Source organism: Dendrobates tinctorius, unplaced genomic scaffold, assembly GCF_039654945.1.
Source record: "Dendrobates tinctorius isolate UK_male_01 unplaced genomic scaffold, ASM3965494v1 ptg000022l, whole genome shotgun sequence".
Classification (NCBI taxonomy): Eukaryota; Metazoa; Chordata; class Amphibia; order Anura; family Dendrobatidae; genus Dendrobates; species Dendrobates tinctorius.
The window spans coordinates 31,318,518-31,390,606 of NW_027361690.1; the positions used below are offsets into that span (position 1 = coordinate 31,318,518).

At 46.0% G+C, this 72,089-nt stretch overlaps 1 long non-coding RNA gene across 1 annotated transcript; it reads left to right on the forward strand.

The window, feature by feature from the left end:
- Positions 1-31,558: 31,558 nt before the first annotated feature.
- LOC141083952 (uncharacterized) lies at positions 31,559-57,018 on the forward strand. The gene is made up of 3 exons (XR_012230865.1): positions 31,559-31,691; positions 55,296-55,452; positions 55,732-57,018. It is a non-coding gene; the product is annotated as an uncharacterized lncRNA (long non-coding RNA).
- The last annotated feature ends 15,071 nt before the right edge of the window (positions 57,019-72,089 follow it).

Consider the following 72,089-nt stretch of genomic DNA (forward strand, 5'->3'; position numbering starts at 1 on the left):
GATCAATAAACGAATTTAAAAAAAATTCCCATTTTAAGAACTGCGCCCTTGAAAATAAAAATTCTCTTCAATACTAACCTGTGTCCTATATAGTAAACATAATAAAATACACTACCATTTGGGCCACTTGGCTATTGGAATGGCAGAATAGATTGTGGACACCATTTTCAGAGCCCCTAAGGTGCCATAAATGCAGACATCCACCACAAGTGACCCCTTTTTAGAAAGTACACCCCTCAAGAAGTTCTTCTAGATTCATATTGAGCATTTGGAGATCATAAGTGTCTCATAGAATTTTATAACATTGGAAATTCTGTTGAAATGTTATGTTAGCCCATACTTTTTATTTTCACAATGACTAATAGGAGAAAATGGATGCCACAATTTGTTAAGCAATTTATGTGGCAATATCCCACACAGCAATGTTTGGAAGAGATGTAGTGCTATTTGACTTTTTGTGTGCAGATTTGCTGGAATAATTTGTAGGTACCATTTGCAGAGCCCTTAAAGGGAATCTGTCAGCAGTTTTTTTGCTATGTAATCTGAAGGTAGGGGTTAAAGCACAGATTTCAGCAATGTCTCTCTTATCATGCTCAATGGTTTTGTTTACCTGCAGTGATTGTTATAGAACCAGGAGCTTATCATTGCTGGGACATAGCAGCTCATGCCTCCTGGTCTGACAACGTCCCCACCTATGACAAGCAGCTCACTGTCTATGGACATGGTATATACAAAGCCTGGTGTGGATGGGGTTATTTGTGGTGTGGGCAGGGTTAGATTCCTCAGCTGTGCTTCATTCTAAATCTAAAAGCTCTGATTGTGTCAGAACAGCTGCACTCAGTAATCTATATGATACATCGTTGGATTCAGGGTCTCTTTACCTACATCAGGCTGCTCTCGGATGAGGTAGCAAAAACCTGGTGACAAATTCTCTTTAAAGGATATCTGTCAGAAGGATTTTTCTATGTAATCTGAAGACAGCAGGAGATAGATGCTAATACACATAATTTAGGGATGTGTAGCTTGTCAAAGTGCTGCTATTGTGTACTAACTGTGAAGGATTTATTACTAAGAGATTAACATTGCCAGGCCACACTAGTCTGGCAATGCCCCCTCCTGTGATAATTACGACACTGTTTATGGGCTTTTTACACTAAGATCCTGCTGTAGGCGGTGTTAGCTTTCTCAGCTCTGCTTCACTCTAAATTCTAAGTGAACAATGACTTCAATACTGCATACTTACACTTGCACACAGTTTATATAGGAACTTGTAAGGGAGATTGTTCCAAACATCTTGGAGAATTTACCATAGATCATTTATGGATGTAGGTTTGCACAAAACAAAGTCTGTGTCCAGCCTACCTAGAAGAATTGATACTTTGATGCTTTTTTGAAGGGAAAGGGTGGTTGCACTAAATATTGATATTTGATGTTGATTTTTTTTTCACTCTATTTGCATTTTGTTTATATATCAAATTACACTATAAACATTTCTATTTTTTTAATCATTCTAACCTTGCAGCATTTTTCCCACACTTGCATAAAACCTTTGCACAGTACTGTACAATATTTTTTTTTTTTCTGCTGTCAGATTGGCACGAGGGTTTATTTTAGTTGAAAAATAAGTTGACATTTTCATTGATTCCATTTTTTCATTTACAACTTTTTGATAGTTTTGTATTCCTTTTTCTTTTATTTCAGCTAATTTTTTTTAGTTATTTTTTACAATCTCATAATACGGGTTAAATAATGTGACAGTTTTATAAATCAGATGGTTTCAAATACATCAATGCCAATTATGTATTTGTTCTATGTTTATTGTTGTATATAAATAAAACCTGTGCTTTTAATAGTGAAAAATTCCAGACAGATGCTGATTATTTAACAGCTATATCACAGCCAGTGTCCGCCTGGTATGAAGCAGTCTCAGGTCCTGAATCACCTTCATATTTTCCTTCTCGACTGATGACAAAAATGTACATCATAGGTGATCTCAACTCCTTAACTCCTGGTTGTAGGGACCTTCTAACTGTCCCCCAATGATGGAAGATGTGCGAAAGATGGTTCAGGCTCATTGTATTTCATCATGCCCACTGGCGATAATCTGCTTCAAGAGTTATCGTGATTCTGGTTCTGTTCACTTGACATCCCACCACATATAGAATGGAACAATTTCTGATTTAATTGACCCTCATTTCTGTTCTTTGTATTAAACTTTGAAATGTGCTATTTCTCTACTACTTCTTGCTTAGTAATGCTGCAGAGCCCATGGCCAGTCCTGAAGGAAATGGAAATAAACCATAATCTGGTCATATACCAGTGGATCTCTCATGATATGTTAACCGGTAGACTGTCCACTTGCAACTACTATTGGGTGCAGGAATTCTAGGTGCTGGGCCTGTAGGAATTGGCCATTTCAACCTAAATAATTATATTGATAAGTGTTTCTAGTGATGTTTGGTGGCCTTTGGTACATTAACCGAATGTTGTCCTATGAGTTGTGACTAGAGTTGAGCAACTTTTGGTTTTTTAGGGTCCCGTTTCGTTTCGTGAAACCCGACTTTTCCAAAAGTCGGGTCGAGCAAGATCGTCCGATTATAGGGAAAAGTCGGGGTCGTCCCGAAACACGAAACCCAATGTAAGTCAATGGGGAATAAAAGTCGGCAGTGAGAGGAGGACAGGAAACACACCTACAGTGCCCATTTGAATGCCAAAAGCATCAATTCTTCTTACTTAAGCTTGTCAACCTTAATTAACTTCATAATACAAGTTACGCACTGAAAAATGGGGGTTATTTGGCTAAAGTTGTGGGGGGGTAGGGCTGGCTCCAGGTTTTCATGTGCCCTGGGCGAAAGAGCGCCCCTTTAACACATACCACAACTCATCATGCTCCGATACGGCAGAGAAATAGCGGTATAGTACAATGAAAAATGCTTCACTTTTTACATCTCATGACGAGGCCCTTCTATTTCTCCATACAGAATCATTGGTCCCATATAATGTTTGAAACAGTATATGATGAGCTCCACATAATGCTACAGTATATGTTGGTCCCCATGGATGAAGCTCCACTGTCTTATGGGCCTAAATAATGCTCCAAACATAATGGGCCCCATTTCTACTGCTCTAGTGTATAATGGGCCCTGTAAATGCTGCTCCAGTGTCTGATGTCCACCTTTGGAATGTTCCAGTGTATGGTGGGCACCATCTATCATTCACCAGAGTATAGTGCTCCCCAAAAATTGCTGTCCCAACATTGAAAACAATCAAATAAGTCTCCTCGCTAGGGAATCCCTGTACTTGTCTGGACTCCTCGTCGTCCCCATCTTCCATCTCACTGCACAGTATTTCAACTTTGCAAGTGCTGTGATCCTGAGCAAGCAGGGGGGGGCCCACTCGTTGGCGACGGCACTGGTACAGGGCCCCTGATAGTACGGTGGTGTGTCTGATGGCGGGTGGGCCGAACCTGCACTTTCATCTGCAGCTTCCTCTTTGTCACCGTGTAAGATGGAACTGTATATGGGAAGGGTAACCTGAGTTTCATCAGGGTCAGATTCAGGCCGAGTAGCGTGTGAGGGGAATGTAGTGGTCTGGGTCAATGTACCAGCAGATTCATCGAGCAGTGGCTGGGCATCAGTGCACTTGTGTCGCCCCCAGGAGTACGGTCGCCACAGTGGCATTACCTTCTTCCTAGGGAGTGTGATGTCATGCTTGGGAGCAACGAACGATCTCTCTAGCAGGTTAACTGATTGGGCGGCGTTATTCCCACGAGTCATGACCCTCCAAACAGTGTTTGTTTTACGTGGGCAGTATGGTTGCAAAGCTGAACCTTAAAGGAATGTCCAGAAGGGCACCACCAGGAGTGGAGCCTACGGTTAAATTCGACTCCACCTGGGAAACCTCAACCATGCCAGCTACAGAACAGATGCACACATTGCAAGCTTAATTCCGTTAACGAACGAGACTCCGTCATGCCCCGCGGTCCGAGTCCGGCTTACTAGAGGGACACGTGAGGCTCTGGCACATGAGATTGGCCAATAACTGGTGTGTCATGCCATTACATGTCCGTGGCTGCATGTGCGATACACTGAAAAGGCCAGCGTTTCTCGCTTACAGGTGCAGATAACCCGCTGAACAACGTTAGTGATGGGGATCACTGATGACAATTATTACCCGCGAACAATGATTTCCCAGTAAGTGCAGGTCAACCGCAGTTCCGGAATTAGGCCTAACCGTCATTCCTGAAAAAATGAAAAACTTACGTGTGCAAACCACAGGTGCTGTAGCTTGCTTAACAGCTCGCCAGCCGTTCTCACGCCCAGTATGGATTGCACGTGATTGCACAAATGTTAGAAAGGGTACCGTATCCCCGGATAACATGTATGGATAGCGTACACATTCAAAATATATGTCTATACATCAGGAGGCAGGCTCAGACGGTGTTAGGCCCAGTATGGATTGCACGTGATTGCACAAAGGTTAGAAAGGGTACCGTATCCCCGGATAACATGTATGGATAGCGTACACATTCAAAATATATGTCTGTACATCAGGAGGCAGGCTCAGATGGTGTCAGGCACAGTATGGATTTGACGGCCCAGATTACACAGCGGAGGAGCAGGGAGAGGTAAAGATTGCAAATGCTGGGGCCCTGCCCAAGCAAGGGGGGCCCACTCGTGGGCGTCGGTACTGGCACTGGGCCCCTCATAGTACGGCGGTGTGTCTGACGGCGGGTGTGCACCACCACCGTCAGAGACACTTGATTGCACTATGAGGGACCCTGTGCCAGTGCCCGCACCCAAGAGTCGGCCTACCCACCTGTCCAGGGCAACGGCACTCGCACGGTGTCGTGCGCTAGGTGGTGACCCCGGCCATGGGGGGGGAGGCAGCACAGTTAGGGAGTTTTAGAAAGTGGCATATGTTGATGTTGGACATTCAGCTGATGCAAAAGGCGAAATAGGTGAAGTCCCAGGAAGAGGTGGACCAAAGCAAGCCATTTTTCTGTCACCCTATGTGTCATCAGGTGAAGGTGGGACAAAATCCTTGGAAACCCATGCATGGTTCATTTTAATGAAGGTTAGATCATCCACATTTTGGGTTGACAGACGGGTCCTTTTTTCTGTCAGGATTGATCCAGCTGCACTGAAGACTCTTTCCGATAGCACACTTGCAGCTGGGCAAGCGAGCTCCTGTAAGGCATATTGGGCCAATTCAGGCCATGTGTCCAGTTTAGCGGCCCAATAGTCAAAGGGGAATGACCTGTGTGGGAGAACATCGATATGGGAGGAAAAGTAGTTTGTAACCATAGTTGACAACTGCTGTCTCCTGTCACTTTCCATCGATGCAGTATTACCAGTTGTGTGAGCGGTATTTGAAAAATCAGTCCACAACATTGTCATGAAACCCCTGTCTCCAACGCCACTTCTGCTGTGTGCACCACGAACACCTCTGCCAAGCTGCCCCCGGCCCGTACGGCTCGTGTGAGAACCATCACCGCTGCTGTGTGCTGGGAATGCCTCAAGCAACCGATTTACCAGGGTTGCTTGTTTATTAGCCAATATTAGGTCAAGGTTCTCCTGTGGCATGATGTTTTGTAATTTGCCTTTATAGCGTGGATCCAGGATGCTGGCCAACCAGTAGTCGTCATCGTTCATCATTTTGGCAATGCGTGGGTCCCTTTTTAGGATCTGCAAGGCATAATCTGACATGTGGGCCAATGTTCCCGGTGTCAATGATGCACTGCGAGTGCTGGGTGGAGGAGCACTTTCTGGCAAATCCACATCCCTCCAGTCACGCACAAACCCTGTACCAGACCTTGCCACACCAACATTTTCACTTGCCCCACGAGATGCATCCTCCTCCCCTAAGTAATCATCCCCATCATCCTCCTCCTCCTCCTCTTCCTCCACCTCGTCCAGGAGAGGTCCCTGAGCAGACAATGGCTGAATGTCATCAAGGATTCCCTCCTCCTCTTCCTCCTCATCAACATTGGCTGCAGACGCCTGCTCCTTAAGGTGCGTCAAAGTTTGCATGAGCAGACGCATAAGTGGGATGCTCATGCTTAGGATGGCGTCGTCTGCGCTTACCAGCCGTGTGCATTCCTCAAAACACTGAAGGACTTTGCAGAGGTCTTTCAGCTTCGACCACTGCACACCTGTCAACTCCATGTCTGCTCTCAAAGTGCCTGGCCGTGTATCCTCCCACAAATGCATTATGGCCTGCCTCTGCTCGCACAGCCGCTCCACCATGTGCAGGGTGGAGTTCCACCTTGTTGCAATGTCGATAATGAGGCGGTGGTTGGGAAGGTGGAGCAATCGCTGCAGCTTCTGCATACGAACGGAGTGTACAGGCGACCGGCGGATGTGCGCGCACAGTCTTCGCACCTTCTGGAGCAGGGCTGTTAACTCCGGATAATTTTTGAGGAAGCACTGCACCACCAGGTTCAAGGTGTGAGCCAAGCAAGGTATATGGCTGAGTTTTGAAAGGGCTATGGCTGCCACAAAATTACGGCCGTTATCACTAACTACCTTGCCTGCCTCAAGATGTACACTGCCCAGCCATGACTCAGTTTGTCACTTCAAGTACTCGGCCAGCACCTCGGCGGTGTGTCTGTTGCCCAAACACATCATCTGCAACACAGCCTGCTGACGCTTTCCACTAGCTGCTCGATAGGGGCACACATCGTGTGCAACAGAGGCAGCTGCAGATGGAGTGCTCGTACGACTGCGCTCTGTGGACGAGCTTTCGCTTCTGGAGGAGGAGGAGGAGGAGGGTCGAACGCCTACAGCCAACTGTTTCCTATACCGTGGGCTAGGCAGCACTGTCCCACCACCGCTGTCCCACCACCGCTGTCCCCTGTGGACCCTGCATCCACCACATTAACCCAGTGCGCAGTGATGGACACGTAACGGCCCTGGCCATGCCGACTGGACCATGCATCAGTTGTGAGGTGCACCTTTCCGCTCACTGACTGCTTGAGTGCATGGACAATGCGGTCTTTCACATGATGGTGGAGGGCTCGGATGGCTTTGCGAGAGAAGAAGTGGCGACTGGGTAGGTCATAGCGTGGTACTGCATAGGCCATGAGTTCGCGGAAAGCTGTGCTTTCCACCAACCGAAAGGGCATCATCTCAAACGAGATTAGTTTGGCAATGTGGGCGTTCAAACCCAGTGTACGCGGATGAGAGACTGAGTACTTTCTTGACCTACTCATAGTGTCTGGGAGGGTGAGCTGGACTTGAGAGCTGCATATGGTGGAAGTAGCGGTGGACAGGGCGGACTGAGAGAGGGTTGATGATGGTGATGGAGTTGGTGTTCTTTCTGATGGCCTAGAATCAGTCTTTCGTTGATATAACAGTGGGATTCCCTGACTGCTGTGGCCTTGCAACGACACCTCAACATTTGCTGCTGTGCTAACCGGTGGGCTTACAGTGGGGGAAACATTGTAGCGTTGCTGACTACCTTCGTTGTGATCAGTTGCACATGTGGCACTTGAGGTTTGGTGTTGTGTCCACGCTTGCAAGTGCATGCTGGTTAAATGTCTAAGCATGCAACTGGTATTCAAATTTTTCAGATTTTTCCCTCGGCTAAAGGTCTTTGCGCACTTCTTACAGATAACCTTGGCCTGATCATGAGGATTTTGGTCAAAAAAGTGCTACACTGCACTCTTCCTACTTTGGCAGACATTTTGCGGCCTAGCACGCTGTGATCTTTTGACCCTCTGGACAAGCTGTCCAGCAACTCTTTTGATGTTTGGAACCTGTCTTTGGAGTGCTCCGGGCCTGCCAGATAACAGCTGTTGCGATGTCGATGTCTGCTGTGGATGCTCCTCATCTGAGCTATTGGAAGAAGCACCCTCTTCCCCCAATGGATGCCAATCTGGGTCAACAACTGGGTCATCCATCACCTCCTCTTCTATGTCATGTGCACCTTCCTCTGTGTCACCGTGTATGGTGGTATAGTGTGCGGGAAGGGGCACCTGAGTCTCATCAGGGTCAGAATCTGGCTCTGTACACTGCGAGGACAATGTAGTGCTCTGAGTGAATGTACCAGCAGAATCATCCATCAGCTGCTGTGCATCAGTGCACTCCATGTCAGATTCATCTTGGCCTGGGTAATTCACCATTTGACTTGATAATCCAGGCATGGTATGTGAAAACAGCTCCATGGAGTAATCAGTAGTATGGCCTGCGTCATCCTTCAATCTCGGTTGGGGTGAAGGACACAAGGAAAGGTGTGGTTCATGAACATGAGCCTCCAATGACGACTCAGTGCTTTTACTTTTTACAACTGAAGAAGAGGAGGCGATAGAGCTGGAGGCTGAGTCAGCAATGTAAGACAAAACTTTTTCCTGATGCTCTGGCTTTAAAAGCGGTTTGCCAACTCCTAGAAAACTAAGCGTTCAAGGCCTTATGTAGCCAGACGATGACGCAGGCTCAACACCTCCTGCATTCGGTCCTATTTTGCTCTTGCCACTACCATCAGATCCACCACCAACACCATCATTACCAGCTGCCAACTCCCGCCCAATTCCACGGCCTCTTCCACCAGCTTTCCTCATTTTTGGTAGAAATGTAGACAAAATCCAACAAACTATATAGTAATGTAAAACAAGGTACAAGGTGTCTATAGGACAGGGGAGATTTTGAATTTCTGCAGACACTTGTGGACACTGGACACTTTTGGATTGTGTGAGGTCCACTGATATCTGAGCGCTATGTGACAGGCTCGATGGCACAGCTGTGACCAAAGTGACTAGAGGATAAGGGAGATTTTGAATTTCTGCACACACTTGTGGACACTGGACACTTTTGGATTGTGTAAGGCCCACTGATATCTGAGCGCTATGTCACAGGCTCGATGGCACAGCTGTGACAAAAGTGACGAGAGGATAAGGGAGATTTTGAATTTCTGCACACACTTGTGGACACTGGACACTTTTGGATTGTGTGAGGCCCAATGAATATCTGAGTGCTATGTGACAGGCTCGATGGCACAGCTGTGACCAAAGTGACTAGAGGATAAGGGAGATTTTGAATTTCTGCAGACACTTGTGGACACTGGTCACTTTTGGATTGTGTGAGGCCCACTGATATCTGAGCGCTATGTGACAGGCTCGATGGCACAGCTGTGACCAAAGTGACTAGAGGATAAGGGAGATTTTGAATTTCTGCACACACTTGTGGACACTGGACACTTTTGGATTGTGTGAGGCCCAATGAATATCTGAGCGCTATGTCACAGGCTCGATGGCACAGCTGTGACAAAAGTGACGAGAGGATAAGGGAGATTTTGAATTTCTGCACACACTTGTGGACACTGGACACTTTTGGATTGTGTGAGGCCCAATGAATATCTGAGCGCTATGTGACAGGCTCGATGGCACAGCTGTGACCAAAGTGACTAGAGGATAAAGGAGATTTTGAATTTCTGCACACACTTGTGGACACTGGACACTTTTGGATTGTGTGAGGCCCAATGAATATCTGAGCGCTATGTGACAGGCTCGATGGCACAGCTGTGACCAAAGTGACTAGAGGATAAAGGAGATTTTGAATTTCTGCACACACTTGTGGACACTGGACACTTTTGGATTGTGTGAGGCCCACTGATATCTGAGCGCTATGTCACAGGCTCGATGGCACAGCTGTGACAAAAGTGACGAGAGGATAAGGGAGATTTTGAATTTCTGCACACACTTGTGGACACTGGACACTTTTGGATTGTGTGAGGCCCACTGATATCTGAGCGCTATGTGACAGGCTCGATGGCACAGCTGTGACAAAAGTGACAAGAGGATAAGGGAGATTTTGAATTTCTGCACACACTTGTGGACACTGGACACTTTTGGATTGTGTGAGGCCCAATGAATATCTGAGCGCTATGTGACAGGCTCGATGACACAGCTGTGACCAAAGTGACTAGAGGATAAGGGAGATTTTGAATTTCTGCACACACTTGTGGACACTGGACACTTTTGGATTGTGTGAGGCCCACTGATATCTGAGCGCTATGTCACAGGCTCGATGGCACAGCTGTGACAAAAGTGACGAGAGGATAAGGGAGATTTTGAATTTCTGCACACACTTGTGGACACTGGACACTTTTGGATTGTGTGAGGCCCAATGAATATCTGAGCGCTATGTGACAGGCTCGATGGCACAGCTGTGACCAAAGTGACTAGAGGATAAAGGAGATTTTGAATTTCTGCACACACTTGTGGAGACTGGACACTTTTGGATTGTGTGAGGCCCACTGATATCTGAGCACTATGTGACAGGCTCGATGGCACAGCTGTGACAAAAGTGACTAGAGGATAAGGGAGATTGGATTGCTTTTAAAAAAGCAGTTTGCAGAGCAGTGGGTAAACAGCAATGCCAGCCTGTCAGGAAGCCTTAAAAGGCAGCCCAACAACCAACACCACTGATACACCACAATATAGCCTCCCCTTGCACTGCACACACAGTGACTGGTGTGTTGTGCAGGCCAAATCGCTAGCAGCAGAAGCAGTTTTTTTTAATTCTCAGCAGGACAAAAAAAAAAAAAAATGGGATTGCTTTTAAAAAAGCAGTTTGCGGAGCAGTGTGTAAACAGCAATGCAGGAATGTCAGGAAGCCTTAGAAGGCAGCCCAACAACCAACACCACTGATACACCACTATATAGCCTCCCCTTGCACTGCACACACAGTGACTGGTGTGTTGTACAGGCCAAATCGCTAGCAGCAGAAGCAGTTTTTTTTTCTTCTCAGCAGGACAAAAAAAAAAATTGGGATTGCTTTTAAAAAAGCAGTTTGCGGAGCAGTGGGTAAACAGCAATGCAGGAATGTCAGGAAGCCTTAGAAGGCAGCCCAACAACCAACACCACTGATACACCACTATATAGCCTCCCCTTGCACTGCACACACAGTGACTGGTGTATTGTGCAGGCCAAATCACTAGCAGCAGAAGCAGTTTTTTTGTCTTCTTCCCTGCCTAACGCTCTCCCTACAGAATCAGCAGCAACCTCTCCCTATACTGATATCGCCAGAAGTAAGATGGCGGTCGGCATGCACGCCCTTTTATACCCCCTGTGACGCCCACCAAAGCAAGCCAATCACTTGCATGCCCTTCTGAAAGATGGTGGTGACCCATGCCTATGTCATCACGTTGCCCACAGTGTCCGTGGATCCTGATTGGCTGAAAAAGAGCGCAAAACAAACCTTTGAAACGCGACTTTGGCGCGTAAGTCGCCGACCTCGTGGCCGACCTCATCCTAGGGTCGGGTTTCGTTTCATGAAACCCGACTTTGCCAAAAGTCGGCGACTTTTGAAATTTTTCGACCCGTTTCGCTCAACTCTAGTTGTGACAAAGAGCTACCTTAAATTAATCACAGCTTATTTTGCTAGAATTCTACAGAAAGGCGCCCCGAAAAGTCACATGCAAAAATGCAACTTTCAGCGTGTTTGAAAAGAAATGCAACTTTTGGCGTTCCCCAACTCTGACAAAGTGGACAGAGCTGAGGTAGGACAGGGCGTGAAGGGGTGTAGCGACTTCCGTTCATCAAATTCACGAAGAGCGGCGGTGTTGGCTATGCCAATGATTTTACTTTAGCAAAGGCTGGAGTAACAGACAGAATGTGGCAAGGTGTACGTAACTGCACATGCCACTATGTGCCTTACCCTTGGAGTACTCAGATTTAACCAATTAGAACAGCTGGCACCAGGTACATAAGTTTATATGCAGGGGTTGCAATCACACCCGGGACCTAGAGCCTAGGGGGCCCAAAAGATCGCTTTAGTCCATATATAAACACTATTACTATTAAATATGTGCAGTAATTGAAGCTTTTGCATTGGGGCCTACAAGCTTCAAGTTACGCCACTGGCTATAACCTAGTTGTTTCTCTGGTTTTTCAGTGTCTAGTAGCTTTTTGATGACAGAAGTGTTCACTTGCAGTGTTATTTCAAAAATTATTGTTATTTAAAAAATTAGAATTTACTTTTCCATTGATTGCCTTGTATGATGCAGTAGAATATTAATTAATTTTAGATGTCTCATAAAAATCTGCCTTGATTTGAGCAGAACACACAGTCTTTTGTTCTGTAATGAGTTTGACATTTACGTAGAAATATGACATTAACTTGCTAAGCAGATCTCTATATCATCCCATAGCCACACCGCTCCCCCTGAATTGTCTAAATCCACAAATACATCATGCAGACTTCAAATATTACCGTGCAGTGATGAATCACAATAGGTTCATAAATCTAAATTGTAATTGTGAAGTTGTCAGGTGACCGAGAATGGCACCAAATTATTTCCTAGCAGATGCCACGCTATGTTGAGCTACAAATGAACTTGCTGTGAAGAAGAACTCGCATACCGGACCTCTCAGATTGTGATCAGAAGCCGATCTTGTTAAAACGCGACATGAAATATAACTCAATGGAAATGCATTGATTAAAATACCTGTATCATTTCACATCACAAATCATAGACCAAAAAAAAATAAGAAGAAAAAAATCATTATTCACAGTGTGTAACATTAATTTAATGGGGACAGGCATGTAACTCAATATTAGTTTGCAATTCCCTCAAAAAGAACTAATCCAATAGCATCCTACTAATGTACTATTAATTAATTGAATTAAGCGAAAATAGCTGAAAATACCAATTACAAGTTCCACATGCTGTAAAAACAAATCCAAAAAAAAACAATTGCAGAATTGTGGATTTTTTCACAAGTTTGCTGCCCTTGGATTTTTTATTTCTACTTTTCCAATATGTTTTGTCGTCCTAATGAAAACTTAGTCTATTATATGGCTATATTGACGGAATGATAAAAATATGTTATGGCTTTTGGAAGAAAGGGTCTAGGGAGTAAAAACGAAAATGTAAGAACAGAAAATCGCCATGTCAGGAAGGGGTTCAAAATAATGTTATAAAGTTATAAATGTTACAAAGCTCGGGTCTTTTTAAATAATATCTGGCATCGCCTCCAACAAAAATTTTAGAAAAAATGATGTCAAAAGTAGACTGACAGGAGCAGGCTGTGATATCACCGGCACTTTATGAAATACTCGTGTCCCCTAAAATCTCATTAATGTTAGCCTGAGTACATGACATTGCCACTAATCCAACCGTTTTACCCATCGCTTCTACATGGATTTTGGTAGCTACTTAGTACTCAGGTCTACTGTCAAATTTCCTATGTATCGCCACGTCTTAATGGCTTCATGTACCTGATTTAATTGCTCCATTAAAGCTGTATTCTACAGTCATCAGAATCTTAGTGAGGGAAGTTTTGAACAACACTTCATGGCCACTTTGCTCTTCCTCATTAGATAACAACGTGCTTCAAACTCTACAGAGATGTTTTTGATATTTACGTCTGTATCTAAAATTCACTTTCTAGTCAGTGTGAAGATATTGAAATTGACTTCAAGGAACACAGGAAAAATCATTTGCTAAACCTGCATAGAGGATTTCCAAAATGCACTTTCAGTTCACCGTTGAATCTTGGTAGTATTCTTCTTAGTTTGCTGACAGGGAAAACATCTTCTGTAGCTGCTGTTAATCCTCCACAAAGTGTCAATGCCGGAATGGAAATGGCTTCTCGCGATTGTGAAATTTTAGTTGACAAAAGAAACCCATCTCGGTTCTTGGGATTTACAGAAGACTACAAGAGCTGATTCTGCTAGAAACGTGAGATTGACTTGGAAAGCGAGCTGTCAGAACGAGTTGCAAATCAGGAAAAAACAATCTGTGTGACTTTATCTCCAGATTACAATGGATATATACTTGAAATTTTCACCAGCTCTATTCTCACTGCCTCATGAAATCCATGACTGTTTTAGCACTCAGGCCATTTGTGCCTAAAAATAACAAAATCAGCCTTACTTACACACTGCCGCTTTAGTGCTGCCTGTCCGCTGCTGCCGCTGGCAAATTTCCCATATATTATTGTTGGGAAACAATCCAACTAATTTTCTATGTCCCAGACCAGGTGGCGTTTATATGACCCTCCAAAAAATAGACAGTTCCGAGGGTTGCTCTTAACCTGGGGCGGAACTAAAAACATCCCTACATTACACAAGTGTTGGTAACTTTGTTGACTAAGCAGAAGAGACGCTGCAACTAAAGCAAGTGACCAACGCAGCCGATTATTGGACTCAGCCTGAGCACAATCAGCCAATTACATGAGTCCCTGATTAGCTGCAGCGGTCACATGCTGTGATGTCACATCTTAAATGCCAATTTCAAGCCCTGACAATATTTACAGCACGCAATCCTACCTGCGCCCCCCCATGGCTGCTATGTTTGTACTCCAATTAAGCTCAGTCACAGACATAAATTGTTGCTATATATTGCTTTATTCTTGTATTGCTGTGTCTAAAACAAGTGATTAGACAATTGCAGGTTCAAGGTTTTTAAAGGGTCTAAAAAAGAGGAGTGCAAAATAAAAAAAGATTTTAAAATATTACAAGAAACATAAAAATATGAATCACCCGTATTTTCCCTGTTTACAAAGAAATGTAAATTTTTGGTCACCACACCTCATCCCCAAAAATGCATTAAAAAGCCATCAAAACATCATATGTACATCCAAAAAGCCCCAATAAAAACTACAGCTTGCCATGCTAAAAATACTAGGACACACACAATACCATCAGCAGAAAAAGTCAGAAAGTTACTGGATTTGTGGAGACAAATTTTTTTTAATTTTTTTGGCAAGTTCCATAATCTTTTTTTACCACTTAAAGGCAATCTGCCAGCAGGTTTTTGATATGTAATCTGAGAGCAACATGATGTAGATCAGTGTTCCCCAACTCCAGTCCTCAAGAGCCACCAATGGTACATGTTTTCAGGATTTCCTTAGTATGGCACAGGTGATAATTGCAGTACCTGCACAGGCAATAATTCCATCACCTGGGCAAAACTAATGAAATCCTGAAAACATGACCTGTTGGTGGCTCTTGAGGACCGGAGAAGGGGAACACTGATGTAGGGGCAAAAACCTTGATTTTAGCGATGTATCATGTATTGGACTGCTTGGTGTAGTTTGGATAGAAATGCTGTTTTCTAAGTTGGTCGGAATGCTAAACTCTGTATAACCCGCCCGTAGGCCTGATTGGAAGCTTTCTGTGTACATTGAACATTGTCAGCAATTTGTCAATCAGTAGTAAGGTTAGGTTACACAGATCAGCCTGACTGGCCTGCACATGTTCCTCTTCTGCTGATAAGAAACTGACTGCATTCAAACTAGAGTACACAGTCTAATAAGTGACACATTCCTGGAATCAGGGTCTCTGCCACTACATTATCCTGCTCTCAGATTAATTATCAAAAACCTTCTGACAGATCCCCATTTAAAGGGGATATGTCAGCAGGATTTCAACCCCAACTACCGTATATACTCATGTATAAGCCTAGTTTTTCAGCACATATTTTTGTGCTGAAAACGCCCCCCTTGGCTTATACATGAGTTATTGTCCCAGAAAGGCTGTGGAGGATGGGGTGTGGTGGGTCACAGAGGCAGGAGCCGGCGCCTGTGGCTAAAGCCTATGCTGCTGTAATAGCGCACAGTGCCAGCCGCAGATGCCGGCTTCCAGCACAAATCATACTCACCTACCAGCGTGCCCTGAGTGCTGGTGTGGCGCCCCTGAGGCTTCAGTTGCCAAAGAGGTACTGCACCTTCTCCTAAGGTGTAGTGCCCCACCATCCAGGTAGGCTGGGAACTCCTTTCCACATTCCAACACCTGCACCCCACACAGAGGATAGTTCAGCAGGGACCCATCCATGCTTTATGCTGGAAAGGTCATAGGGTACCTTTTGTGGTTCCTGGCTTCGTAACACGAGAGGTGCTGGGGAGGCGGGTGGAGTTAGCTATAAAAGAGAGGGAAGGTGTAGGATTTCAGGTCAGTCTGGGGTGAGTCCCAGAGAAGGAGGTCAGTCAGACGAGGGTCTGAGAGAGAGAGAGAGAGAGAGAGCAGGCTGACAGCAGGTCAGCCTGAGAGGAGCTCAAGGCGGAGGAAGGCAGTCAGTCAGGAGAGGCTGAGGACTGGTCTTAGTGGAACGAGCTCCCTAGGGAAGGAAGAGAAGGAGAAAGAGACGTAGACTGGAGACTACAGATTCCATGAGAGAGATAGAACAGATCGGAATGAAGGAGAATAGAAGGACGGTGGGAAGCTGGTTGAAGAAAGATAGAGAACCCTTCCAGTCCAGAGAGCGCAAAGGCCGGGGCCCAGTCCCCGAGGTTGATTGGATCTTTATGTCCGGCAACAGACACCGGAGGAGTAGTGAGCCGCTAACGCCTTGCTCCCATCATAGACTTGGGACACAACAGCAACTGAATAGAGAGCCGAGACGCAGTGAGGAGTCCCCGAAGCAGGCTACAGCTGTCTGTCATACAAGTAAAGACTAGGAACACCAAGAGAGAGGCATTCCAGGGTAACTAAGTACTGGAGTGCTTCGCACCTAAAGGTGCATTGGAGGAGTTGTTCAGTAAGGTACATGTTGGCGGAGTGTGGAAGGGAGAACCCTATCCTGCCTGGAGGTTGGCTGGAGCCCTGACCTGGAGAACATGGTACGGAGGCAGGCAGTTGAGTGAACTGCAAATAGTGAGTAAAGCTTTGGAACCGCATACTTGGGTGTCCTCCAGTTATTCCTGCACCACTACACCTGCGTACCAGCATCTATACCATCCTGCGCCTCTCCTCATCCATTGCACCTACACTGCCCTGGGACTACAGCTCCACCTGTGGGGAGCTACACCATCTTTGCTGCACCACACCATCAGTCCCAGCGGATCTGCATGCAGTGTTGGCTCAACATCTTACTTGCCAAACACCACGGGTGGCGTCACGAACTATTCTAATAAACTTTAACACCATTAACATCACCGCCATTGATATTGGGCGCCCAGGGCCACGGCCCGGGTAACCGCTGCTGTGACACATTCCCGCCTTGACACCGGCCCGGTACCGAGTACCCCGCTGCCCTGGGCGTGCGAGGGCGACCCAATTTTGGCGTCACGAACAGGATGATGAGACCCAATGCCATCGGGTTCTGTGTGCCTTGGATCTACAACTTTTGAAAATGTGCAGAAGACCAAATTTAATAGACTGTAAAATGGACATTAGAAATGGCCGCTGGCGCGGAGAAGAAGGGCGTGAAGAGATGGGAGGTCCTAAGAAAAGACCGCGAAGAGTCTTGGGCCGTCCCTGCCTGAATTACTATGTGACCAATGCATGGCCCACCCCCCGAGGGGTTCGTATACTGGCTTGGTATGGAGGCGCTGGAAGAAGACGCCGCCCCCAGAAGGAGGAGCAGAGAAAGCCAGTGGCGAGCAGAAGGGCGGAGCAAGAGAAAGAACGCCAGAATGCGATTTTGGAGAGTGAGGGAAGGAGGCCTGTGAAGTGCGGGGAAGTGCAAACCCCCGGCACCATGGCTGACGGCTCCAACCCAAGCTCCGGAATGAACCGCCAGCAATTTGAAGACAAAATCACCGAACTGACCACCCGTCTGCAGCAGAAGAAGGAAGCTTTGGAGAAGCTGAGACGGCAGCGCGCCCCGGCGGATCTACCCTGACCATGCAGTTGAGCACCACCTGCCCGGAGAAGTTATTGGAGGACCCGGGAGTGGAAGCGGAGCTCCCGCCTGGACCTGACGCGGCTGCGCTGGTCCCCACCGAGACCCCTGCGGATCCAGAGTCCACACCCGCTCCTTCAACACCTGCACTGGAGCAGAGGCCGCGCCGCCGGGAGACCTCAGGCATGTCCGGCGCCCCTTCACCCGAGAAGACCCGGGGTTGACCCACCGTTGCAGCGGCCGGCCAGGTAGTACTAGACCTGGTCTGGGACCGGGAAGTCAGTCCCCGAGGGGAGACACCGGAACCCCCAACAGTGGTGCCGGAGGCCCCAGTAGGCAAAAGCAGGTCCCGGGAGGAGGAGGAGCAGAATGAGGCCTATTGCCGAGCCACCATTAAAAAGCTGGCAGCTGAGTACCGGGAGAGGGAGCAGAGGAGATTGGCTGTACTGGGCCTGGATTTGAGCAGGAAAGAGAGGACCCGTGCTGGGTATTACAGTTCCCAGGATGCCGCAGGATGGGGGCAGGTCCTTAACATCAATCAAGAACAGGGGTTCGGATTTATTGCAGACCCCAAGAGGATAAGTGACTTATTCTTTAACCGGAGGGACGTTGAATCCCACTTGCCCAAAGGACACCCTAAACGAAACCTGCAGCCTGGGGAGTATGTCACCTTCACCCGCCATGAGGGGCTCAGGGGATGGTACGCCCTGAATATATGACGTATCCCTGCAGAATTTATTGAGCAGTACCTGCCAAAGAGACCTGTTAATGCTCCTCCACCTACAGTTACCACCCAAGCTGCTCAGGTGCCTAGGAATCCAACGATTACCCCGTCAATTCCAACCAGGCAGCCTAAAAAGAAGATCTCTGGCTTGAAACCGTGGGAAGAGGACTACCTAAAAATAGTCAATGATTATCTCGAATATGGTGATGGTTCAGCTTCCAGAACCCCAGGAGGGGATCACCAGTAGAAGAATTATAATTTTCCAAATCTCGTTACCCAGGAGGGTTTGTTGCACCAGTTGTGCGTTTGTCTTTTTGTTCATCATGTTGCCCAGTTTTTGATTGGCAGCGTTGTTTTTGAAATGGAACTGTGGAGATCATAGACGCTGATTGATCCAAAAACTTTTATTGTAAATAGTTACACCTCTTTAGGTGCCCTTTCTTGGTTTTACATATAAAGACACTTTGCGAAGATAATGTTTTTGCATGGACACTTTTCGAAGAATGATGCCTACCTCAAGGGACACTGCAAGAAAGCCCGACTGGGAGCAGTGTTCAGCACTTTGCAAGAATCTTTGAATGTTTTATGATAACGTATTTGATAATGTTGTGTCTTGTGAAAAGTAAATGTCTTTTATAGAATATTTGATACAGAGAATTAGAAAAGTTTTGAGATAGAATGTGAGAATTGAATAAAGACTGAAGAATTGAAAGTGACAGGTGACAGGCCAAGCGTAGATGGTCAGTGTCTTGCGTCCAGTAGAGAGAGAAAAAGAAAAAGAGAATAATTGAGAGAAAATGTAATAAAGAAAATGTATTGAGTATAGCACTTTGAATTAAGAATTGCACTTAAGTAAATTTTTGATACTAAGATAGGAAGTTAACCTGTTTGTAACGTTTAAGAAATGTGCCTCCTACATTAGGAAGATTAGATAAGTATTGTTGAATAGCATTTAAAATTTTTTGTGTGTTTCTGTATTGTACCTTTTGTTGTCTTACAGCCCGCGGATGTGCTGTGTTTAACGGGGGGTATGTGGCACCCCTGAGGCTTCAGTCACCACAGAGGTACTGCACCTTCTCCTAAGGTGTAGTGCCCCACCATCCAGGTAGGCTGGGAACTCCTTTTCGCATTCCAACACCTGCACCCCACACACAGGATAGTTCAGCAGGGACCCATCCATGCTTTATGCTGGAAAGGTCATAGGGTGCCTTTTGTGGTCCTTGGCTTCGTAACACAAGAGGTGCTGGGAAGGTGGGTGGAGTTAGCTATAAAAGAGAGGGAAGGTGAAGGATTTCAGGTCAGTCTGGGGTGAGTCCCAGAGAAGGAGGTCAGTTAGACGAGGGTCTGAGAGACAGAGAAAGCAGGCTGACAGCAGGTCAGCCTGAGAGGAGCTCAAGGCGGAGGAAGGCAGTCAGTCAGGAGAGGCTGAGGACTGGTCTTAGTGGAACGAGCTCCCTAGGGAAGGAAGAGAAGGAGAAAGAGACGGAGACTGGAAACTACAGATTCCATAAGAGAGATAGAACAGATCGGAATGAAGGAGAATAGAAGGACGGTGGGAAGCTGGTTGAAGAAAGATAGCGAACCCTGCCAGTCCAGGGAGCACAAAGGCCGGGGTCCAGTCCCCGCGGTTGATTGGATCTTTATGTCCGGCAACAGACACCGGAGGAGTAGTGGGCCGCTAACGCCTTGCTCCCATCATAGACTTGCGACACAACAGCAAATGAATAGAGAGCCGGGACGCAATGAGGAGTCCCCGAAGCAGGCTACAGCTGTCTGTCATACAAGTAAAGACTAGGAACACCTAGAGAGAGGCATTCCAGGGTAACTAAGTACTGGAGTGCTTCGCACCTAAAGGTGCATTGGAGGAGTTGTTCAGTAAGGTACATGTTGGCGGAGTGTCGAAGGGAGAATCCTATCCTGCCTGGAGGTTGGCTGGAGCCCTTACCTGGAGAACATGGTACGGAGGCAGGCAGTTGAGTGAACTGCAAACAGTGAGTAAAGCTTTGGAACCGCATACTTGGGTGTCCTCCAGTTATTCCCGCACCACTACACCTGCGTACCAGCATGTATACCATCCTGCGCCTCTCCTCATCCATTGCACCTACACTGCCCTGGGACTACAGCTCCACCTGTGGGGAGCTACACCATCTTTGCTGCACCACACCATCAGTCCCAGCGGATCTGCATGCAGCGTTGGCTCAACATCTTACTTACCAAACACCACGGGTGGCTTCACGAACTATTCTAATAAACTTTAACACCATTAACATCACCACCATTGATATTGGGCGCCCAGGGCCATGGACCGGGTCACCGCTGCTGTGACACATTCCCGCCTTGACACCGGCCCGGTACCGAGTACCACGCTACCCTGGGCATGCGAGGACAACCCACTGGCACTGCATCTCGTTCTGGCCGCCGGCACCTGCAGCTCTTCCTGATGAGAGGTCACGTGGCCCCACTCATTAAGGTAATGAATATGCATTGCTCTCCACTCCTAATGAAATTGGCCTGGAAAAAATGTTGGTACGTTAACATAATATCTTGCTGCACAACTTTTTAAGGCAATCACGGCAAACAAATAATTTCTGCAACTCTGAATAAGGCTTCTGCATCTGTCTACAGGTATTTGGGGTCACTCCTCATGAGCAAACTGCTTCCTTTCCAGACTGCATGTTTCATCTCCTTCCACAGATGCTCAATTGTATTTAGATCAGGGCTCATAGAAGGGCACTGCAGAATAATCCAATACTTTTATCAATTCTTAGATGTTTTTAGCTGTGTGTTTTGGGTCATCAATATCCTGTTGGAGGACTCATGATCTGTGACTCAGACCAAGTGTTCTGACACTAGGCAGGACATTTCCCTCCACAATGATATGATAGTGTTGAGATTTCATTGTACCCTGCACAGATTCAAAATATCTGAGGACATTCTTCCAGAATGCTTGTGGCATGCCAATAATCATTTTGCTAAATTCCAGTCTTGCTTTTCTATGATTTGCTTTCTACAGTGTTTTCGTCCTCAGTTATCTTTGTTGAAGTATGCTTTGTCTGTAACAAAGATGGATGCATCTAGACCTTCAAGTTCACCTCTAACTAACTAATAACTAATTTGTTTGTAACTAATAAGTCATGTCAGACTAACTTAATTTCCTTCTATGACAGAATCACTGACTGGGTGGATCAGGGAAATGCTGTTGATATAGTATATCTTGACTTCAGCAAAGCATTTGACAAAGTATCTCACACCATCCTTATTGAAAAAATGACAAAGTATGGAATGGACAAGGCAACTGATAGGTGGATTCATAACTGGCTTAGTGATCCGACGAAAAGAGTGGTCGTAAATGGCTGCACATCCACTTGGAAGAATGCCTAAAGTGGGGTACCACAGGGCTCTGTTCTGAGCCCTCTATTGTTCAACATCTTTATAAATTATTTAGATGACAGAATTGAGGGTACACTGATTAAATTTGCTGATGACACAAAGCTAGGAGGGATAGCTAATACTAGAGAAGAGACAGAATTCAAAAATATATACGGTAAATAAACTGGAGCTGTGGGCAGCAACTACCAGAATGGTTTTTAACAGGGAAAAATGCAAAGTACTACATCTGGGCAATAAAAATGAAGAAAACATATACAGAATGGGAGGAATAAGACTAAGCAACAGCACATGTGAAAAAGACTTGAGTATACTAATAGATCATAAACTAAACATGAGTCAACAGTGTGATGCAGCAGCAAAAAAGGCAAAAGCAATTCTGGGATGTATTAACAGAAGCATACAGTCAAGATCATGCAAATTGATTATTGCCCTCTACTCCTCTGGAATACTGTGTCCAGTTTTGGGCACCACATTTAAAAAAAGACATCAACAAACTGGAGCAAGTTCAGAGAAGAGTGACCAGAATGGTGACCGCTCTGCAAACCATGTCCTATGAGGAATGGTTACAGGATTTGGGAATGTTTAGCTTGCATAAAAGAAGACTGAGAGGAGACTTAATAGCTGTCTACAAATATCTCAAAGGCTCTCACATTGTAGAAGGATCATCTTTATTCTCATTTGCACAAGGAAAGACTAGAAGCAATGGGATGAAACTGAGTGGGAGGAGACACAAATTAGATATTAGAAAAAACTTTTTGACAGTGACGGTGTTCAATGAGTGGAACAGGCTGCCACGAGAGGTGGTGCGTTCTCCTTTCATGGAAGTCTTCAAACAGAGGCTGGACAGACATCTGTCTGAGGTGATTTAGTGAATCCTGCTTTGCGCAGGGGTTTGGACCTGATGACCCAGGACGTCCCTTCCAACTCTACCATTCTATGATTCTACATGGAGTACTGTGTACAATTTTGGGCACCAGTGCTCAGGAAGGATAAAATGGAACTAGAGCGAGTACAAACGAGGGCAACAAAATTAATAAAGGGGATATGGGAACTACAATGCCCAGAGAGATTAGCAAAATTAGGATTATTTAGTCTACAAAAAAGATGACCGAGGGGCGATCTAATAACCATGTATAAGTATATAAGGGGACAATACAAATATCATTCCGAGGATCTGTTTATACCAAAGAAGGTGACGGTCACAAAGGGGCATTCTCTGTGTCTGGAGGAGAGAAGGTTTTTCCACCAACATAGAAGAGGATTCTTTACTGTTAGGGCATTGAGAATCTGGAATTCCTTGGTTGAGGAGGTGGTGATTGCGAACTCAGTCGAGGGGTTCAAGAGAGGCCTGGATGTCTTCCTGGAGAATAACAATATTGTATCTTACAGTGATTAGGTTCTTTAGAAGGACGTAGATCTGGGGAGTTATTCTGACGGAATATAGGCTGACCTGGATGGACAAATGTCTTTTTTCGGCCTTGCTAACTACACTCACTGGCCACTTTATTAGGTACACCTGTCCAACTGTGTGTTAAGACTTAATTTCTAATCAGCCAATCACATGGCGGCAACTCAGTGCATTTAGGCATGTAGACATGGTCAAGACAATCTCCTGCAGTTCAAACCGAGCATCAGTATGGGGAAGAAAGGTGATTTGAGTGCCTTTGAACGTGGCAAGATTGTTGGTGCCAGAAGGGCTGGTCTGAGTATTTCAGAAACTGCTGATCTACTGGGATTTTCACGCACAACCATCTCTAGGGTTTACAGAGAATGGTCCGAAAAAGAAATAAAATCCAGTGAGCGGCAGTTCTGTGGCCGGAAATGCCTTGTTGATGCCAGAGGTCAGAGGAGAATGGGCATACTGGTTCGAGCTGATAGAAAGGCAACAGTGACTCAAATTGCCACCCGTTACAACCAAGGTAGGCAGAAGAGCATCTCTGAACGCACAGTGCGTCGAACTTTGAGGCAGATGGGCTACAGCAGCAGAAGACCACACTGGGTACCACTCCTCTCAGCTAAGAACAGGCATCTGATGGCTACTTTCAGCAGGATAATGCGCCATGTCATAAAGCTCGAATCATCTCAGATTGGTTTCTTGAACATGACAATGAGTTCACTGTACTCAAATGGCCTCCTCAGTCACCAGATCTCAATCCAATAGAGCATCTTTGGGATGTGGTGGAACGGGAGATTCGCATCAGGGATGTGCAGCCGACAAATCTGCGCCAACTGTGTGATGCCATCATGTCAATATGGTCCAAAATCTCTGAGGAATGCTTCCAGCACCTTGTTGAATCTCTGCCACGAAGAATTGAGGCAGTTCTGAAGGCAAAAGGGGGTCCAACCCGTTACTAGCATGGTGTACCTAATAAAGTGGCCAGTGAGTGTATGTTACTATAGTGACAGTGTACAGGTAATACAGTGATCACCTGTGACATTATACACAGGATCTCTGTACATTGTATACAGTGTATAGTGTAAGTGTACAGGTAACACACTGACTCACCGGTGACGTCTCTAGTTGAAGCCTTTCATCTTTAATTTTCTTTTTCATCCATCGCAGACCGCCATCACTTCTTCAAGCCAGAACCCATCTCTACAGAAAATAACACATAGTTATCTAGAGCACTGATTCCAGAGCACATTCCTCACTTTTTCCCAACTTCTACACTATGTAGCTGAATAAAGACATGCACCGACCATAACTAAATAATTAGATATTATGCAACCCATTATTTCATATTGATATTGTAATCTACCACTGCACCCCCACTAACTATAAATAGCCACATTCTCCACCCAATAGTTATATAAATTAAATAGCACCTGTCCTCTTTCCCCCAATTCAATACCAGTCACATTCCTGCATAATCAATGCCCCACACACTGTACCTCCCACTCCCCGATTGATTATATTTGCATGCCCCCTCTCCACCCTCATTCATTGTCCTTTCATCTCTGTCTCCCATCCCCACCCTCTATGTATTATCAACTGCAATCCCCACCCCTCAATTCATCATTTAGTCTCCTCCACCTTCAATACAGCTTAATTTGCTCTCCCCCACACTCAATACATAATTTACTCATCCAACCCTCAATTTATCATAATTTGCTTCCCCCTAATCTCAATTCATCATCATTTGCTGTCCCCCACTCTCCACCCTCAATTCATCATCATTTGCTCTCACCCATCCTCAATACATAATCTTTTAGTCCCCACCTACAATTCATCATTATTTGCTCTCCCCACCTTCAATTCATTATCATTTGCTGCACCGAACCCTCAATTCATCATTTGCTTTCACCCTCCTCTAATTCATCATTATTTTCTCTTCCCCACCTTCAATACATAATCTTTTAGTCCCCCATTCCCAATTCATCATTATTTGCGCTCCCCCACCCTCAATTCATTATCATTTGCTGCTACCACCTTCAATTCATCATTTGCTCTCCCTACCCCACCTACAATTCATTATTTGTTTGCTCTCCCCCATGCTCAATTCATTATCACTTGCTACCCCCACCCTCAATTCATCATCTGCTCTCTCATAATTTGAACTCCCCCACCTCAATATATCATCATTTATTGTCCCCATCACCCACCTTTAATTCATCATCATTTGCTACCCCCACACTCATTTAATAAATTTTATTAAAAATTAAAAAAAAGTTTTTCATACTTACCTCTCATAAGATCCCTTGCAGCTCCACTTCTGGTATCCTGGCGTGGGTATATGCCGGCGCATGCACGATGACGTCATCACATAGGTGTCGTCACCAGCACGTCACAGAAATGGTGGAGGGAGCTCCCCTGGAGCTGCGCTGCCATTTTGTTTTGACGAACGTGGAGCTCCAGGAATGCTCCCTACATCAAGATGTGTGCCGCCGATGGTGTCGCACCAGAGCACAATACATTATTATACCCTGTCTTTGTCCCCCCTCTTTGCTTCTGCTCACCGGGTCCCTTACACCAGTAAGGGCAGTAATGCCCTGATGTTGGCCCTGCTGATGACTCACAGATCCAAAATACTGATATCACTGGTGTATCAATAAGGACTGAAAGACAACTTAGCCTAAAGTCACAGCTTATAATTGAAGCTACTAATATAATATAAACAACATATTTGTGTTTTAATATTATGATTGGAAGGTTTATTTTATTTGCATTATGAAATTTTGGGGGAGTCCTTGTTACGTGAGCTGCTACTCTGAGTTCTGTACAGCAGGTCCAGATATAAGTTTTACAAAAGAAATGTATGGTACGTGCACACAATAAGTACTGTTTCAGAATGCAGTGCGATTGCTATAAGACTGCAATGCCGTTTTAACATGAGATTTTATATAGAGCACTTCTCTGTCATTTACACATCGTTTTAAAACAAAATGTTCTTCAAAACACATCAGTGACGTCAGCGCAGCTTCCCAGCCTGACCTGCAATGAACCCCGCAGCGTGGGAAAATGAACTGTCACTTTCCCACACTGCAGAGATCACCGCGGGAGAGGCAGGGAGGCTGTGCAGGCAGCTTCTCATTCATTCCTCCGTGGTTTACAGCCAGGGCGGTAGCATTAGCACCGCTCCCATTTGTAAACTATTTAACCCCTTGAGATGGATTGCAGTGTGGGACTTGACTGTATGGTGGATAGGTATGGGATATTGTTGCTTTTTTATTTTTTTACAGGAGAACGATGGCTTCACTTGGATTGGGAGTTTAATAAAGATGGGAAACCTGTGTGTTTGATTATTTCTTTAAAAGACTATAATCTTAATATCTGTGTTTTTTATAACCCTTTCATACCATTGGATTAAGAATGGATAGGTGTCTTATTGACACCTCTCCATTATTAACTGGGCTTAATGGCACCTTACAATAGCAAGGTGACATTAACCCCTTATTACCCCATATGCCACCCACTACAGGGCAATGGGAAGAGAGAGGCTAAGTGCCAGAATTGGTGCATCTTACAGATGCACCTTTTCTGGGGTGACTGGGGCAGATGTTTTTAGCCGGGGGGGCAATAACAATGGTCCCTCAGTCACTGGCTTTCCCTCTCTGGCGAAGAAAATTGCGCGGGAGCACACACAATTTTTTCTGTGATTTAATTCTTTACTTTAACACCTACAGCTACAAATTTTTACACACATACAGTGAACTAATAACATTAGTAGTCAGGGTCAGGGACATATATAAATCAAAATGATATGCAGTGGTTTACTGTATGTAAACTATGTGTCATATCCTGTCGGCTTTGCAATTATTTTACTGAAGCCGACAACTGAATATAATATATATATATATATATATGTGTGTGTGTGTGTCACTGACATATATATATATATATACACACACACACTTATTCTATGTGTACACATGCATTCTATGTTTTCTATTTTAACCTGTCAGAGTGATTTTACTGTATAGCCGCATATGAATTGCCAGTTTTCAAAGGACATCGTTGTGCAAAAATTATACAGCCCTCGCATGGTGCGAGTGCTGTGTGATTTTTTTATCGTACCTATTGACTTCTATTGCGGGATGCGATCTGATGCGATCCGATTTGCAATTACACAGTCCGATCTTGATCCGATCCAAGCTGGAAAAAAAAATGCAGAAGTAGACATCATCATAGATTAACATTGGCACAAATTCAATCTGAATTTTTATCGGATTAAATTCGTCCGATTTCATCGCAAGTGAACATGAGCCCTAAATTCTAGTTTCACACAGTGTTTTTTATGAGAAGTAATAATCTTACAAGATTTTGAAGAAGAAACCACATTTTGTCTTTTTTGGTTGATGTGTTTTCCTAAAGCAATTACTGAAGTGATTTTGAAGTTGTGTTTGAAGCATTTTTTTCCACATGGTGTCTTTAGCATTTTGATTTAAAAGTATCAGGCTTGGATCAGCTTCCATGAGGAATCAGTCTCAAATAAGTTCAAATACCCATTTGAAACAAAATTTTAGCGAACTCATCGTAATAAGAGAAAAGTGGACATTGAATTAAGTAGTAAGCGTATTCATTGAGTAATTGAAGTGTTTGTTTTTTTAAGAGGATTTTGTAGTGGATACTCTTCAAAATCCTCCTAAAAGCAGTGTGGATCTAGTCTAAAAAAGTGAAGACAATGCAAAAAAAAAACCCCCACTATATGACAAAATGAGAGTTTATCGATAGCAATATCGCTGTAAAGTCACCGATTTTGTGACGTAGCAGCGATATTGCTAGCGATATCACTATGTCTGATACTTACCTCCGACAGGCTCCCCCGCTGATTATCGCTGGTCGCGCGAGAAGCTCCTGGATCATTTCTCGTCGGTCACTTCCTGCTGGGCTTCCTGTGGCGCCGACGAGCGACGCGTGGAGCCGGGCGGGAGGACGCAGGATCGCCGCGTCTGACCGGTAAGTAGCGATCCCCGTCCCCAGCGATGTCGCTAGTGAGATCTGCCTGTGTGGCAGCTCACTAGCGACCACCTAGCGATGCACCAGCGATCCTGACCGCGTCATATCGCTAGTCGGGATCGCTGGTGCATCGCTAGGTGTAACGGTACCCTAATTATATGTCAATTGGCCACTTCCCAGAGAGAAAGGAGGGAGAAGGTGATGAATTGTCTTCATTTCATATCGTCAACTGATAACATGTTAGGATTAAAGTGCGCAATCTGTAAATGTCAAGAAAAAAATTATTAAAATAACCTAAAACAGTTATGACAAATGTCATATCTCCATCAGTTTAACTCAATATTTCAGAAACACAATGAAAATGTTTAAAGGTGTTATCCACGTTTTCTTTGTTTTAAAAAATGTGTTAGGGACAGGATTTTGTGACATTTACTAATATACTAGATGTGGGCCTGATGCTATCGCATCAGGAGGGCAGTGACATCACGATGGAGGCAGCTCTGTGGTGCTGGGGGTGGTGGTTGTCTCCGTGCAGTCACAGCCGGCAGGAAAGACAGTGGTATGCGGCCTGTGCTGGAGATTGGGTGCGGCGCCACTAGAGGGCACCTGCACCCCATCTCCAGCACAGGCCACAAGCCGCGGTCTTTCTTGCCGGCTGTGACTGCACGGAGGTGGGTGGGCAGGCAGTGGTGAGATCCGGCGCGTCTAGTCAGGCGTCAGTGGGTCCTAGCAGGGGTCCGGCGGCGGGTCCTGGCGGTGATCTGGAGGGGGTCCGGAGGTTGGTCCAGCGGCGGTGGCGGGGTCCGGCATGAGTGTCCCGGTGGCGTCCCGCTGGTGGTACTGTGCAAGGGCCTGGTACCACCAGCGGGTGCTACAGTATATTGGAATACGCACCATTTGGGTACTCCAATATGGCGGTCGGCGTACTTCCGGTGCAGTGTGCTGGATTGTGGGTTTCGAGGACGTCCGGACAGAAGTGGATGACGGACAATTTTAGGTAAGTATATAATAGATTACACAGCTCTCGTTTTCTTAAAATGGCAGTTGATGGTGGAGCATGCAATTGAGTTGACACCCCATATAAGAGTTGATTAAAGTCAATAAGTTTTATTTGCTGTCACATTTAAATAAAAGTGTAGAGATGAAATACCGGTAGCTGATTTATTTGTATTAGTGGTGAATTGTCTACATTATGCCATTGTGGTGATAGATGTAAGCAAATCTTTCCTTTTTTTTCTTTTAAGTTATTCTTTAGAGATGCAAATCTGGACATTAAGGAATCAGTACCAGCATTATACTTGTGATTTGCATTGTAATTTATTATCATTTTGCTTTTTATATAGCTTATTACTTTTAAAGAATTGCATGTGAATAGCACATTTCAATTTCCTGCTAAAGTTACTTAATGATTTAAAGCTCAGCAGAAGAACAGTAAAGGGGGAGTATATATGGAGTAGCTTCCAAGATGACATAGTGTGTGAATAAAAGAAGGGCTAAAGATCAAATCTGGTGTGTGATCTAAAGTGAGAAAATTCAGCTAACTGCAGAAGGAATCCATAATCCTCAAGCTTTCAACAGTATGAAATCTATTTACTGCTAACTGTGCTTATGATGAAAATCTGCCCACACCCTTGTCTGGAGTGCAAAGACATGGAATGGAACAGATGGAAAGACTATTAAAATTCAGCTCGCCTACAAATGTGCAAACACTTGGTTAAATATAATCATCTTTTTATTTATGTGGGTCAAATATGACTTGTATCAAGAGGCCATATTTGATGCCGTTATGAACTGAAATATCATTATGGTATAGAGATAATATTAAAATTGAAGCATTTCTACACAGAATGATTGAAGTGTCTGGGAAGGTAAAATTACTGTCATTATAGAAAAAAAATAAAAATATAAGAAACTAATGATAGCAGAGGTAAAGCTATAGGAGTCACCTGGGCTATGGTCTTTGAGGGTCTCCAAAGGTTTTCCTGTGTCAACAATATTAGAAATGTAACAGATTTTGTACTAAAGTTCATATATACTTGGGTCACCCTCACACCCAAGGCAGCGGGGTACCCGGTACCGGGCCGGTGCCAGGGGGAATGTGTCACAGCAGCAGTGACCTGGTCCGTGGCCCTGGGCACCCAATATCAATGGCGGTGATGTTAATGGTGTTAAAGTTTATTTGAATAGTTCGTGACGCCACCCGTGGTGTTTGGCAAGGGAGATGGTAAGCCAACGCTGCATGCAGATCCGCTAGGACTGATGGTATGGTGCAGCAAAGATGGTATAGCTCCCCACAGGTGGAGCTGTAGTCCCAGGGCAGTGTAGGTGCAATGGACGAGGAGAGGCGCAGAATGGTATAGATGCTGTTACCCAGATGTAGCGGTGCTGGAGGTGTTAGCGACGAATGAATGGAGGACACCAGGGCTTGTAGTTTCAACGCTTTACTCACAGTTCGTGGTACCCACTGGTGCCTGCCTCCGTACCATGTCCTCTGGGGTAGAGACTCAATCAACCTCCCGGGCAAGTCAGGGTTCTCCTCTCCAACACTCCACCAACATGTGCCTTTCCTGAATGACTCCTCTATTGTGCCTTTTAGTGTGAAGAACTCCAGTACCGTAGTTCTCTGGAATTCCTCCTGTCAGACATTCCTAGAACCTTACTTGTATGACAGACAGCTGTAGCCTCTATCGGGGACTCCCTTCTCAGAAGTCCTGGCTCTCTTTCCAGTTGCTGTTGTGTCCCAAGTCTTTGATGGGAGTAGTGCATTTACAGCCAACTACTCCACCGGTGTCTGCTGCAGAACCATAAGTGTCCATACAACCTCGGGGACCGGGGGGCCCCGGCCTTGCGCTGAGAACCTATAGGCAGGGTTCCTCTTCCAACCCACAACTCCCTTCTGTTCTCTTTCTCCTTTGTTCCACGCTGTTCCTTCTCTCTCTTATGGAAGCTTAGGTTGCAGGTCTATGTCTTTCTCCTTCTCTTCTCTTTCCCGTGCCAGCTGGCTCAGATCACTAAGGCAGCTGCAGCACTCTTTCTAAATTGAACTCAAACTGAACTCAAAACTAACTTCAGAACTGAACTCCTCTCGCCTGACCTCCTGTCAGATTAACCTACAATTCTCAACTTTCCCTCTCTTTTATACTAACTCCACCCACCTCCCAGCATATCTCGTGTTATGAAGCAGGGTTCCACGAAGGGTACTCTGCTACCCCCAGCGTGAAGCTGCTAGGCGGACCTACTGAACTATCCTGTGTGTGGGATGCAGATGTTGGAGTGTGGAAAGGAGTTCCCAACTTACCTAGTTGGTGGGGCACTACACCTTAGGAGAAGGTGCAGTACCTCTGTGGCGACTAAGCCTCAGGGACGCCACATACTCTCCTTTCCGATCAAGCACTACGTAACCGCACCTGTAACCTGGATCGCCGCGTTGAGCTGCAGTTGTTCGCTCAATGTCTAGTCTCTTTCTGTGTTTCATAGGCTTGCATTGAGAATATTCAAAAGGTGACCTCTGCTCCACACAGCAACCATGGGGCGATCCGACAAGTCACAAATACAGACATGTGATGCCGCAAAGGAAAAGACCGATGCTTAGTCCAGAGATGATGGCAACTGGTAAGTATACTGCTATATATTCATATATCCATGATATTTAAAGGTAACCTGTCACCAGGTTTTCCCAATATAAACTACGGCCATCACCTTTACTGCCTCCTATACAGCAGCCTAGCAAGCTGTATATAAGTACCACACGCCCTCTGCATAGCCCCAAATATACCTGTCGTTATCCCCCCAAATGGCGCCTTCTGTTTCAATGGGTGGCACTGATCTTGCTAAATGTGTGAAATCATCTCCAATTTGCCTTTTTTTTTCTGTTTTTGTTGTGTTGTTCCAAAACACACAAATGAAATAAATGTGTATAACAAAACGTGTAATTGCAATAATTTTCTAGAAGAAACACTTCATTTTCTGGAACAATTGCAAGAGGAGTGCCAAATATATATATTTATTTATTTAATATTTGCAGGTCTTCTTAGGAGCACAAAGATGGCAGACTTCAGTCCGGCCCCCACAATCACTCCGCAGGTGAACAAATGGTGTCACAATGCTGTCTATCCAATTAATTGCCACATTTGCTAATAAATTGGGTTAATCTGCTGCTACTGAAGCTGCCATCACAGCAATTTTTGGCAAGTGTCAGCTGCATAGTCAAAAACCCTCATATATATGATAGACATTGCTAAGGGATTAAGAAATTGGATGTATAGAAGGGGATCAAAGCAGGAAATGTAAAAAAAAAATGAATTGCTGTTAAATTAATAGTATATTCTGAAAGCTGTAGTTAAGTGGATAAATAAAATCAAATAGTTGAAAAAAACAAATTGCTAGCTCCAAGTGGAGAAGCTCAGGGCTGGGAACCTCCCCCTGTTTTGGAACAACATACACTTATTGAGAGAAGATAGATCCAGCTCATAACGTGATAAAATTCAGTACCTTAAGCCCCCGTATTGTGACGCAACAGCGATCTCACTAGCGAGATCGCTGTGTCTGACAGCTATCAGCGACCGGCCCCCTGCCGGGTATCGCTGATCGCTGTTGAAAGGTCTGGACATTTTTGGGGTCGCTGGTCAGCACGCATCGCTGCGTGTGACAGGTGGGAGACCAGCGAGCAGGAGATGGTAACCAAGGTACACATCGGGTTACTAAGGGGCGCGCAGGGCACTAGAAACCCCATGTGTACCTTAGTTACCAGCGCGCTGATGCAGGGAGCTGGTAACCAAGGTACACATCGGGTTTCTAAGTGACGCACGCCCCTTAGAAACCCAATGTGTACCTTGGTTACCAGCTCCCTGCATCAGCGTGCTGGTAACTAAGATACACTGCTGGTAACTAAGCGACATGCGTCGCTTGTTACCCGCATGTCGCTAGTTCTGATCGCTGGTGAAGCTGCCTCTTTGGCAGCTCACCAGCGATCACAGAGTGACTCACCAGCGATCCTGACAAGGTGATATCATTGTCGGGATCGCTGGTGAGTCGCTATGTGTGACAGGGCCCTTAGTTCAAGAATTTAAAAGCAACATAATGAGTAACACGATATCGGCTTTAGCCATTTGTTTCTGCCGCGCAAGGCATTGTGCTACTCGTGATATTAGACAATCAAATTACGTCCTCTAACCCCTTTCCTCCACAGTCAACTTTTGTTTTTAACTCGCCTCCTTCCAAGAACCATACATTTTTATTTTTCCACCCACAAGGCTGTATGAGGGTTTGTTTTTTTGTTGGACAAGTTGTAGTTTTGAATGACAACATTCTCTGTACTGAAAAACAGGAAAAAATTCCAAGTGTGTGAAAAAAATTAAATTCTGACTTTTTTTGTGTGTCTTGTTTTTAGGGCATATATTCTGTGGTAAAAGTCACTCTAAATCATGTTTTTCAAGGTCAGTACAGTAAGAAGTTTAGGCGTAGAAAAAAATGTTTTTAGTTTGTGTCGCCAAGACTGTGATGTTTCGTTCTTGTTTTCCTTCCATCGGTTGAGCTGGGTGACAGCTTGTTTTTTGCATAACGAGCTGATGTTTTAATTGATATGAATTTTGGCTCAGTATGACTTTCTGATCTGTTTCTATTGCATAATTTTTAGGAAGAAGTGGTGATCAAAAAGATTTCTCATGTAATCACAAGATCTTATGCTTTAAACTAAACCAGCGCCACTACATCTTTTGCTAAGTATTGAACTGCAATTTTCATTATTAGAGCAGTTATTGATCAGTAACTGCTTAGAACAAAATTCAGTATAACTGTGCTAGTTTAGTTCACTGCAAAGTGGGCTGTGAAGGGTTGTAGGATTCCATTCTGGTCCTGACTTTTATATACATTTGGCAGAAATTTTGGTAATGGGTGTTATTTAGAGTTGAGCGACTTTTGGTTTTTTAGGGTCGCGTTTCGTTTCGTGAAACCCGACTTTTCCAAAAGTCGGGTCGAGCAAGATCGTCCGATTATAGGGAAAAGTCGGGGTCATCCCGAAACACGAAACCCAATGTAAGTCAATGGGGAATAAAAGTCGGCAGTGAGAGGAGGACAGGAAACACACCTACAGTGCCCATTTGAATGCCAAAAGCATCAATTCTTCTTACTTAAGCTTGTCAACCTTAATTAACTTCATAATACAAGTTACGCACTGAAAAATAGGGGTTATTTGGCTAAAGTTGTGGGGGGGAGGGCTGGCTGCAGGTTTTCATGTGCCCTGGGCGAAAGAGCGCCCCTTTAACACATACCACAACTCATCATGCTCCGATACGGCAGATAAATAGCGGTATAGTACAATGAAAAATACCTCACTTTTTACATCTCATGACGAGGCCCATCTATTTCTCCATACAGAATCATTGGTCCCATATAATGTTTGAAACAGTACATGATGAGCTCCACATAATGCTACAGTATATGTTGGTCCCCATGGATGAAGCTCCACTGTCTTATGGGCCCAAATAATGCTCCAAACATAATGGGCCCAATTTCTAATGCTCTAGTGTATAATGGGCCCTGTAAATGCTGCTCCAGTGTCTGATGTCCACCTTTGGAATGTTCCAGTGTATGGTGGGCCCCATCTATCATTCTCCAGAGTATAGTGCTCCCCAAAAATTGCTGTCCCAACATTGAAAACAATCAAATAAGTCTCCTCGCTAGGGAATCCCTGTACTTGTCTGGACAGGTGCTGTAGCTTGCTTAACAGCTCGCCAGCCGTTCTCACGCCCAGTATGGATTGCACGTGATTGCACAAAGGTTAGAAAGGGTACCGTATCCCTGGATAACATGTATGGATAGCATACACATTCAAAATATATGTCTCAGGAGGCAGGCTCAGATGGTGTCAGGCCCAGTATGGACTGCACGTGATTGCACAAAGGTTAGAAAGGGTACCGTATCCCTGGATAACATGTATGGATAGCGTACACATTCACAATATATGTCTCAGGAGGCAGGCTCAGACGGTGTTAGGCTCAGTATGGATTGCACGTGATTGCACAAAGGTTAGAAAGGGTACCGTATCCCTGGATAACATGTATGGATAGCATACACATTCAAAATATATGTCTCAGGAGGCAGGCTCAGATGGTGTCAGGCCCAGTATGGATTGCACGTGATTGCACAAAGGTTAGAAAGGGTACCGTATCCCCGGATAACATGTATGGATAGCGTACACATTCAAAATATATGTCTCAGGAGGCAGGCTCAGACGGTGTTAGGCCCAGTATGGATTGCACGTGATTGCACAAAGGTTAGAAAGGGTACCGTATCCCTGGATAACATGTATGGATAGCGTACACATTCAAAATATGTCTCAGGAGGCAGGCTCAGACGGTGTCAGGCACAGTATGGATTGCACGTGATTGCACAAAGGTTAGAAAGGGTACCGTATCCCCGGATAACATGTATGGATAGCGTACACATTCAAAATATATGTCTCAGGAGGCAGGCTCAGACGGTGTTAGGCCCAGTATGGATTGCACGTGATTGCACAAAGGTTAGAAAGGGTACCGTATCCCCGGATAACATGTATGGATAGCGTACACATTCAAAATATATGTATCAGGAGGCAGGCTCAGACGGTGTTAGGCCCAATATGGATTGCACGTGATTGCACAAAGGTTAGAAAGGGTACCGTATCCCCGGATAACATGTATGGATAGCGTACACATTCAAAATATATGTCTCAGGAGGCAGGCTCAGACGGTGTTAGGCCCAGTATGGATTGCATGTGATTGCACAAAGGTTAGAAAGGGTACCGTATCCCTGGATAACATGTATGGATAGCGTACACATTCAAAATATATGTCTCAGGAGGCAGGCTCAGACGGTGTCAGGCACAGTATGGATTGCACGTGATTGCACAAAGGTTAGAAAGGGTACCGTATCCCCGGATAACATGTAAGGATAGCGTACACATTCAAAATATATGTCTCAGGAGGCAGGCTCAGACGGTGTTAGGCCCAGTATGGATTGCACGTGATTGCACAAAGGTTAGAAAGGGTACCGTATCCCCGGATAACATGTATGGATAGCATACACATTCAAAATATATGTCTCAGGAGGCAGGCTCAGACGGTGTTAGGCCCAGTATGGATTGCATGTGATTGCACAAAGGTTAGAAAGGGTACCGTATCCCTGGATAACATGTATGGATAGCGTACACATTCAAAATATATGTCTCAAGAGGCAGGCTCAGACGGTGTCAGGCACAGTATGGATTGCACGTGATTGCACAAAGGTTAGAAAGGGTACCGTATCCCCGGATAACATGTATGGATAGCGTACACATTCAAAATATATGTCTCAGGAGGCAGGCTCAGACGGTGTTAGGCCCAGTATGGATTGCACGTGATTGCACAAAGGTTAGAAAGGGTACCGTATCCCCGGATAACATGTATGGATAGCGTACACATTCAAAATATATGTCTCAGGAGGCAGGCTCAGACGGTGTCAGGCCCAGTATGGATTGCACGTGATTGCACAAAGGTTAGAAAGGGTACCGTATCCCTGGATAACATGTATGGATAGCGTACACATTCAAAATATATGTCTCAGGAGGCAGGCTCAGACGGTGTCAGGCACAGTATGGATTGCACGTGATTGCACAAAGGTTAGAAAGGGTACCGTATCCCCGGATAACATGTATGGATAGCGTACACATTCAAAATATATGTCTCAGGAGGCAGGCTCAGACGGTGTCAGGCACAGTATGGATTTGACGGCCCAGATTACACAGCGGAGGAGCAGGGAGAGGTAAAGATTGCAAATGCTGGGGCCCTGCCCAAGCAAGGGGAGCCCACTCGTGGGCGTCGGTACTGGCACTGGGCCCCTCATAGTACAGCGGTGTGTCTGACGGCGGGTGTGCACCACCACCGTCAGAGACACTTGATTGCACTATGAGGGACCCTGTGCCAGTGCCCGCGCCCAAGAGTCGGCCTACCCACCTGTCCAGGGCAACGGCACTTGCACGGTGTCGTGCGGTAGGTGGTGACCCCGGCCATGGGGGGGGAGGCAGCACAGTTAGGGAGTTTTAGAAAGTGGCATATGTTGATGTTGGACATTCAGCTGATGCAAAAGGCGAAATAGGTGAAGTACCAGGAAGAGGTGGACCAAAGCAAGCCATTTTTCTGTCACCCTATGTGTCATCAGGAGAAGGTGGGACAAAATCCTTGGAAACCCATGCATGGTTCATTTTAATGAAGGTTAGATCATCCACATTTTGGGTTGACAGACGGGTCCTTTTTTCTGTCAGGATTGATCCAGCTGCACTGAAGACTCTTTCCGATAGCACACTTGCAGCTGGGCAAGCGAGCTCCTGTAAGGCATATTGTGCCAATTCAGGCCAGGTGTCCAGTTTAGCGGCCCAATAGTCAAAGGGGAATGACCTGTGTGGGAGAACATCGATATGGGAGGAAAAGTAGTTTGTAACCATAGTTGACAACTGCTGTCTCCTGTCACTTTCCATCGATGCAGTATTACCAGTTGTGTGAGCGGTATTTGAAAAATCAGTCCACAACATTGTCATGAAACCCCTGTCTCCAACGCCACTTCTGCTGTGTGCACCACGAACACCTCTGCCAAGCTGCCCCCGGCCCGTACGGCTCGTGTGAGAACCATCACCGCTGCTGTGTGCTGGGAATGCCTCAAGCAACCGATTTACCAGAGTTGCTTGTTTATTAGCCAATATTAGGTCAAGGTTCTCCTGTGGCATGATGTTTTGTAATTTGCCTTTATAGCGTGGATCCAGGATGCTGGCCAACCAGTAGTCGTCATCGTTCATCATTTTGGCAATGCGGGGGTCCCTTTTTAGGATCCGCAAGGCATAATCTGACATGTGGGCCAATGTTCCCGGTGTCAATGATGCACTGCGAGTGCTGGGTGGAGGAGCACTTTCTGGCAAATCCACATCCCTCCAGTCACGCACAAACCCTGTACCAGACCTTGCCACGCCAACATTTTCACTTGCCCCACGAGATGCATCCTCCTCCCCTAAGTAATCATCCCCATCATCCTCCTCCTCCTCCTCTTCTTCCTCCACCTCGTCCAGGAGAGGTCCCTGAGCAGACAATGGCTGAATGTCATCAAGGATTCCCTCCTCCTCTTCCTCCTCATCAACATTGGCTGCAGACGCCTGCTCCTTAAGGTGCATCAAAGTTTGCATGAGCAGACGCATAAGTGGGATGCTCATGCTTAGGATGGCGTCGTCTGCGCTTACCAGCCGTGTGCATTCCTCAAAACACTGAAGGACTTTACAAAGGTCTTTCAGCTTCGACCACTGCACGCCTGTCAACTCCATGTCTGCTCTCAAAGTGCCTGGCCGTGTATCCTCCCACAAATGCATTATGGCCTGCCTCTGCTCGCACAGCCGCTCCACCATGTGCAGGGTGGAGTTCCACCTTGTTGCATTGTCGATAATGAGGCGGTGGTTGGGAAGGTGGAGCAATCGCTGCAGCTTCTGCATACGAACGGAGTGTACAGGCGACCGGCGGATGTGCGCGCACAGTCTTCGCACCTTCTGGAGCAGGGCTGTTAACTCCGGATAAATTTTGAGGAAGCACTGCACCACCAGGTTCAAGGTGTGAGCCAAGCAAGGTATGTGGCTGAGTTTTGAAAGGGCTATGGCTGCCACAAAATTACGGCCGTTATCACTAACTACCTTGCCTGCCTCAAGATGTACACTGCCCAGCCATGACTCAGTTTGTCGCTTCAAGTACTCGGCCAGCACCTCGGCGGTGTGTCTGTCGCCCAAACACATCATCTGCAACACAGCCTGCTGACGCTTTCCACTAGCTGCTCGATAGGGGGACACATCGTGTGCAACAGTGGCAGCTGCAGATGGAGTGCTCGTACGACTGCGCTCTGTGGACGAGCTTTCGCTTCTGGAGGAGGAGGAGGAGGAGGGTCGAACGCCTACAGCCAACTGTTTCCTATACCGTGGGCTAGGCAGCACTGTCCCACCACCGCTGTCCCCTGTGGACCCTGCATCCACCACATTAACCCAGTGCACAGTGATGGACACGTAACGGCCCTGGCCATGCCGACTGGACCATGCATCAGTTGTGAGGTGCACCTTTCCGCTCACTGACTGCTTGAGTGCATGGACAATGCGGTCTTTCACATGATGGTGGAGGGCTGGGATGGCTTTGCGAGAGAAGAAGTGGCGACTGGGTAGGTCATAGCGTGGTACTGCATAGGCCATGAGTTCGCGGAAAGCTGTGCTTTCCACCAACCGAAAGGGCATCATCTCAAACGAGATTAGTTTGGCAATGTGGGCGTTCAAACCCAGTGTACGCGGGATGAGAGACTGAGTACTTTCTTGACCTACTCATAGTGTCTGGGAGGGTGAGCTGGACTTGAGAGCTGCATATGGTGGAAGTAGCGGTGGACAGGGCGGACTGAGAGAGGGTTGATGATGGTGATGGAGTTGGTGTTCTTTCTGATGGCCTAGAATCAGTCTTTCGTTGATATAACAGTGGGATTCCCTGACTGCTGTGGTCTTGCAACGACACCTCAACATTTGCTGCTGTGCTAACCGGTGGGCTTACAGTGGGGGAAACAATGTAGCGTTGCTGACTACCTTCGTTGTGATCAGTTGCACATGTGGCACTTGAGGTTTGGTGTTGTGTCCACGCTTGCAAGTGCATGCTGGTTAAATGTCTAAGCATGCAACTGGTATTCAAATTTTTAAGATTTTTCCCTCGGCTAAAGGTCTTTGCGCACTTCTTACAGATAACCTTGGCCTGATCATGAGGATTTTGTTCAAAAAAGTGCCACACTGCACTCTTCCTACTTTGGCAGACATTTTGCGGCCTAGCACGCTGTGATCTTTTGACCCTCTGGACAAGCTGTCCAGCAACTCTTTTGATGTTTGGAACCTGTCTTTGGAGTGCTCCGGGCCTGCCAGATAACAGCTGTTGCGATGTCGATGTCTGCTGTGGATGCTCCTCATCTGAGCTATTGGAAGCAGCACCCTCTTCCCCCAATGGATGCCAATCTGGGTCAACAACTGGGTCATCCATCACCTCCTCTTCTATGTCATGTGCACCTTTCTCTGTGTCACCGTGTATGGTGGTATAGTGTGCGGGAAGGGGCACCTGAGTCTCATTAGGGTCAAAATCTGGCTCTGTACACTGCGAGGACAATGTAGTGCTCAGAGTGAATGTACCAGCAGAATCATCCATCAGCGGCTGTGCATCAGTGCACTCCATGTCAGATTCATCTTGGCCTGGGTAATTCACCATTTCACTTGATAATCCAGGCATGGTATGTGAAAACAGCTCCATGGAGTAATCAGTAGTATGGCCTGCGTCATCCTTCAATCTTGGTTGGGGTGAAGGACACAAGGAAAGGTGTGGTTCATGAACATGAGCCTCCAATGACGACTCAGTGCTTTTACTTTTTACAACTGAAGAAGAGGAGGCGATAGAGCTGGAGGCTGAGTCAGCAATGTAAGACAAAACTTTTTCCTGATGCTCTGCCTTTAAAAGCGGTTTGCCAACTCCTAGAAAACTAAGCGTTCGAGGCCTTATGTAGCCAGACGATGACGCAGGGTCAGCACCTCCTGCATTCGGTCCTATTTTGCTCTTGCCACTACCATCAGATCCACCACCAACACCATCATTACCAGCTGCCAACCCCCGCCCAATTCCACGGCCTCTTCCACCAGCCTTCCTCATTTTTGGTAGAAATGTAGACAAAATCCAACAAACTATATAGTAATGTAAAACAAGGTACAAGGTGTCTATAGGACAGGGGAGATTTAGAATTTCTGCACACACTTGTGGACAGTGGACACTTTTGGATTGTGTGAGGCCCACTGATATCTGAGCGCTATGTGACAGGCTCGATGGCACAGCTGCCTGTGACCAAAGTGACGAGAGGATAATGGAGATTTTGAATCTCTGCGCACACTTTTGGACACTGGACACTTGTGGATTGTGTGAGGCCCACTGATATCTGAGCGCTATGTGACACGCTCGATGGCACAGCTGCCTGTGACCAAAGTGACGAGAGGATAATGGAGATTTTGAATCTCTGCGCACACTTTTGGACACTAGACACTTGTGGATTGTGTGAGGCCCACTGATATCTGAGCGCTAGGTGACAAGCTCGATGGCACAGCTGCCTGTGACCAAAGTGACGAGAGGATAATGGAGATTTTGAATCTCTGCGCACACTTTTGGACACTGGACATTTGTGGATTGTGTGAGGCCCACTGATATCTGAGCGCTATGTGACACGCTCGATGGCACAGCTGCCTGTGACCAAAGTGACGAGAGGATAATGGAGATTTTGAATCTCTGCGCACACTTTTGGACACTGGACACTTGTGGATTGTGTGAGACCCACTGATATCTGAGCGCTATGTGACACGCTCGATGGCACAGCTGCCTGTGACCAAAGTGACGAGAGGATAATGGAGATTTTGAATCTCTGCGCACACTTTTGGACACTGGACACTTGTGGATTGTGTGAGGCCCACTGATATCTGAGCGCTATGTGACACGCTCGATGGCACAGCTGCCTGTGACCAAAGTGACGAGAGGATAATGGAGATTTTGAATCTCTGCGCACACTTTTGGACACTGGACACTTGTGGATTGTGTGAGGCCCACTGATATCTGAGCGCTATGTGACACGCTCGATGGCACAGCTGCCTGTGACCAAAGTGACGAGAGGATAATGGAGATTTTGAATCTCTGCGCACACTTTTGGACACTGGACACTTGTGGATTGTGTGAGGCCCACTGACATCTGAGCGCTATGTGACACGCTCGATGGCACAGCTGCCTGTGACCAAAGTGACGAGAGGATAATGGAGATTTTGAATCTCTGCGCACACTTTTGGACACTGGACACTTGTGGATTGTGTGAGGCCCACTGATATCTGAGCGCTATGTGACACACTCGATGGCACAGCTGCCTGTGACCAAAGTGACGAGAGGATAATGGAGATTTTGAATCTCTGTGCACACTTTTGGACACTGGACACTTGTGGATTGTGTGAGGCCCACTGATATCTGAGCGCTATGTGACACGCTCGATGGCACAGCTGCCTGTGACCAAAGTGACGAGAGGATAATGGAGATTTTGAATCTCTGCGCACACTTTTGGACACTGGACACTTGTGGATTGTGTGAGGCCCACTGATATCTGAGCGCTATGTGACACGCTCGATGGCACAGCTGCCTGTGACCAAAGTGACAAGAGGATAATGGAGATTTTGAATCTCTGCGCACACTTTTGGACACTGGACACTTGTGGATTGTGTGAGGCCCACTGATATCTGAGCGCTATGTGACACGCTCGATGGCACAGCTGCCTGTGACCAAAGTGACGAGAGGATAATGGAGATTTTGAATCTCTGCGCACACTTTTGGACATTGGACTCTTGTGGATTGTGTGAGGCCCACTGATATCTGAGCGCTATATGACAGGCTCGATGGCACAGCTGTGACCAAAGTGACGAGAGGATAATGGAGATTTTGAATCTCTGCGCACACTTTTGGACACTGGACACTTGTGGATTGTGTGAGGCCCACTGATATCTGAGCGCTATGTGACAGGCTCGATGGCACAGCTGCCTGTGACAAAAGTGACGAGAGGATAATGGAGATTTTGAATCTCTGCGCACACTTTTGGACACTGGACACTTGTGGATTGTGTGAGGCCCACTGATATCTGAGCGCTATGTGACACGCTCGATGGCACAGCTGCCTGTGACCAAAGTGACGAGAGGATAATGGAGATTTTGAATCTCTGCGCACACTTTTGGACACTGGACACTTGTGGATTGTGTGAGGCCCACTGATATCTGATCGCTATGTGACACGCTCGATGGCACAGCTGCCTGTGACCAAAGTGACAAGAGGATAATGGAGATTTTGAATCTCTGCGCACACTTTTGGACACTGGACACTTGTGGATTGTGTGAGGCCCACTGATATCTGAGTGCTATGTGACACGCTCGATGGCACAGCTGCCTGTGACCAAAGTGACGAGAGGATAATGGAGATTTTGAATCTCTGCGCACACTTTTGGACACTGGACACTTGTGGATTGTGTGAGGCCCACTGATATCTGAGCGCTATGTGACACGCTCGATGGCACAGCTGCCTGTGACCAAAGTGACGAGAGGATAATGGAGATTTTGAATCTCTGCGCACACTTTTGGACACTGGACACTTGTGGATTGTGTGAGGCCCACTGATATCTGAGCGCTATGTGACACGCTCGATGGCACAGCTGCCTGTGACCAAAGTGACGAGAGGATAATGGAGATTTTGAATCTCTGCGCACACTTTTGGACACTGGACACTTGTGGATTGTGTGAGGCCCACTGATATCTGAGCGCTATGTGACACGCTCGATGGCACAGCTGCCTGTGACCAAAGTGACGAGAGGATAATGGAGATTTTGAATCTCTGTGCACACTTTTGGACACTGGACACTTGTGGATTGTGTGAGGCCCACTGATATCTGAGCGCTATGTGACACGCTCGATGGCACAGCTGCCTGTGACCAAAGTGACGAGAGGATAATGGAGATTTTGAATCTCTGCGCACACTTTTGGACACTGGACACTTGTGGATTGTGTGAGGCCCACTGATATCTGAGCGCTATGTGACACGCTCGATGGCACAGCTGCCTGTGACCAAAGTGACGAGAGGATAATGGAGATTTTGAATCTCTGCGCATACTTTTGGACACTGGACACTTGTGGATTGTGTGAGGCCCACTGATATCTGAGCGCTATGTGACACGCTCGATGGCACAGCTGCCTGTGACCAAAGTGACGAGAGGATAATGGAGATTTTGAATCTCTGCGCACACTTTTGGACATTGGACTCTTGTGGATTGTGTGAGGCCCACTGATATCTGAGCGCTATGTGACAAGCTCGATGGCACAGCTGTGACCAAAGTGACGAGAGGATAATGGAGATTTTGAATCTCTGCGCACACTTTTGGACACTGGACACTTGTGGATTGTGTGAGGCCCACTGATATCTGAGCGCTATGTGACAGGCTCGATGGCACAGCTGCCTGTGACAAAAGTGACGAGAGGATAATGGAGATTTTGAATCTCTGCGCACACTTTTGGACACTGGACACTTGTGGATTGTGTGAGGCCCACTGATATCTGAGCGCTATGTGACACGCTCGATGGCACAGCTGCCTGTGACCAAAGTGACGAGAGGATAATGGAGATTTTGAATCTCTGCGCACACTTTTGGACACTGGACACTTGTGGATTGTGTGAGGCCCACTTATATCTGATCGCTATGTGACACGCTCGATGGCACAGCTGCCTGTGACCAAAGTGACAAGAGGATAATGGAGATTTTGAATCTCTGCGCACACTTTTGGACACTGGACACTTGTGGATTGTGTGAGGCCCACTGATATCTGAGCGCTATGTGACACGCTCGATGGCACAGCTGCCTGTGACCAAAGTGACGAGAGGATAATGGAGATTTTGAATCTCTGCGCACACTTTTGGACACTGGACACTTGTGGATTGTGTGAGGCCCACTGATATCTGAGCGCTATGTGACACGCTCGATGGCACAGCTGCCTGTGACCAAAGTGACGAGAGGATAATGGAGATTTTGAATCTCTGCGCACACTTTTGGACACTGGACACTTGTGGATTGTGTGAGGCCCACTGATATCTGAGCGCTATGTGACAGGCTCGATGGCACAGCTGTGACAAAAGTGACTAGAGGATAAGGGAGATTGGATTGCTTTTAAAAAAGCAGTTTGCGGAGCAGTGGGTAAACAGCAATGCCAGCGTGTCAGGAAGCCTTAAAAGGCAGCCCAACAACCAACACCACTGATACACCACAATATAGCCTCCCCTTGCACTGCACACACAGTGACTTGTGTGTTGTGCAGGCCAAATCGCTAGCAGCAGAAGCAGTTTTTTTGTCTTCTTCCCTGCCTAACGCTCTCCCTACAGAATCAGGAGCAACCTCTCCCTATACTAAGATCGGCAGAAGTAAGATGGCGGTCGGCGTGCACGCCCTTTTATACCCCCTGTGACGCCCACCAAAGCAAGCCAATCACTTGCATGCCCTTCTGAAAGATGGTGGTGACCCGTGCCTAGGTCATCACGTTGCCCACAGTGTCCGTGGATCCTGATTGGCTGAAAAAGAGCGCAAAACAAACTTTTGAAACGCGACTTTGGCGCGTAAGTCGCCGACCTCGTGGCCGACCTCATCCTAGGGTCGGGTTTCGTTTCATGAAACCCGACTTTGCCAAAAGTCGGCGACTTTTGAATTTTTTCGACCCGTTTCGCTCAACTCTAGTGTTATTTAATAAAATCATCATTCTGTGGCTGCCCTTTGCTTATTTATATAAAAAAGGGATATAAAAGACTCGTGATACGTAGTCTTTAAGATACTCAAAATTTGATAATTTGCGAAAAATAAATTTGCCTTAATCTCAACACTGGAAAGCTTGTAACGTGAGGGCCCACCCTACAGCTATATGCAAATACCTGTTAACCGTTTTCCCTGTTATAGTGGAGCATCTAATGTAAAACACACGCAGCTCCTGTGCATCTATTTTTAGTCATCATAACTGGGATGTGCAATTATGTTAGTTTGAATTAAAGGGGTTCTTTGGTTACAACACACCGATCCATGGGTTGCACAGGATAGGTGATAACTAATGTTGAGTGATACCATCCGATACTGAAAAATATCGTATCGGAATGGATCGGCCGATCTAAAAAAAGTATCGGGTATCGCCGATTCCGATCCCGGAAGCCCCATTCAAGTCAATGGAACTGAAATATCGGAATTAAAAAAACTCCTTTCTTTCCCTGTAGGTTAATTCTACATGAAGAAACACAACTAATAATAATGTAGAATGTATTGTGGGAGGTGTAGGAGACATTAAAGCCATAGAGGTTTAGCCCAATCAAATGGAATAGCAGGAATTTTTTTTTTTAAAGACGTTTGGAGTTACAAAGATATTTACTATGTTAATCTCTTTTATATTTTGTCTTCTCCTTCTTTTTTACTTCTCCCACGATTTCTCCATCATCCTCAGCAGCATCTTTTTCATCAACTTCTTCTTCACCTTATTCATCATCATCTTCTTCTTCTTCTTCTTCTTCTCCCTATTTTTTTTTTTTTACATTCTTCATATTCTTCTTATTCAACTATTATTCTTCTTCATATTCTACTTCTTCATCTTCTTCCTATTCTTCTTCTTCATCATATTCTTATTTGTGTCAGGCATTTCTGTAGTTGTAATCTATAAAAGTTTGAAGATTACACCTTCCGTTCAGCCTGTGACAACAGATTTACAACAGGATTTGTCCGCGTTCAGTTTGGCCTGCAGCAGCAGGCCTTTTCCAGGGGCACCACGAGGAGGAACGGACTCACCCCCATGCACTGCTTAGTCTTCTTCTGCTTATAAATTAGATAATATCATTTGCTCTGATTTTTAGTCTTATGCTTAATGTTCTTCTGCTTTTGGTTTTTATGCTTCTTGGTCTTCCGTCTCTTGTTGTTCTGCATCTTGGTGGTTGTCTTCCTGTTCTTTGTCCTTTTGGTCATCTTCTTCAGGGTCATGTTTTAGGTATTCTTCTGTGTGGTCTTCAGGTTCGTCGTCTTCAGGGTCACTGTCAGGGAGATCCAGAGCGAGAATCAAAAACCATTTCCACAAGCTTGAACTTGGAAAAGTAGCAGAAGGTACAAGAAGGCTGAGGAACTGCCGAGAACCAGCTGACAGTACTGGAACCCGGAGGGGCAGCAGAATGAACAAGAGCCAATGGCACAACCATGGACCAGTTGACGTTGCTGGAACACGGTTACTAAGCAGGAGGTACCTGTGCTCCAAAGCACTACCAAGGACCAGCAGACGTTGCTGGAACTCGGATATCAAGAAGGAGGCACCTAGGCCAAAGGCACTGCCGAGAACCAGCTGACGGTACAGGAATCCGGAGGGGCAGCAGAAGGAACAAGAGCCAATGGCACAACCGTGGACCAGCTGACGGTGCTGGAACCCGGAGGGGCAGCAGAATGAACAAGAGCCAATGGCACAACCGTGGACCAGCTGACGTTGCTGGAACACGGTTGCTAAGCAGGAGGTACCTGTGCTCCAAAGCACTACCAAGGACCAGCAGACGTTGCTGGAACTCGGATACCAAGAAGGAGGCAACTATGCCAAAGGCACTGCCGAGAACCAGCTGACGGTGCTGGAACCCGGAGGGGTAGCAGAAGCTGCAAGAGCAAATGACACTAGCGAGGACCAGCTGATGGTGCTGGAAGCCGGAGGGGCAGCAGAAGGAACAAGAACCATGGGACAACCGTGGACCAGCTGACGGTGCTGGACCACGGTTTCTAAGCAGGAGGTACCTGTGCTCCAAAGCACTAACAAGGACAAGCAGACGTTGCTGGAACTCGGATACCAAGAAGGAGGCACCTAGGCCAAAGGCACTGCCGAGAACCAGCTGACGGTACTGGAACCCGGAGGGGCAGCAGAAGGAACAAGAGCCAATGGCACAACCGTGGACCAGCTGATGGTGCTGGAACCCGGAGGGGCAGCAGAATGAACAAGAGCCAATGGCACAACCGTGGACCAGCTGACGTTGCTGGAACACGGTTACTAAGCAGGAGGTACCTGTGCTCCAAAGCACTACCAAGGACCAGCAGACGTTGCTGGAACTCGGATACCAAGAAGGAGGCACCTAGGCCAAAGGCACTGCCGAGAACCAGCTGACGGTGCTGGAACCCGGAGGGGTAGCAGAAGCTGCAAGAGCAAATGACACTAGCGAGGACCAGCTGACGGTGCTGGAAGCCGGAGGGGCAGCAGAAGGAACAAGAGCCATGGGACAACAGTGGACCAGCTGACGGTGCTGGAACATGGTTTCTAAGCAGGAGGTACCTGTGCTAAAAAGCACTCCCAAGGACCAGCAGACGTTGCTGGTACTCGGATACCGAGAAGGAGGCACCTAGGCCAAAGGCTCTGCCGAGAACCAGCTGACAGTGCTGGAACCTGGATGGGTAGCAAAAGGTACCTATGATCAACAAAGTTGCAAGGCCGCGAGCAGGGCGCAGTTTCCGAAACCCACAGTCCAACAGGGGGTGCTTGTCCTATTGGTACTATGGAACCAGCCTTTATTACCAGAACCCGTAGCCCACATAGGAAGCACCGAAACTGCAGTCACCATAGACTCGGCTAACCCGACCGCAACACTACAGGACAATGTATTGGTGGCAAAGTGACATTGACACTAACCGGAAACACCAGACGTGCTGGAACCAGGCTGGGCATGAGGGAGTGCCCGTGCCAAAGACACTTCCGAGAACCAGCTGACGGTGCTGGAACCCGGATGGGTAGCATTAGCTTTAAGAGTCAATGGAACTACCGAGAACCAGCTGACAGTGCTGGAACCCAGAGTGGCAGCAGAAGGAACAACAGCCAATGGCACAACTGTGGACCAGCTGACGGTGCTGGAACATGGTTACTCAGTCCTCATTCACACTACTAGTAATGGGAATGTGGACAGAGCAGGAGACCTTGCCGGACACACATCAGGGGATCAACTGATGTGACTGAGCCCCAGTAACTCAGGAACAAGTGTGGATTGTGCAGACGCCACTACAGAGCAGCAACTGGCGAGGTTGGAGGCCAGGGGAAAAACTAGAGACAGTGGAGCCGGAGGCCTAAGTGGAGCACGGTTAAAAATCAGTAGTAGTTTGCATGTGGATGGAGCAGGAAACTTTGCCGTCTACACAGCAGGGGAACAGCTGGCATTACTAAACCCCACTAACACAGGAGCTAGTGTGTTTGGCTCTGTGAAGACGGCACTTCTGAACACCAACTAGCGTTGTTGGAGCCCAGGTTGAGGCATAGAGCAGGCAGAGGTCTGATGTTGTTGGCATGTGGATGGAGCAGGATACTTTGTCGTCTACACAGCAGGGGAACAGCTGGCATTACTGAACCCCACTAGCACAGGAGCTAGTGTGTTTGTCTCTGTGAAGACGGCACTTCTGAACACCAACTAGCGTTGTTGGAGCCCATGTTGAGGCATGGAGCAGGCTGAGGTCTGATGTTGTTGGCATGTGGATGGAGCAGGAGACTTTGCCGTCTACACAGCAGGGGAACAGCCGGTATTACTGAACCCCACTAACACAGGAGCTAGTGTGTTTGGCTCTGTGAAGACGGCACTTCTGAACACCAACTGGCATTGTTGGAGCCCAGGTTGAGGCATGGAGCAGGCTGAGGTCTGATGTTGTTGGCATGTGGATGGAGCAGGAGACTTTGCCGTCTACACAGCAGGGGAACAGCTGGCAATACTGAACCCCACTAACACAGGAGCTAGTGTGTTTGTCTCTTTGAAGACAGCACTTCTGAACACCAACTGGCGTTGTTGGAGCCCAGGATGAAGCATGGAGCAGGCTGAGGCCAGATTGTTTTGGCATGTGGAGGCAGCAGGAGAGATTGCCGTCTACACAGCAGGGGAAAAGCTGGCATTACTGAACCCCACTAACACAGGAGCTAGTGTGTTTGTCTCTGTGAAGACGGCCCTTCTGAACACGAACTAGCGTTGTTGGAGCCCAGGTTGAGGCATGGAGCAGGCTGAGGTCTGATGTTGTTGGCATGTGGATGGAGCAGGAGACTTTGCCGTCCACACAGCAGGGGAGCAGCTGGCATTACTGAACCCCAATAACACAGGAGCTAGTGTTTTTCTCTGTGCAGACGACACATCTGAGCGACAACTGGCTGTGTTGAAGCCCAGGGACTATAGTTCAGGTGGTAGAAACATGAACACAGCAGGAGACCTGGATACAGTTGCCAACCAATTATTTAGTCGGGAAGAGGACTGGCAAATTCTGGGGAGATCCAGGCCTTGATCATTTACAGAAAAGTAAGCCGGTCGACGTTATCGGAAGAAAGTCGCGTGCGACGGTCTGTTAGTACACCACCTGCGGCACTAAAGACGCGTTTCGATAATACACTGGCAGCAGGGCAAGTCAGCACCTCCAATGCATACTGGCTAAGCTCTGGCCATGTATCCAGCTTAGAGACCCAAAACTTGAAGGGGGAAGATCCATCTGGGAGTACACTCACAGGGCAAGACATGTAGTCTGTCACCATCTGACGGAAACGTTGCCTCCTGCTGACTGGAGCCGTCAGTGATGGTGTAGACAATTGTGGCGGACAAAACTTTGCCACATTTGGGCCATAGTGGTCTTGCCTTGTGCTAAGGCGCTGCCTCTGCTCCCTCTTTGTGCCGCGTTTCCTCCACTGGCTCGACGCACAGAGGTGCTTTGTAAAGCACTAGCACCACTGCTGTCGGGTGGAATGGAAAACATGATGGACTGCACCAGTGTGTCTTGGTACTCCCGCAGTTTACGCTCCTGGTTCAACGTTGGCATGAGGGTTTGCAAGTTATCCCGGGAGCGAGGATCTAGGAGGGTGTACACCCAATAATCAGCCGTGTAGAGAATGTGGGCGATGAGGCGGTCGTTTCTCAGGCACTGCAGCATGAAGTCAACCATGTGCTGCAGACTCCCAACTGCCAAAGAACCACTGTCCCCTGCTTGAGGCGTGATCTCTGCCTGCTCTGCATCACCCCACCCTCGCTGTACATACTGACTAGAGCTTTGTGTACCTCCCTCCTCTGGAGAGATGTCTTCCTCCTCCATCGACTCCTCCTCATCCTCCTCACAAAGTGTCCCCTGCCTAGGCCTTTGTGAGGAACCACGTAGCGCAGACTGTCCAGAAGCAGATGGCATTTGGGACTCCTCATCCTCCACCTCTTCCAAAACCTCATCCCTTAGTGCTTGCAGTGTTTTTTGAAGCAGGCAGATAAGGGGGACAGTCATGCTGACTAGTGCATCATCTGCACTCGCCATCCGCGTGGAATCATCGAAGGCACGCAAAACGAGGCAGATGTCCTTCATAGAGGCCCACTCAGTGGTGTTGAAGTGTGACCGGCGCACAGTGCGGCTTGTTTGCGCCTGATGCAGCTGGTACTCCATGACTGCTGCCTGCTGCTCACACAACCGCTCCAACATTTGTAACGTAGAATTCCACCTGGTGGGTAGGTCACATATGATGCGATGTTCCGGAAGGCGTAATCAGCGCTGCAGAGCAGCAAGGCGCGACCTTGCCGTGCTGGAACGGCGCAAGTGAGCGCACTCTATGCAGACCTTGTGCAGCAGTGCATCAAGATCCGGATAGTCCCTCAGAAAGCTCTGCACGACCAAGTTGAGCACATGTGCCAGACATGGGATGTGAGTGAGGTTGCCAAGGCCAAGAGCTGCCACCAGATTTCGGCCAATGTCATACACTACCAAGCCCGGCTGGAGATTCGCTGGCAGAAACCACACGTCGCTCTCCTGCTTGATGGCATTCCAGAGCTCCTGTGCTGTGTGGCTTCTATTCCCCAAAGAAATTAATTTCAGTACGGCCTGTTGACGTTTGGCCACGGCTGTGCTCATATCGGTCGTAACAGGCTCCTGCTGCGCTGTTTCAGAGGAACTTGAGTAGGAGGAGGAGTCAATGTGTACAGACTGGATTCCTGCAATCTGTGGAGTTGGCAGAACACGTAGAGCGCCACTCTCCAGATCTGTACCCGGCTCCACAACATTGACCCAATGGGCAGTGAGGGAAAGGTATCGTCCCTGTCCATGGTTACTGGTCCACGCATCGGTGGTCAGGTGGACCTTGCTACTGACGGCGTTTAGTAGCGCATGTTTTATGTTTGCCTCCACATGTTTCTGCAGGGCAGGGATGGCTCGCCTGCTGAAATAAAAGCGGCTGGGCACAGTGTATTGTGGGACTGCCAATGCCATGAAGTCCCGGAAGGTGTCAGTCTCCACCAGCCTGAATGACAGCATTTCAAGTGCCAATAGTTTGTCAATGCCAGCATTCAGAGCCTGTGCTCGGGGATGGTTTGCTGAGTATGGCCGCCTTTTCTCCCATGCCTGTGCTACCGTTGGCTGTCGAGTGGCCTGGGAGTGTGAGAATGACTTGGAACGTGGTGCTGTGGGTGGAATGTCACAGGGTCTCCGGACAACAGTGCCAGAGGTTCTTCCTTGGCGATCCTGTGAGGAAGCCGAACCAGCTGTGTGTGAGCTGGAGGAATAGGCCCCAACACGAGCTGAAGAGGTGGTAGGTGGTGTTGTACATTGGCCTACGTCTTCAGTGTGTCTGTGTAACTCCACCTCGTGCTTGGTCCGCACATGTTTCCACATATTAGTGGTATTGAGGTTGCTGACATTTTTCCCTCTTTTGACTCTCTGATGACACAGCTTGCATTTGACAAAGCAAATGTCATCTGCAACTGTGTCAAAAAAGGACCACGCATTGCAAGTCTTGGGAGCGCCTGTTTTGCCTTTTGAAAGTGGAATGCTCCTAACGGGTGCCGAAGTGGAGGCTACAGGCAACCAAGTCTGCCCCCTCCCTCCGGTTTTGGCCGTTCGGGGAATCTCTTCCTCAGAGCTGCTCCCACCACCTTCCTGTTCCTCACGCCATGATGGGTTAAGGACCTCATCATCTACACTCCCCTCTTCAAACACCTGCTTCTCCTGGGTTGTCTCGCCAGCGCCGTACGCAACAGAAAGTGGCAACTGTGTCTCGTCATCATCTGATGCGTACTGAGGTGTGCTGACCATAGGCACTGGCCCACCCGCCTCTTCAGATTCAGAGGGACAAAGAAGTTGCGCATCACTGCATACTCCCTCTTCTTCACATTCTGGAATGCTGCTTGGCTGGCCCCCTCTTTCCAAACCAACAGATTCCGAGAACAGAAGTAGAGACTGTGATGGCTCTTGTCCAGGGCTCTCTGACTGCCTGGGCACTTTGGCAGGTGGTGAAGAGACAGATGGTTGCTCTTCGGTGCTCTGGCCCTGAGAGGATGTGGAAGTAATTGAAGTCGATGCGTTAGCTGCCATCCATCCCACAACGGCTTCAATTTGTTCCTCCTGCAGCAGTGGGGTACGGTGAGGTCCTACAAAGCTGCGCATAAAGGACTGTTGCCTGCTAAAACTGGGGGATGCTGACTCACTGGTGCCAACAGCAGGCACAGAATCCCCACGTCCTCTCCCTGCAGAATCCCCACGTCCTCTCCCTGCAGAATCTCCACACCCTCTCCCTGCTGAAACTCCACGCCCACATGCCTTACTCCCTGCCTTCTTCATCTTGCTAGACTGAGAAAGATAGGCAGAAAAGCACTAAGGGGGGCCTTAGTGTGCTTATTCCTGAACAGCTGGTTACAGGTTTAAGAAACACTAATTTTATGCAGTGTGTGTGTCGACTACACTTTAATGGGAGCTAATGTGGCCTGCACAACTTTCAAATGTAGCGTTTGGTGAACTTTGTTGTTTTTTTTTTCGGGAAAAAAAACTAAAAGGATGTGACCAAAGATTTGAAAGTGAGAGTATCACCAACTTTTTGGAGCTATTACAATGCAGGCAGGTAACCTACAATGCAAAAGATGAGGCTCCAAAAAAATTGGGTAATACTAATCTGGCTGCAGCTGAAGGGCACAAGCCAGAAAAAAAGGCTCCTCTATCTACTCCTATATAGTGTTTGCAACCAACCAATGTAGATGGATATGGATGGATGCACACTAATAGGAGAAGAAAAAATGAGCTGCAATTAAAGAAAAATATGTGTGAGGCAGTGACGCACGCTGAGCGGCCTACAACCAGACGTAGCTGCAGGACACACTACTCAGCGTGAGCTGCACTCACACACAGTCAGAGACCTCTCAGACAGCCATGAACAGTGCAGCTAAGTGGGCACTAGCACTGAAAGGCTGCAGAAAGGCTCCGCTGTCTACTACTAGTGTTTGCAACCAACGTATATGGATACGGATGGAAGCACACTGGATAGAATTTTTTAAAAATAAGCAGCTCAAAAAGAAAAATATGTACTGTATGAGGCAGCAGTGAGGCACGCTGGGCAGCCTACAACCAGACGTGGCTGTAGGACCCACTCCACAGCGTGATCTGCACTCACGCAGCCCTTGCAGACAGCTGTGAACACTGCTGCTAGGGAAAAGCAAGCTACAGTGGTGGTTTATGTAGCCTGGGTTAAGCACTATATGTTTTGTGGAATCGCTATTTCTAACTGTTCCTCACAGTCTTCAATAGCAGCCTGTCCCTAACTGAATTCACAGCAGAGTGACCAGAAATGGCGGCGGTGGCTTTTATAGTGCATCATGACATCATTTCAGCAGCCAATCACAGCCATGCCAATAGTTAACATGCCTACATGCCTAACAGGATGTGCCCACACTTCTGAGGATTCCCATTGGCTGAATCAAAGCGAGGGGCTGATAGCCTTATGGGAACTTCCGATTCCGGTATTCGATATGAAAAAAGTATCGGAAGTCAGTATCGGAATTCCGATACAGCTAATATCGGCTGATACCCGATACTTGCGGTATCGGAAAGCTCAACACTAGTGAATTTTTGATTGTTTGGATCCAACCATTGGAAACCGCACCCTGATCAGAAGATAGGGAAGTTTTATCCTTGACAGAACACTTATCCACATTTTGAAATGGAGTGGCAGGTGGGCTGTCTGACCACAGCTCCATTCATTCTCTTTGGGGCTTCCAGAAAAAAACAAGCGCAGAGCTTGCAGTCACTGACAGAAGGAATGGATCACTGTTCAAGTCACACATGCTGCTCCAGTCTAAGGCTGGAGTCACACACAAGGTAGAAAAATACGGACCGTATTTTACATCCATCATACGCATAAATGGTCCCTAAATAGTGCTCCGTATGTCATCCGTTGTCAGGGTGTGGCCGCATATTTTTCTCATGTAAGCATCCGTATGTAATCCGTATGGCATCCGTATACCTTTTTTCTCGCAACCTTGCAAAATGGACAGTTAACGGTTTTGAGGCCTTCACATAATTTAAATCATCAGCACCAGCCCTATTTATTGCCTCAACATCAGGTGGCAGCCTCCAATCTGCCCATTTTGGTGCTCTGCTTGTGTGGGTGTCTTGCTGGTTGTTAGCAAACATGTCTGACACACTTCAGTTCACTCCAACTGACCGTGTTCTCTTCAACTGGGTTTTGTCCAGGCGCTTTGGCCAGCCATACCCACTGATTGTGGATCCAAGGAGGAGGAGACGCATGTGGGTCCATCCACTTTTGAGGCAATGACTCACAAGAGGTCATTTTCATCCCCTCTATTCTTCTCTGCAGGATCATCCGGAAAAATTTTACAAATACTGTCGCATGAGCCTTGAAACATTTGATCTACTCTTGGAGACAGTGCGCCCTGGGATCCTGTGATAACCGTTCAGGACACAAGGATGCGCAAAGCTATATCTGCAGAGGAGCAACTTCTACTCACATTACGGTATGTACTACACAAACACACTTTCTCTATGTTCATGATGTGTTGCCCAAAGTATGTTTTTTATTTTGTCCTAAGTTTAATGCCCTCATCTTATTCCAGAAAAAGATAAAATTACAGACCAGAATGTGACGTGTAAGATGTACTGAATATCACTTAGTTATTGGGCGACAAAATATATGTGTGTTAGTAGATATGAATCACTATCAAGTTTGGTATGTATGTACCTGGTGTTTTGTTAATTTGTCCATTCTATTATGTTCCATTTCTGTTGTTCTTCAGCTTCCTGTCCACTGGCCTGTCTTATGCCGCCCTCCACCATGAGATTCTCATTGGAAGATCTACCATTTCTGGCATAGTCAGGTCGACATGTAGTCAAATATTGTCAAGACTACATCAACTCATCATGCCCCAGCCCAGGATGGAAGACTGGTTGAGGATATCAAGGGACTTTGAGGAGGAATGCCAGTTTCCAAATTGTATTGGGGCTCTTGATGGCAAACATATCCGGGTGCGTAAGCTGCCGAACTGTGGCTCACAATTCTTCAATTATAAACAATACTTTTCTGTTGTATTGTTGGCTCTGGCCAACCCTCAAAAAAAGTTTATAATTGTTCACATTGGGGCCTATGGAAGGACGGGAGACTCTAGAGTCTTCAATACTTCCATTATGGGTCGGCGGCTATGCACCAACCAGTTGGATCTACCACCACCACGCCAGCTACCAGGATCCACTCAAGAATCAGTCCCTTATGTCCTTGTGGCAGATGAGGCATTTCAGTTAATGCGCAATGTCATGAGGCCATATCCCCGACGCAACCTGGACCACCGGCGCTGAATTTGTAACTTGCGCCTATCACGTGCTCGGCGACTGGTGTTCCTTTGGCATTCATTGGGCCAAATGGCGGGTCCTCCGGTCTGCCATTCAGCTGAATGAACAAAATGTAAATGAAGTAATTAAAGCATGTGGTGTTGGCCATAACTTCACCAGGATACATGATTGTTCCTCCTCTGCTGGTGTTGTGGGTGGGTCAGACAATGTATGTAGGGCGAGACCACCTATCAACCCTCAACATAGACCGCTCTCTGGGCTCAAAGTACGTGATATTTTCACAAATTACTTTATGTCACTTGAGGGGGAAACTTCTTGGCAAGAGCATGCTGTGTCTATGTTGTAAGTGTTTGTTTTTGGGCTTTGGGAAACTATATATATTACAACTCCTTATGTCTTTTCTCTGTTTATAAATCAATGTGTAAGCATATGGCAGCATGTCGTGATGTAAGTGCATCATTGATAAAGACAACAACAATTGAAAGTTAAAACTTTTTATGTATCCTTTTTTTAAAGGCCTTGTGAAGCCTTTTGTTATTTAGCAAAATGGCCAGAATTGGCCTTAGAACACAAACACATTTTTATAATATTACAATACAGCATTTAACCACAAAAACACACACAAAGTTATAAATTGTAGTATGTAGGGGGGAGAAGGCGGCAGCCCAGCCTGTGTTGCCTGATGGCTAGTGTGGCCACCTTGGCCCTCGGCCTGTGTGGGGGCATACTCTTGCCCATGATGGAGGTAGTGGGCTGGCTCATGGGCTTGAGGTGGATACTGGGCACTATATTGGAGACAACTCTTGTGTTGAGGTTGGTAGAGCCGTGAGTCAAAACCACCAAAATGGCCATGTCGTCCACAACCAGATTGGGACCAGCCTCCAACATTGGCTGGGAACAAGTGGCCATATTGGTGTGCTGGGTTATACCCTGACATTTGGGAATGATGCTGCCTATGTTGGGTAGGGGGGGAAGGGTGTGAGGTGTAGGCCCACGTCTAGGAGGATCCTCATACCCTGATTGAGCAGGCACTTCGGGGTGTGGGTTAAGACGCATGAGATTCCTGGGTGACAGCTGCCACCTTTCCAGAAACTCAAACAGCTCATAAGGGGTATTGGGGTGTGTGCTTGCGTCAATTAGGATCTGAATGGATCCTCACACATGCAGCCACACCTCACAGGGAAGGGAACGAAGATAATGGGCAAGGCTGCGTGAGTACTCCTCCTCCCCATCATCAGTGGCCACTCTGTTACGAGAATTTTGGTCCCTGTATCCACATTGGTTGTGGTATCAGTGGCAGGGATATGGTGCCTTCGTCTACGTCGCCTGGATGACACACCAGGCTGGGGGGAGCCCTCTAGCTGAACAGTTGGGCTGCTGCTGTTGCCCTGTTCATCCTGGATGTCGGATGGTGATGCAGCTGATGGTCCTTGTTGTGGCTCTGTTCCTGGTGGTGGTGTTTCTGGTGGCGGCCCAGGTTCTAGGGCAGGATCAGGTCGAGCCGGAGAAGTGACTTGGGCCTGGCTCCTTGGAAGGTCACAAGATGGGCCAGACACCTCAACCCCTCCACCTACAGGATCGATGATGGCCTCTGATTCAGACCCTGTCTCCCTTTCAAAATAAGGAAGAGGAACAGCATCCGGTCTGGGTGAAAAATTGTATCAAAAATTTATTCTGCCAGTATAAAATACAACGTTTCGGCCATATTGTGGCCTTTTTCAAGTATAACATAACAGTACATATAGTGGCCTTTTATAGTGTGGCACAGCCAATCACCATCTAGGTAACACCCATCACAAAGAATCTATATATAAAATACATATAAATACATCCATCAGTTACATGTATATTCAATAACACAGCTTATCCAATCGTTAACAATGATAATCATAATCATATTAAAGATATTACAAAAACATCTCATATATAAACATCAATCCCCAAATCAGCCCACCAATGGTCGTAATGCATCAGAGGTATCCATAGAAATAACACACCAATCCCTTGCAGTAATACATATCCATATATGAACCGCCAATCCCTAGTCACATAATAGTGGCGCCAACCCCAATGGACCAATCCTGAGTGGACTCACAAATCCCTATATCGGCAGAGTTCCCTCTCCCCATATGACAGCATCAGCTAGAGCCAGGTCACATCAGGAGCGCAGCCTGATGATGCGCGCTACAAGGCCACAGCGAGCGCGCCGCCCATCCCCGCCCAGGCCCGGTCACGTGAAGACTCCATCACCGAACACCACGCATGCGCGGTGCTATGTGAGGAATCAGCCACGCGACCCGCCCACCGGGGAGGACCGCGCACGCGCCGAGGCCCAGAGCGCGCGATCACATACAACACTCCTCCGTAAACCCGCACATGCGCTGGTAGATAAAAGCAAATGTAAAGCCACATTTAAATTAATGAGTCCACACGAATAGACCAAAGATGCTCCCAAAAAAAGACATTTAGAATCAAGAAACCACATCCATGGTAAATTTAATAATATTCCGTACTTCATGAGATTCATAAATGTTGTATATTATATAAGGAACAAAACTGGGATATTTACAAAAAAGGAAAAAAAGAAAAAGAAAAAAAGAAAAAGAAGAGAAAAGAGGGCACGGGGAATGGCAGGCAAGAAACAACGACAAAATTCAAAAAGGACAACATCCTCTTCATGATTTCAGGACTGTTCAGTCCCCGTGTCCTCCACTCTTTCAAATGTATCACCTATAGACACTAAAAAATAAAAAATATTTAATTAAAAAACCATAATAGCCACATAAGTAAATATATATCCTAACAAAGAATAATGGCACAAGATAAGGGATTAGGTGACACAAGTATGCAAATTGTAATCCAAGTTCAAACCCCTTGGTTGCAACGTATCAAGAATCGATATCCATCTCAACTCCTTTTTTTTCAGCATCTTAACCCTATCACCCCCACGTCTTAATACAGGAACCCCATCTATCACTCTAAATCGTAACTGATTCACTGAATGTCTGCATTCTAAAAAATGCTTCGGAATCGGCAACTCCACTAGTTTAGTCCTAATCGTACTCTTATGCTTACTAATGCGAGCCCTAATCTCCATAGTAGTTTCTCCTATATACATAAGCCCACATGGGCACAGAATCAGGTAAATCACAAAACTTGACGAACACGTATACCTCTCCTTGATAGAAAACTTTTTTCCAGTTCGAGGGTGATTGAAACTGTCACCTTTTAACATATTACCACAACAGGCACATCCCAAGCATGGAAAATTGCCCATCTTCGGAGGACATATTGTCCTTTGTATGTTAACTTTTGATGAACCAATATCTGACCTTACCAATCTATCTTTAAGATTATGTCCACGTCTATATGAAAGACGGTATGTGTACAATTCCACCCACTGGTGCCATGTCCGTGCCTGGTGGCGCTACATCGACGATATTTTTTGTATCTGGGATGGTAGTCTGGAAGATCTTCTTGATTTTCAAAATGAATTGAACAATGTATTCTCTGAGTTGAAGTTTACACTGACCTACTCTAATGATCAGGTCCAATTTTTGGATACGTTGGTTTATAAAAAAGATGAGTTTCTATATACCGATCTTTTTATAAAAGAGACAGATAGGAACAGTCTGTTGGTATTTGATAGTAATCACCCAAGACGGATGGTGGAGTCACTACCATGGAGTCAAATGCTACGTGTACGGAGGATTGTTAAAGAGGATGATAAGTTGGACCTAAGATTGGATCAGATGTGTACAAAATTTATTAATAGGGGTTACCCGATGGATCGAGTTAATTCTTATAAAGTTAAGGCTCAAAATATATCGGTAGAGGATTCTAACCGTAAGCAAATCAAAGGGCCTAAGAGACGAGTTCCTTTTGTCTCAACATATTGTCCAGTTAGTGGCAGGATTGGAGGTATCTTGAACAAACATTGGAGCCTCTTACAGAAGGGTCTACCCCAGATATCAGAATTTGTGGATAGGCCATTACTTTCATATAGACGTGGACATAATCTTAAAGATAGATTGGTAAGGTCAGATATTTGTTCATCAAAAGTTAACATACAAAGGACAATATGTCCTCCGAAGATGGGCAATTTTCCATGCTTGGGATGTGCCTGTTGTGGTAATATGTTAAAAGGTGACAGTTTCAATCACCCTCGAACTGGAAAAAAGTTTTCTATCAAGGAGAGGTATACGTGTTCGTCAAGTTTTGTGATTTACCTGATTCTGTGCCCATGTGGGCTTATGTATATAGGAGAAACTACTATGGAGATTAAGGCTCACATTAGTAAGCATAAGAGTACGATTAGGACTAAACTAGTGGAGTTGCCGATTCCCAAGCATTTTTTAGAATGCAGACATTCAGTGAATCAGTTACGATTTAGAGTGATAGATGGGGTTCCTGTATTAAGACGTGGGGGTGATAGGGTTAAGATGCTGAAAAAAAAGGAGTTGAGATGGATATCGATTTTTGATACGTTGCAACCAAGGGGTTTGAACTTGGATTACAATTTTCATACTTGTGTCACCTAATCCCTTATCTTGTGCCATTATTCTTTGTTAGGATATATATTTACTTACTGTATGTGGCTATTATGGTTTTTTAATTAAATATTTTTTATTTTTTAGTGTCTATAGGTGATACATTTGAAAGAGTGGAGGACACGGGGACTGAACAGTCCTGAAATCATGAAGAGGATGTTGTCCTTTTTGAATTTTGTCGTTGTTTCTTGCCTGCCATTCCCCGTGCCCTCTTTTCTCTTCTTTTTCTTTTTTTCTTTTTTTCCTTTTTTGTAAATATCCCAGTTTTGCTCCTTATATAATATACAACATTTATGAATCTCATGAAGTACGGAATATTATTAAATTTACCATGGATGTGGTTTCTTGATTCTAAATGTCTTTTTTTGGGAGCATCTTTGGTCTATTCGTGTGGACTCATTAATTTAAATGTGGCTTTACATTTGCTTTTATCTACCAGCGCATGTGCGGGTTTACGGAGGAGTGTTGTATGTGATCGCGCGCTCTGGGCCTCGGCGCGTGCGCGGTCCTCCCCGGTGGGCGGGTCGCGTGGCTGATTCCTCACATAGCACCGCGCATGCGCGGTGTTCGGTGATGGAGTCTTCACGTGACCGGGCCTGGGCGGGGATGGGCGGCGCGCTCGCTGTGGCCTTGTAGCGCGCATCATCAGGCTGTGCTCCTGATGTGACCTGGCTCTAGCTGATGCTGTCATATGGGGAGAGGGAACTCTGCCGATATAGGGATTTGTGAGTCCACTCAGGATTGGTCCATTGGGGTTGGCGCCACTATTATGTGACTAGGGATTGGCGGTTCATATATGGATATGTATTACTGCAAGGGATTGGTGTGTTATTTCTATGGATACCTCTGATGCATTACGACCATTGGTGGTCTGATTTGGGGATTGATGCTTATATATGAGATGTTTTTGTAATATCTTTAATATGATTATGATTATCATTGTTAACGATTGGATAAGCTGTGTTATTGAATATACATGTAACTGATGGATGTATTTATATGTATTTTATATATAGATTCTTTGTGATGGGTGTTACCTAGATGGTGATTGGCTGTGCCACACTATAAAAGGCCACCATATGTACTGTTATGTTATACTTGAAAAAGGCCACAATATGGCCGAAACGTTGTATTTTATACTGGCAGAATAAATTTTTGATACAATTTTTCACCCAGACCGGATGCTGTTCCTCTTCCTTATTTTGGACTATTGTTCATTTGGGTCCATGAACCTTTGAACTGGCATCCAATCCTCCGTTGTGCTGTCGGCTGCTTTTTGCTGTTTCCTGTCTCCCTTTCAGTGATGTTAGACTGAGTTCTGTGATTAAATCTAAAATGTAGAAAAAGGAAATTTTTGATCGGGCCCTATAAAGCATTTGTGTCATGTGGTGTTTTTGTTATACTTACGGTCTGAGATCCATAATTGGAGCGAGGAACGAGAGGCGGTCGAAATAAACATATTTCCACTTTGTGTGGGCCCCTGAACCACTTCTTGCCCGCTGCTGGCGCTCATGGCGATACTGGTCACGGATGCTGCGCCAGCGTCTCATCACATCTTTGACTGCAATGTGACATAAAAGAATGAAAACTTACAATTTGCCGAAAACAAGTTTTTGAACTAGTATCAAAGTCATATGGCCTACTAGGGTGTGAGTTCTACCCAGGGTGGCATATAGCATTGGTGCAACCAGGCCAGATGCACAGGGTGACAGTAGCTCATGTGGCAATTAGCAACTCTTTAAACTGTTTTTGCTAGGCATTATGAGGAGCTTGGGGACAGGGTAACATTCTCTCAGGGTCAAACAGTGGGTCCAAAAATAATTTGCAAGCCACAAGAGCCCAATATCAGAAGCACAGGATGTGGGGGGGCCCACAATTTATGTGCACGTACTTATGTGCTGCTGCTCCTCACGTGGCCGATCATCAAAATCAGGGAACATTTTGCGACATATGCGCCTCCATGCAGCCTTCTTTCTTGCCCGGTCGGCATAATGTGCATCCCGTTGGTCTCATAATTCCGGGCGATCATGCACAAGATCAATTAGCAGCTCCATATTCAGATTTTGGTAGAGTTCCATGATGCTGTACTCCGTGGAGGCGTACTTCCTGTATGTCTGGAGCGCTTTTGGAGCTAAGTTGCATATCTAAGCTTCCTGATGATGGATTGGCCCATTTCCTGTGACCAGGAAAAGTCTTGTGCATTTCTAGCAAGTCACACGGGTGGTCCGTGTGTAATGCTATTTTTTTGCGCACCCATAGACTTGCATTGGCGTACTGCGGTCATAATACGCTGACAATTGCAGCATGCTGTGATTGGCACAAACCGTAGAAAATACAAAAGAAAAATACGGCTGATGGGAGCTACCCCATAGAGAATCATTGGTCCGTGGGCAATGCGTTATTTTATCTCCTCTCACTCGTCCGTATTCCTCTCTAGTGTGACGCCGGCCTAATGGGGAAAAAAGCTCCACATTCTGCTGATTGGTGCTGATCCCAGCAGTCAGACCCCTCCAATCAATAAGTTATCACTTATCCTGTGGAGAGGTGATTATTTATTTTCAACTGAGAACCCCAGTAAGTGCATCTTGTTCCAAGTATTTAATCACCAATGAAAATAAAAAATCTTCTTCTACTTAATATCAGAGAAAATAATTGATTGCCAAACAACATAATCCACTGTACCAAGACCAATAATACCATATACAAGGGAGAAATTCCGCCACACTGTGATCATACCATATATCACCACCACATAGTGACCTAATAATACAACATACAAGGGAGAAATACTGTCACACCATGACCAGACTACATATTACCACCACATAGTGACAGACTAATACCACATACAAGGAGAAATACTGACACACCATGACTGGACTACATATTACCACAACACATTGACAGAATAATATCACATACTGTACAAGAGAGAAATTCTGCTACACCATGACAAGACCACATATTAACAGCATATAACAATCAAATAATATCACATACGAGGGAGAAATAGTCCCACACTGTGACCAGACCAAATAATATCACATACAGGGATAAATACTGCCACACCATAACGGGACCACACATTATGACATAGTCACCGAATATTGATCATCATTAATAAAAACCACAATACTAACAACACTGATATTACCACCGGTTACATTATACACAGGAGCTCTGTATATAGTGTACAGTGCATAGTGTAAGTGTACAGGTAATAATGTGTAAGGGGCACAAGGAGGTGTCTGTAAATATGATACTGTAATGTCTCATGTTGCGTATATTTATGTATAACTACTGTTATAGTTATATCAATATTAGAAAATCCCAAAAAATTATGGTTCAATACTAAACAGAAAAAATCAATCAGTGTAGACTGGAAAAAAGTCACATACATCCAGAATACACATTAAGAACCATTCCAACAAATAAATTCATTAAAAATATATATTTTATTAATTATTATTAAAATTAATGAACTTATTGCATAAATCCAACAACATGGTGCCTCAAATAACAAGGGAATTGCAGCCAAAACACTCAAAAGTATAATATAATTATTGACAATATATAATTGCACACACCATGGGCCAATGTGAGTAAAACAGATGACAACCGGGGCAAAAATATTCTATAGATACAATAATATAAGGTGCAACTAAATTTATAAAGGTATAGCTGGACCTATTCAGTGCTCATCATGTAATAAAAAAAGCATTCAAATTAAAAGGTAAAAGTGCCCCAATATATGAACCCATTGGATTACCACCTATCCAGTGTTGTAAATGCATCAAAAATGGATTGAAAACTTATGAAATTAATTATATTTGTGCCGGATCATAGAGGTCCATGAAAGTGCTGATAGTGCTGGCAGCGTTTCCCCACCCCAATGCACGTTTCGTTGCTTGTTCCTCAGGGGGTATGTATGAGGTGTATGTAAATATGATACTGTAATGTCTGATATTGTGTAGATTTATGTATAACTACTGTTATAGTTGTAGGGAAAGCATAGTACCCTAGTTAGGCCACTAGAGGGGGGTGGAGCGCATACCCAGCCTGTCTATAGTTAAAGTAGGAGGAGCTAGTGGCTGTTAAGCTGGGGAACAGCTGAGATTTGAATGAATTGGGCAGGAGTGCCCTGACAGGGCTGTTAGCTCCATAATGTTAAAGTCAAGAGCCCAGTCATACAGTATTTGGGCTTCGGGCCAGGACTTCATTGGGGAGAAGCACCAGGAGAAGTGCTGACAGTGCAGTATAGAGGGACTTCAGTTTCCAGAAGAAGACTAAGCAGTATAGGCGGGTCACTCAGAATGTGGCAGTTGACTACTTGGGTGGATATTCTCGAGACCGGGGTGAAACAGCTAAGAGGGTCCCCTACTGAAGTAAGCTGAGATGACACTGGAAGACTGGAGAGCGTGGTCCGTCCCGGAAGTGAGTTTGGTGATAGAGAGGAAAAGACAGGATCAGAGGAGGAGAAATTGTCCATTGCTAGCCATGATGCTGATATTGGAGAGAATATGTATGCGCTGTGTACCAGAAGCAGTAAAGTTGATAGTTCAAGTGTTGAATAGGACTGTGACTCTGTTTGTTCCACATCGTCTGAGGAGAATGTGCAGCGCATTACAGGAAGGCCTGAGAAGAATGGAGCTGCAGGTGTGCTGACAGAAAACTATCATGTCTATGTGAGGGGAGGCCTGGACACCATTGCCCCCGAGTCCTCGGCCACGACTACCACCATGGCCGATCCTTACAAATGTGACTCACCAATGACAATATACACAGAAGCTCTGTATGTAGTGTACAGATAATACAGTTATCACCAGTGACATTATATATAGGAGTTCTGTATATAGTGTATAGTGTCAGCGTACAGGTAACACATTGACTTACTAGTGACATCTCTGTTTGAAGACGTTCAACTTTGGCGCAGACTGACATCACTTCCTTCAACTGGGATAATTCTCTACAGAAAATAACAGTTTTTAATAGCTGATTCCATCTAAAGCACATTCCCCGATTTATGCACTACACCAGATACAGAAAAAGGCAACATATTGCTGACCTGCACAGTAACAGGACCTCCCTTTTTTTCCACCCAAGGAAAACAGTATTCTAATAAGAAAAAAAAAGGTATGAACTGGCATATAAACTGGTGTGCATGCAGCCTGTGAGCACAAGTTCACACAGGCCACTAAACAGAAAAAAAAGCAAAGACAGAAACATAATAATAAAATACCCTACAGTAAATAAATAAATAGCATTGTACATAAAAGTAATGTACGGTAATTAGTTAACATGTTTTTTGATAAAAAAAAAGCAAAAGCCATATCGCCTCATCACGGCAACCGCAATTGGGATGGTCCTAACTCTAAGGCTGGGGTCACAATAACCGATGCAAAATACGGTCCATAGTTTACATGCGTAATACGGAGAAATGTCCCCTAAATAGTGCTCTGTATGTAATCCGTAATCAAGGTGTGGTAGCGTATTTTGCGCATGTATGTATCCGTATGTAATCCGTAAGGAATCCGTATGGCGTGATTTTCTTGCCAACTTGCAAAATGGACATTTAACGGTTTTGAGGCCTGCAAACTATTTAAATCATTAGCCTACACACTATTTATTGGCTCTGTAACAGGTGGCTGCCTCCATTCTGTCCATTTTTGACCTTGCCTTGACTAGCTGTGTTGGTGTTGTATGGCCAACATGACAGACAGTCTGAGTTTCAACACAACTGAGCAGGTTCTCTTCCGCTGGTTTTTGTCACGCCTCTTTGGTCACCCATACCCAGTGAAAGTGGATCTGTGGAGGAGGAGACGCATGTGGGTCCATCCACTTTTGAGGCAACGACTCACAAGAGGTCATTTCCACCGGCTCTATTCTTCTCTGCGGGATCATCCGGAAAAATTTTTTCAATACTGTCGCATGAGCCTTGCAACATTTGATCTACTCTTGGAGACAATGCGCCCTTGGATAACCTTTCAGGACACAAGGATGCGCAATGCTATATCAATGCTATATCTGCAGAGGAGCGACTTCTACTCACATTACGGTATGTACTACACAACCACATTCTCTACAGTGGGGAAAAAAAGTATTTAGTCAGTCAGCAATAGTGCAAGTTCCACCACTTAAAAAGATGAGAGGCGTCTGTAATTTACATCATAGGTAGACCTCAACTATGGGAGACAAACTGAGAAAAAAAAATCCAGAAAATCACATTGTCTGTTTTTTTTTTCATTTTATTTGCATATTATGGTGGAAAATAAGTATTTGGTCAGAAACAAGCAATCAAGATTTCTGGCTCTCACAGACCTGTAACTTCTTCTTTAAGAGTCTCCTCTTTCCTCCACTCATTACCTGTAGTAATGGCACCTGTTTAAACTTGTTATCAGTATAAAAAGACACCTGTGCACACCCTCAGTCTGACTCCAAACTCCACTATGGTGAAGACCAAAGAGCTGTCAAAGGACACCAGAAACAAAATTGTAGCCCTGCACCAGGCTGGGAAGACTGAATCTGCAATAGCCAACCAGCTTGGAGTGAAGAAATCAACTGTGGGAGCAATAATTAGAAAATGGAAGACATACAAGACCACTGATAATCTCCCTCGATCTGGTGCTCCACGCAAAATCCCACCCCGTGGGGTCAGAATGATCACAAGAACGGTGTGCAAAAACCCCAGAACCACGTGGGGGGACCTAGTGAATGAACTGCAGAGAGCTGGGACCAATGTAACAAGGCCTACCATAAGTAACACACTACGCCACCATAGACTCAGATCCTGCAGTGCCAGACGTGTCCCACTGCTTAAGCCTGTACATGTCCGGGCCCGTCTGAAGTTTGCTAGAGAGCATTTGGATGATCCAGAGGAGTTTTGGGAGAATGTCCTATGGTCTGATGAAACCAAACTGGAACTGTTTGGTAGAAACACAACTTGTCGTGTTTGGAGGAAAAAGAATACTGAGTTGCATCCATCAAACACCATACCTACTGTAAAGCATGGTGGTGGAAACATCATGCTTTGGGGCTGTTTCTCTGCAAAGGGGCCAGGACGACTGATCCGGGTACATGAAAGAATGAATGGGGCCATGTATCGTGAGATTTTGAGTGCAAACCTCCTTCCATCAGCAAGGGCATTGAAGATGAAACGTGGCTGGGTCTTTCAACATGACAATGATCCAAAGCACACCGCCAGGGCAATGAAGGAGTGGCTTCGTAAGAAGCATTTCAAGGTCCTGGAGTGGCCTAGCCAGTCTCCAGATCTCAACCCTATAGAAAACCTTTGGAGGGAGTTGAAAGTCCGTGTTGCCAAGCGAAAAGCCAAAAACATCACTGCTCTAGAGGAGATCTGCATGGAGGAATGGGCCAACATACCAACAACAGTGTGTGGCAACCTTGTGAAGACTTACAGAAAACATTTGACCTCTGTCATTGCCAACAAAGGATATATCACAAAGTATTGAGATGAAATTTTGTTTCTGACCAAATACTTATTTTCCACCATAATATGCAAATAAAATGAAAAAAAAAACAGACAATGTGATTTTCTGGATTTTTTTTTCTCAGTTTGTCTCCCATAGTTGAGGTCTACCTATGATGTAAATTACAGACGCCTCTCATCTTTTTAAGTGGTGGAACTTGCACTATTGCTGACTGACTAAATACTTTTTTTCCCCACTGTATGTTCATGATGTGTTGCCCAAAGTATGTGTATTTTCTTATTTGTGCTCATTTTTTTGTCCTCATCTTAGTCCAGATATATTGAAACTTATAGACCAGAATGTTACGTGTAATATGTACTGAATATCATGTAGTCATTATGCTTGAAAAAATATGTGTGTTAGTAGATATGAAAAAAGAAAATGTTTGGCATGTATGTAGCTGTTGTTTTTCTCATTTTTGGATTCTAAATGTTACATTTCTGTTGTTCTCCAGCTTCCTGTCCACTGGCCTGTCTTATGCCGCCCTCCACCATGAATTTCTCATTGGAAGATCTACCATTTCTGGCATAGCCAGGTCGACATGTAGTGAAATCTGGTCAAGACTACATCAACTCGTCATGCCCAAGCCCAGGATGGAAGACTGGTTGAGGATCTCATGGGACTTTGAGGAGGAATGCCAGTTTCCAAATTGTATTAGGGCTCTTGATGGGAAACATATCCGGGTGCGTAAGCCGCTGAACTCTGGCTCTCAATTCTTCAATTATATGCAATACTTTTCTGTTGTATTGTTGTCTTTGGCCTTCCCTCAATACAAGTTTATAATTGTCGACATTGGGGCCTATGGAAGGATGGGAGACTTAAGAGTCTTCAATACTTCCATTATGGGTCAGCAGCTACGCACCAACCAGTTGGATCTACCCCCACCACACCAGCTACCAGGCTCGAATCAAGAATCAGTCCCTTATATCCTTGTGGCAGATGAGGCGTTTCAGTTAACGCGCAATGTCATGAGGCCATATCCCCGGCGCAACCTGGACCACCGGTGCAGAATATTTAACTTGCGCCTATCACGTGCTCGGCGACTGGTGGAGTGTTCTTTGTGCCAAATGGTGGGTACTCCAGTCTGCCATTCAGCTGAGTGAACAAAATGTGAATGAAGTTATAAAAGCATGTGTCGTTCTTCATAACTTCACCAGGATACATGATTGTTCATTCTCTGCTGGTGTTGTGCATGGGCCGGACAATGTGCGTAGGGCGAGACCACATGACAACCCTCAACGTAGACTGCTCTCTGGTCTCAAAGTGCGTGATATTTTCACAAATTATTTTATGTCACCTGAGGGGAAACTTCTTGGCAAGAGCATGCTGTGTCTATGATATAAACTTTTGCTTTTTGTCTGTGTAAATATATATATTTCAGCCCCTTTGTTTTCTCACTTTGTAATTGCCTTGGTAAGCGTATGTTAGTATGTTGTGAACTTTTTGCATAATTGAGACAGAGACGTAAAATTGTGTTGGCAAATTTTTACTTTTGCCTTTTTTTTTGGTTTTCAAACCATATTATTGCCATATGGTAAATGTGGCAATGGCACAAAGTGGCCTCTTTGCAGATTACAGAAGTTACAAATAACACATTTGCAGAACCAAAAAAAATAAAAAAAAAATAATTGCAAAAACAATATTCCAACATTACAAATGGTGGTAGGTCGGGGGATGAGAAGGCGGAAGACCAGCCTGTGTTTGCTGCTGGCTATTTTGCCCAACATGTCTATTGCCCTGTGTGGGGGCATACTGTTGCCCATGATGTTGGTACTGTACTGCCTCCTGTGATTGTGGTGGGTACTGGGTAGACTGATACTGGAGAGGGGCCTCCTCTTGGGGCTGGTAGGCCTGTGGCTCATACCCCCAAAATAGCCATGTCATCCCCAACCAGGTTGGGACCAGCCTCGAACACTGGGTGGGAACAAGTGGCCATATTGGTGAGGTTGGATAGCGGCAGACATATGTGGTTGCTGTGGGCAAGGATGGGTAGGGAGAGGAAGGGGGTGAGGTGTAGGCCCACGTGTTGGAGGATCTTCAGAGCCTGATTGAGCAAGCATGTGTGTGTGTGGTCTAAGGCGCATCAGATTCCTTGGGGAAAGCTGCCACCTCTCTAGAAATTCAAATAACTCATATGGGGTATTGGGGGGTGTGCTTGCATCAAGCAGGATCTGAAAACATTCTGGAATACGTAGCCTCACCTCACGGGGAAGTGACAGAAGATAACGGGACAGGCTGCGTGAGTACGCCTCCTCCCCATTATCATTATTCACTCTAGCAAGATAGTTGAGTACCCCTGTGTCAACATTTGTACAGCTATCTTGGTCAGGGATCTGGCGCCTTCTTCTACCTCGCCGGGATGGTCCAGCAGGCTGTGGGGAGCCCTGTAGCTGGGCAGTTGGGCTGCTGCTGATGTTGCTCTGATCATCCTGTAGGGCGGATGGTGCTGTAGCAGATGGTCCTGCTTGTGGATGTGGTACAGGTGATGGGGTTTGTGGTGAAGGTCCACATGCAAGGGCAGGCGCAGGGTGATCAGGAGATGAAACGACCCGTGCTTCTTGGAGGGGGAGAAGATGGGCCAGCCACCTCTTCCCCTACAGCCTACAGGCTCTGTATCTGTTGCAGTTTCTCTTTCCGTAAGGTTAGACTGAGTTCTGTTATGAAATATAAAATAGCCAAAACAAAAAACATTAGTTTTGGCCCTGTAAAGTAACTGTGTAATGTGATGTGAGGTATCTACTTACGGTCTCAGATCCGGAATTGGAGCGAGGAAGGAGAGGCGATCATAATTCACATATTTTTTCTTTGTGTGGCCTGCATCACCACTCCTAGCCTGCTGCTGACATTCCCTCCTGTACTGGTCGTGGATGCTGCGCCAGCGTCTCATCACATCTTCAACTGCAATGTGACAGGAAATATTCTAAATTTCACATGTTTGCTAAATAAAATTTTCAAAAAGTAGCATAGTCATGTGGCCTTTTAGGGTGTGCTTTCTACCAAGTGTGGCATATATAATTGGGGCAACCAGGCCAGATACACAGGGTCACAATAGCTCAGGGGTCAAGTAACTACTCTTAAATTGTTTGCCTAGCAGGATGAGGGGGCCTTATTCCAAAAGCCTTTTTTGATGTGAGGTAATTTTCAACCCTTTTTTTGGTTGTACTTACTCATTTGCTGCTGCTCCTCAGGTGGCTGGTCACCAAAATCGTGGAACATCTGGTGACATATGCACCTCCATGCCGCCTCCTTTCTTGCCCGGTTGGCATAATGGGCATCACGTTGGTCCCAGATTTCCGAGCGCTCCTGCACTAGTACAATCAGCATCTCCACATTCAGGTAGTAGGGTGCCATGATGCTGTACTCCGTGGAGGCGTACTTCCTGGATGTCTGGAGCGCTTTATGAGCTAATCAGCATGTCTAAGCTTCGTGATTATTGGTTGGCCCATTTCCTGTCCCTTGCCAAAGTCCTGCGTATTTCTCGCAAGTCACACGTGTGTTCCGTGTGTAATGCATTGTTTTTGCGCACCCACAGACTTGCATTGGCGTATTACGGGCGTAGTACGCTGACAATCGCAGCATGCTGCGATTGTCACGGACCATAAAATACGCGCAAGAAATATATGGCTGATGGGAGCTACCACATAGAGAATCATTGGTCCATGTGCAATGCGTGGTTTTTATGCCTTTCACTCATCCGTATTTCTCTCTAGTGTGACCCCAGCCTAATATTAAAAACCTTACCATTTGTCAAGTGACATTCATGCAGATAAG